General features: G+C 42.8%; 4 protein-coding genes, 1 non-coding gene and 1 pseudogene across 9 annotated transcripts; 3 read left to right on the forward strand and 3 right to left on the reverse strand.

Moving 5' to 3' along the window:
- Window positions 1-9544: 9544 nt before the first annotated feature.
- Window positions 9545-13868, forward strand: ODF4 (outer dense fiber of sperm tails 4). Its single transcript, XM_063109839.1, has 4 exons — window positions 9545-10004; window positions 12954-13127; window positions 13381-13515; window positions 13708-13868. Exons 1-4 carry the CDS (start codon window positions 9545-9547, stop codon window positions 13866-13868), a joined length of 930 nt encoding a protein of 309 aa, XP_062965909.1.
- A 16742-nt stretch (window positions 13869-30610) lies between these two features.
- Window positions 30611-30729, forward strand: LOC134389832 (5S ribosomal RNA; annotated as a pseudogene).
- Window positions 30730-33462: 2733 nt separating this feature from the next.
- TRNAI-GAU (transfer RNA isoleucine (anticodon GAU)) lies at window positions 33463-33536 on the forward strand. Its single transcript has one exon. It is a non-coding gene; the product is annotated as a tRNA-Ile (tRNA).
- An 8538-nt stretch (window positions 33537-42074) lies between these two features.
- Window positions 42075-47593, reverse strand: KRBA2 (KRAB-A domain containing 2). Of its 5 annotated transcripts, none has more exons than XM_063111457.1 (4): window positions 47172-47593; window positions 46863-47040; window positions 44864-44975; window positions 42075-44353 (listed from the first exon to the last, which is right to left on the reverse strand). In XM_063111457.1, exons 2-4 carry the CDS (start codon window positions 46899-46901, stop codon window positions 43101-43103), a joined length of 1404 nt encoding a protein of 467 aa, XP_062967527.1. In that variant the 5' UTR covers window positions 46902-47040; window positions 47172-47593; the 3' UTR covers window positions 42075-43100. The 5 variants fall into 5 exon arrangements, with proteins under 5 accessions (XP_062967527.1, XP_062967526.1, XP_062967525.1 ...); XM_063111456.1 differs by having other exon boundaries at window positions 46863-47060; XM_063111455.1 differs by having other exon boundaries at window positions 46863-47593.
- Window positions 47594-48705: 1112 nt separating this feature from the next.
- On the reverse strand, window positions 48706-53873 carry RPL26 (ribosomal protein L26). The gene is made up of 4 exons (XM_063111025.1): window positions 53791-53873; window positions 52771-52943; window positions 51378-51518; window positions 48706-48877 (listed from the first exon to the last, which is right to left on the reverse strand). Exons 2-4 carry the CDS (start codon window positions 52936-52938, stop codon window positions 48749-48751), a joined length of 438 nt encoding a protein of 145 aa, XP_062967095.1. The 5' UTR covers window positions 52939-52943; window positions 53791-53873; the 3' UTR covers window positions 48706-48748.
- A 6125-nt stretch (window positions 53874-59998) lies between these two features.
- On the reverse strand, window positions 59999-60661 carry RNF222 (ring finger protein 222). The gene has a single exon (XM_063109840.1). It carries the CDS (start codon window positions 60659-60661, stop codon window positions 59999-60001), a length of 663 nt encoding a protein of 220 aa, XP_062965910.1.
- Between the last annotated feature and the right edge of the window lie 287 nt (window positions 60662-60948).

Genomic DNA, 60948 nt, shown 5'->3' on the forward strand with positions numbered 1-60948 from the left:
ATTCATAAAACTTTCAACTTCCACATAGACATACTTGCCATTTGTAGTCCTGCTGCAGATTTGTGCCCTACAAACACAGGAGTTCTGATAAGTGTTAATTTATATGATTACTGTCAAAAAAGAAAAAAAAATGTAGAGTGCATTTTTAGTTATGCAGAATGAATTGTTGAAGATAATACTGACAGGTGAAGATGTCACTTTTGATATAAATCGAGGCCGCCTCCTTCTCACATCCAATGATTGGAAGAATTTTCCACAGACTAACTTCTGGTTCTGGATATTTTGATTTTATTTCTTCTCCACTTTCCATATATTTCTTGTGTTAAACACTGTAGGATTAATTCATATTACGATGCCACCTTTTGTCCTGTACTATTGTTTTCCATTAGTGGATGATCAGACTGGGCAGTCAGCAGAGTAGATGTTAGGAGTATTTCTAGAAGCCATTCTTACACTAGGACAGCTAGCAATAATTATATACAGAAGTGACAGCACATATTAATATATTGCATTGTATTAGTTACTATTGTTGTGTAACAAATTACCCCAAAATTTAGCAGCTTAAAACAACACACATTTATTACCTTACGGTTTCTGTGGATTGAGAATTCAGGTATGGCTTAGCCAGATCTGCTGCTCTGTGGTCTCTCTTGAGGACACAATTAAGGTGTTGACCCAGGGTCTGCAGTCTCATCTGAAGGCTCAGCAGGGAAGAATCTACTTCCACATTCATTCAGCAGTTGTTAGTGGTATTTAGTTAATCACAGAAGTGCTATCATATCACGTTAGCCATTCTGAACAAAATCACTAAATCTAGCTTATTCAAAGGTGAGGGGGTTTGCATAAAGGTGTGGTGAATACAAGGAGTTGGGGATCACTGGGGACCATCTTAGAAGTCTTCCTACCGTATCTACTAAATGCAAACTAAATGTTTCCTCAACATCCTTTATTTGGATCCCCAGAGTGCCCATGGCCACTCCAATGCTACAGAACATGGTGGGGAAGAGTGGAGTTGGAGTGGAAAGAGTAACCAATTGTTGCTATGACCTTTGCAAACTTTACAGAAATATATGCCCACATGAACACATTTTTAGGGCCCTCCAAGGGATCCTCAAAGGGTCCAGTGCAAGTGAGGGGCCCTGAAGCTTAGGCTTTATTAGCTTCATGGAAAACCAGCCTTGGCTCCTGTTTTAGTCCGTTTTATGTTGCTATAACAGAAATACCTGAGACTAGGTAATTTATAAAGATAAGAGGTTTATTTGGCTTACGATTCTGGGACAGCTGCATCTGGCATGGGTCTCAGGCTGCTTCTACTCATGGTGGAAAAGCAGCAGGCAGCTGGTGGGTACAAGCAGATCACATGGCGAGAGAGGAAGTGAGAGGGGGGTGGGGAGAGGGAGAGAGGGTGCCAGGGTCCTTTAAACAATCAGGTCTCGCAGGAACTATCCCCATGACTCAATCAGTTTCCAACACTGCCACACCCGAGATCAAATTTCCACGTGAATTTTGGAGGGGACAACACATCCACACTCCATCAGCTCCTACTCCCAAATCTAAGTCCTCTTGACATCTCCAGACCAGAATCTGACCTCTAAATTGGACCCGCCCTCACTCTATATTTCTTCTCACTCTCTCTCTAACCACTTTTTTTCTCCTTCTTCTTTTTTTTTTTTAAATTTTATTTTGTCGATATACATTGTGGCTGATTATTGCTCCCCATCACCAAAACCTCCCTCCCTTCTCCCTCCCCCCCTTTTCTCCTTCTTTTGATCTGGGCACTTAACAGAAGTTCGGTAAATGTTTATCGGATTTAATTGACATTTTCTCAACCCCTGTCGACACTCCTATCTGCTTCTCACCTCTTTTACTTACCCCAAATATGAATAGAAACAAATTTTAGAAATAAATCTGTTCTCTCCCCCGAGAGAAGATGCTCCTGAGGTCTCTGGACTTGGGCTCAGGGTAGTTCTGTGGCCTGGGCAGTGAACTGAAGGGCGCAGACAGGCTGCCTTCATGCAGAATAAACATAATTAGATGTTCTTTCCTGGGACCCTGAACCTTGGTGCGTAGCACAAGGACAGGGGAAGTGTTAGAAATTGCTTATCACGGTGGCTGTGTCCTGATGCAACTCTTCAGGCCAGTAGTCTATTGCTGTGATTTCTGCTTCTGGTTTCTGGCCCACTGCCCGCAAAATCCCTTGGTCCTGCCCATCCAACAACCTGGTTCCATGATTCTGTGAGCCAGCCCCCCATATCTTTCTAAAAAATCACTCTCTATTTCAATTGGGAATACAGGCACATTCAGAGCAGTTTAATGGGTACTAACCCTCTGTGGGATGGGGCTTCGCTCTGGGAACCTTGGAAATAGAGACAAAGGAATGCCAAAGAGGGGAACTTAGGAGAGATTGGTATACATCCCATGACAGAGCAGAGAACTGTCAGGTAATTATTAGTGAATATAGGCTCTGGAGCTAGCCTACCTGTATTCAAATACTGACTCTACAGCTTATTAGCTGTGTGATATTGGGCAAGTTCCTTAACCTCTCTGTGCCCCAGCTCCCTCATTCGTACAGTGAAGATAAAGATAATCATTGCACCTGTCTCATGGGATTACTGAGAGGATTAAATGAATTAATAGGGGTAAGGAGCTTAGAATAGTGCTGGACATATGAGGATAGTTGGTGTTCAATAAATAGCTAAATATTAGCTGTTGTTGAAACATAAGACTTCAATATTTTTGGTCAACAAATTACCTGTGAATCTTTAAACAAAGGAAAATGAAAAGATAGAGTAAGGCCTAGAATATAGTTACATGTGAGTAAAATGACCAGTTAGCTTCTCCTCTGGGAAGAGTTTGAAGTTGTCAGGCTGCAGGGGTGAGTGAAGCTACCGGGATCGATGCAGTCCCAGAGAGAGCTGGGTCACTTCACTGAGGAGCCTCCTTCATCTCCCTGGCTCTACTGCACTCTGAGGGGGAGAATTTTCCCATTTCTGGGGTCATCCTTAAAGCCTGGTACTGCTGTATGTTAACCGACAAGCCTGCTGTACTCAGAACTTCACAGGATCCACTGGAGTCATCTGTTGATGTTGGGAGCCCCTCCCTGACTGGGTCCTGCATGGGGAGGCTGATGTGGGGCGTTGCTGAGAGGCCGCTGTGTGGAGCCTGGTGAGGAGCCAACACCGCAGAAGAGGTGAGGGGATGCCCAGTCCTGGCTGCCATCACTCGAGTGGCAGGATCAAGTCTTAGCTGAAGCTTACATTTTGATCTTTCAGTTCCATAGACCATTACATTTTTTCTATTCTCAAGCCAGTTGCAATTGCCCTTTCTGATACTCCCTACACAGAATCCTAACTGATGCAGCCAATCCACAATGAAATCGTGTTCTCCTCAGATATTCCAGACAGGCCATTTACCTCACCGGCAGCTCCTCCTCCCCATGCACCTTCCTGTTTAGATTCTGTGGGTCGTGCGATGAGTTTCAAAATTGTAGGATGCAAATCTGAGCTGGGCAAGTCCACCTCAGAAGTCTGCTTGCTTGTTACAACATATAACTTCACCAGAGGTGGTTCACCTTGGTCATGATCATGGCTTGTCCTTTTATTCAAGACAAGACTGGGCATTTAGAAGACCATAGTGAAGATACAGAATATTGTATGTTGGGTTCCTTCTCTCATACCGATAGCCATAGCCACAGGCTCACAGCTCAGCCCCACAGCTTCACCACCCATGTTGTACTAAGCTTTGGTAAAAACATCCCAGGGAAGAACTCTGGAGGAATCTAGCTGGTGTCAATCATTTTGAGCTTGGGTCACATGCTCACCCCTTTGCAGCCCCCACTGGAACCACAATGATGAGTTTTCAGGGGTCAGTACATAGGAAACCAGCAGACAGATAAAAATAACACCATCATTACTGATAAAGATATTAGTAAACGTGGCTTTAGTTCTTCTGGCCATAACTCACTCCTGACTTGCCTAGTCATGGGGGGATTTTACCGTTAGGCCAAGAGCTGGCAAGAGCATAGCCCACCACAGGTGAGCAGATGCCAGCACAGAATCCAGAGGAGGCTGAGCCACAACACGTTCCTTCCCCCGCTGTGTTGATTATTGATATCATCAATGACTTAGTTCCATTTCTTCTGGGAACACGATGGGTTCCCTCTTGGAGCCAGGTGCAAGCATGTGACTTGTGTTGGCCAGTTACACGTGATTAGAAGTGATGTGTGTCACTTTGAGGTCAGTGCTTGATTTCCCTTTGACGTGGCAACTAGTAATATTCTAGATGTTCCATTATACTATGTTCCAGAATGAGGACAACAGGAGAAGAACCCCAAGACAACAAACAAGAACGTGGTGTGTGAGCAACAAAGACATCTTTGCTGGTTTAAGCAACTGAGATTATGAAGTTGTTTGTTTCCACCCATGATCGAGCCTATTCTGACTGCTGCATCCACCAGCCAGGGGAGCAGTCCACTCCCTTTGCGAGAGGAGCGAGTAAGAAGTAGGGAGAGAGGTTGGGGGTTTTCTTCCACCTACATGGAAATATGAATGAAAGATAAGCACCTCTTCCTTACACATATTATTAAAATGAGGAAGGAAGAGCATTTCCCCCAAAAAATGACTGAGTGGGAAAAAAAAAATACAAATGGATTTTCCTCTGCTCTCACAGCCCAGTCTTCAACACAGAAGATAGACTTCTGTGACCAAATGTGTGGGGATTTCTCCCCACCAGCAAGCAAGCGATTCTACAGTAGACACCAGCAGGGTGTCCTGTGTACAAGAGATTTCCCACTGTCCCTGCTTTGGGTCTCTGGCTCCCAAATTTAAGTCCAGGGACATTGTGTCTGTTTGGCTGATCCTAGGTTGTGTACTTACTCCACATCAGACATTGGGAAAATGAACATTTGGCTTTTGTTACTTCTGCAGCTGGAAGTAGGCCCTGCCTTTGGACTAGAACTCTTTAAGTGAGAAATCTCTCAACAGTTCAGATGGCTGAGGAGCCAAATTGAAAATCAGATGCACGTTACAAAGGGCGGAGCTGCTCCCAAAAGAAGGAAGAAGAGCTGGTCAAATAAAACAAATAAATGTCCATGATACAGGGTACATGATAGGGCACAGACATGTAGATTAATATAGATCAGAATGTGCTTGGGAGTTGTAGGGACCATTGTAGGGATAGGTAAATTAAGTGGTTGGGACAGGGAAACCCTCATGCAGAAGATAGAATGTGTATTAGTCTATTTCTGTTGCTTATAACAAAATACCTGAAAGTGGGTGATTTATGAAGAAAATGAAATTTATTGCTTACAGTTTCAGAGGCTAGGAAGTCCAAAGTCCAGGGAACACATCTGGTAAATGTCCTGGTGGTGGTAACAGTGATAGCAGGGTCTCACACTGCAAAAATGGTGGAGCAGAGAGAGACTAATCTCCTCGTTCACTGTCCTTTTAAAGCCCTCCAAACCAGACCCTGACCACCATTTTTAATCCATTCACTATGGAGTGATCCTACAATCTAATCACCTCTTCAAGGCCCCACCTTTCAATAACTGTAATAGGATTTCCCACCTTCAACAGTTACAGTGGGGATTAAGTTTTAGGGGGACATTCAACCCAAGGCAGCATGTGAGCTCAGTCTTGAAGGATGGTGCCCTTGCATGGAGTTGTCACTCCATAGGACACTTACTGGGTAATCTGCCAAACTCTTCCAGAAGACAGTCCATCCCACCCAGGGATGGATTCCAAGAAGCCGTATTCTGCTGCAAGGCCCTGACCCCTGCCCATGGCTGATTGGTCCAGGGATGTACAATTGCTCCATGCTGGGCCAATCAGTGTTCTTCCCTGGGGATTTGGGATTAGAACAAAGAAATGTGAGTTGTAGTCTGGGCTCTTTGAACAGAACGAATGTAAAAATGTAGGAGTAGCAAAGAAGAATGAAACAGACACAGAAACATTATAGGCAAGAAATGGAAAGAGAGTTCATATCCTGGTCTGATTCCTTTTTTGAGGCTGGCTGCATCCCCTTCATGTTTTGCATAACAAACCTCTCTATCCTTTATAGAAGATCTCATCTCAAACCACAAACTTAGATGTGCAAGACATTACATAATCTTCATTTCTTATAATTCAATTTATTTTTCATTAGAACCCTCATTCCATGGTTATAGTGAAAAACAAAATGTAGCTTGCTCCCCAGTCCCACTTAGTAGAGCTTGAGCACACGATGTGTCAGAATGTCCCCCAGGGCCCTGGACAACTGTCCTTCCAGATTATACTGACATATCCATTGCCTCTGTCCACGGGGTCCCTTTACATCTGGTAGCTCTCTGCTTCCATGTCATGTTCGGGCCATGGTACTATTTTGGGAAGCTGCCCAAGTTTTCATCTGCCTAGAGGCACCATAATCATTCTTCTCCGGGTACTCGCTGCCTCCCTGACTGTGCTGCAAGGAGCAAGTCCACGTCTTTCTTTTTCCTCCCCACTGCTTTGGGGAATTCCGTTCATTCTGGGGGATCTCCCTAATCCTCTCACCACTGCTGATTTTCTGGACACTTTGAATATACCCAGAATTCTCAAGTGAGACTGAATTCAAGTGCTGGCTCTGTGACCCTGAGCAAATTTCTTAGCCTCTTTGTGCCTCAGTTTCTTCTTCTGAAAAACAATGATAGTAATGGTTCCCATCTGCCTTCATTTGGGTTCCTCCAGAAGCAGACCCCTGAGACAAAGATTTGAGTGCAGGTGGTTCTTGGGAAGGTGACCCCTTGACACACCAGTAAAGGTGTAAGGAAGTGAGACAGGGAAGGGAAGAAAGTCAATAAAGGGCATCAAACCAGTTACTACCATGGACAACTGGAGCTAATCCAATGGGGGAAGCCTGGAGCAGGGTCAGCCATAAAACAATGTGTTTGGAACAGCCGCTCCTCTTCATTTACATGTGGTCTGCGACTGCTTTCACCCCATAATGGCCAAGTTTGAGTAGTTGTGATAGAGACTGTATGACTCACAAAGACTGAAATATTTATTATTTGGACCTTTACAGAAAAAAATTTGCAAGCTCCTGCTGTAGAACACAATCAGAATTATCCTAACCTAAGGGCAAGGCCACTAGGGAATTTATTCACCAGCTCCCGTCGGTCACTCATTGAGGGCTGCCACCCTTCCCTTTAGCTCTCTTCTCCTTCCACCTTCCAGTTGACCTCTTCTAGGCTTTTGCCTGGGCAGCATTGAAGCTGAAAACAGCTATGTTTACTTTTGTAGCCATAATTAAGTCTTCTGAACTTTGTCCATCTTTCGATTCTGAAAGCTGAAACTCAATGAACAGTGTTTACCTTATATATTGTGACTATATAAATATCTTTCTTTGCAGAACCAGTAATCACTAAGATTACATTTCTTTTCTTGAACTGTTTCAAATTGCCTTTTGAAAAAAAATTTTGATACATTCGTAGGATTACATGAAATCTGTTAGTTATAAATGCTTATGACATAATGAATACCTGTGTACCTATCACCCAACCCAGAAACTAGACTATTATCAATAATGTCTATGTACCAGTATAACCCTCCCTGTCCCATTCCTCTGCCTCCCCTGAGAAGTAACCTCCACATGATATTTTGTGTTTATCATTCCATTGCCTTTTTAAAAATACCATGCAATCATAAACATATAATATTTAAACAATGCTTTGTGTAGTTATGCTTGCATATGAGCTCTATGAAAATGGTATCGTATTTATAGTGTATTCTTCCGGGAGTTACGTTTTTCAGGAAACATTATATTTCCAAGATTCTTCCATGTTGTTGTGTGTTGCTGTAAAAACTGCTCGCTATTATTAGAAATGCTTAGAAATTCCAGGAAAAAACTAAAAGGGATTCAAGGAAGGAAACACAACGCTGATAATCGCTGGCTCCACAGGAGTGACGTTCCCAATAGGCCCAGCACCCCCTTTGCCAGTGCTGTCCCCTCCTCCTCCCATCTTCAGGATTCAGCTTCCTGACCTGATGCCCTTGACCACGGCTAATTGTTTTAAGGATGGCACTTGCCCCTGGCAGGGCCAGAGGACTTGGGACTGAGAGGTCCCCACTCTGGCAGCCGAAGGTGTAAGATGCACAGCTCGGGGTATAAGGGCCACGTTTCCCTCTGTGTGGACCAGAGAGGAAGAGGAGGCTGGTCTGCAGGGAAAGAGCAAGACGCTCAGGGAGGGGCAGAGACTAGAGTCAGAGGAAGAACCCTCACAGGATTTGAATTCCTGACTCCAACTCTTCCTGAGGTCCAGCTGCACACGTGACCTTGGGATTCATAATTAACTCTCTTTTTGCTTAAACTAATTTGGGTTCTATTCTATCATTTGCAGCCACCAAAATGTAAGCATGCCTGCCAGGAATTATCCTCTGAGTTTTTGCTCCTTCCCTGTTTGCTAGTGAAAGACTACAAAACAATAAAAATGATCATTTAATAATAACTACAACTTACTGGGAATTTACTATGAACCAGTGAGGACTTTTTGTTTGTGATCTCATTTAATACTCAAACAAAGTCTGTGAGATAAGGATTACTGTCTCTGTGTTACAGATGAGTAAACTGAGGCAGACAAATGCTATATGACATCCAAGTTCACAAGGCTTTTAAAAGGAAGACCCATTATTCACACCTCTGTCTATTGGGCCCCAAAGCCTGTGTTCCTAACCAAGTATATCATAAAGGAAAGTGGCTGTGGTGGGATTCAAACTCACATCCCACATTTGAAAGGCTTTCTCCTCATAAGAATTCCAGGGGCTGAGGTCTGGAAGCCACTATGATCAGGCTGCCATGAGTGACTCAGATTTATTTTCCTATAATTCAAAAAGGAGGTTCAAAGACCCTTCTCAGACTGCATGACACTTCTAGTCTCCTTCCTCAGCCTGTGTCCTCCCTCTTCTTGTGCTGAAAAAAGAAGGGAAAAAGAAAGATAAAGAAAAGAGGGAAGGGACTGGTGACTGTCGACCAGAGGTGAGTAGAGGTGGGAGAGAAGTAAAGGGGTTGGGTGAAGTAGTGGGAAGGTTGATGACACCTTTGGAAGACATTTCCAGAGAACAACAGAGGGGTGTGTCTTCCTGGGACAAGCTGCTTCTTCCTGCCCCTGCTCCATCATTGAGGATTTGGGCTTGAGGTTAGGGCAGAGGAAATAGCAAGGGAAAAGGGGACTCTCAGAGACCATTGCTTTTAGGCAAAGGGAGGCAGAAGCTGGAGAGAGGCACAGATCCCCAGTTCTGAGCTAGGGCCCAAGGAGCAGGATTTCAAGAAAGAGATGAGGCTGAAGCTGTGGGCCCCTCCCCCATCTCACTGCTCCCCCGGAATATTCCATGACAGTTAGGGGCCCTGTCCTGCTGAATGGGTTGGTGACTCTTGGATCAGGAGCTCAAGAACCTAACAAGAGGTTCTTCCACCTTCTTTCCCAGGCCCTAAGGTGGCAGCTGCTCCACCTGATGAAGATATTTAAAAGATGAGGTTCAACTGAGCCTGGCAAGGGAAGGGAGAGATGGGGTGGAGGGTATGAAGAGTACTCATGATGGGGGCAGAGGAGTCCATGGGTGAGTTTCCTGGGTCAGGAGGAGACACGGACCAACATCAGTATCAGGGGCCTGGAAAGGAAGAGGAAGGCTGGAAGGCAGGGGGCGCTAGAGGGGAACCTGGGACAAGAAGCGGGGTGCAGACATTCGTCCATCCCCCCAGCAGTAACCGGCGGGTGCCCACGGACCATCGCCGGCACTCCGTGTTGCCCTTCCAATGGAGAGTCACACACAGCTCCCGGTGGATAGAGCAAGTGTTGGCTTCAGAGCTCAGCCTGATCGCCTTCATCCTAATGCTGGTCATGGTCTTCTCCAAGAAATGGCTATACCTCTCTGGGAGCCGCTTCTATCAGCGCTGGCCCAAGAATGTCAGCAACAGCATCTACACATCAGCCCACATCATGTCCATGGGGCTCCTGTACATCTGCTACTCCAGCAGCTGCTCAGACAATGGGAAAGGTGAGTCCCTCCACCTTCCATCCCCCCCAGGCCTCCAGTCGGCTTGGCCTCTACATCTGCACCCTGCATATTCTTGTCCCCTCCCTCTGGTCATCTTGCCTTGTTGGCCTGCAAGATGGCCCCCCTGGCACTGAGATCTCCAAGGATCATTTTTCCTCCTCCAGTCTGGCCAAATCTGACTCGATGGAAAATGTCACTGCTTTTGATAAGACCTAGAGCCAAGTCTGTGCTTATAAACATGTTGCGAGGGGCATGAAGTCTTAGCACAAGGGAATCACTCATGAATCACATAATTTACCTGGGAGAAGAGCCCAGTAAGGTGGGGGTTTCCTTCCTCCAGGCTTGCATACCCAGAGCTTAGGGAGGAGTCCTTGGGATTTTCTCTCCCAGGCCCTGGTCCCAGCCACTTTCTTTCTCTTCTGCCTCAGGCCTCGCTTTTCTGGGCCAGCTCTGCTCCCCAAGAACTTTTCCTTTGCCGGCATCTGGTTTCCTCGTTCCTCCCTTCCCCCGACTTCCTGCAGCTGCTTCATTCCTTATTCTTGTTAGTCTCATGTCATGCTGTCCCTTCGCCTCTCAGGAGCAGGGCCTCCTTTCCCAGCTCCTGGGGAAAACCAGAGATTCTGACCCCCACTTTCATTTCTTCACTCTCCTTAACATTAAAAAAAAAAAGCTCCACAGCTATTATTTTCTTCCACTATGACAGTAATACATCCTTATTACAACAAATTTGAGGAAACAAAAGCTATAATTTATTGCACACTTACTGTATTTGTTTAATTTAATCCTCAGCACTAAGAGATAGGAATAATTATCCTCATTTTACAGAAAACTGGGACTCAGAGAGATTAAGTACCTTGTTTAGGGTCTTAAAGCTATTAGGTTGAACCACGTGAAACGCCAATATCTGACTGCTTTTCACCTATAAAAGCAGTAATTTCATATGGATTAACCTCACAATGGCAGGTATAGAATTATAAACCAGGTGTGTCTGGCTCTAAAACTTACGTAAGCACCTTGCTCTGTGGTGCTACTCAAAGGCAGTTAAGCTTTTAAAAAATTTTAATAAGTTTTTAAATTTTATTTATTTTTTTTGGCAGTTGGCTAGGATGGGGATCTGAACGCTTTGCTTAGTGTTATGACTTTTTTTACTTGAACAAGTTTTGAATGGTTTTTACATAGCTGTACTTATTCTTAATAAACAATTTTATATTATTTAATTTTTTATTATTATAGTATCTTCAATTTTACTTTTATAATAGATGATAAACTTTCCTTATTATAAGTGACTATAATAGTCATCTTAGCAGATTTATCATCTTTTACTTGACTATTTTATTTTTAAGTCTTGGGAAATTTATGCCCAATTTCATATTTGAAAAAAAAGGAGCAAAGAGTTTGTTAATCATGACATTTTTTCTGTATTTAGTATTAGTTCTTTGGGATAGATTTCCCAAGGTGGGTTTACTGGATCAAAGAGCATAAATATTTTAAGGCTTTTAATAAAATTTTCCATATTGCTTTGAAAAAGTATTATAGCAAGGCTGGCTGATTAGCTTGGTTGGTTAGAGCACTGCCTTGTAACACCAAGGTCAAGGGGTCTGGTTCCCCTCACCAGCCAGCTGGTATTATAGCAATTTATGTTTCTGCTAATAATGTATGAAAAGTCTTGTTTTATTGTACCTTTGCCAGCAATGACTATTAACTTTAAATATATATATATATATATATATTTCTGATTAAAAAAGTGGCACAGTTACTGTGGGAAATGCAGAAAAGTTTAAGAAAGAAAATAAAAATCACCCTAAGTTTTTTTCACACAGATATAGTCATAGTGGACAATGTAATGGATTTACTTCCAGCCCTTTATATACCATATATATCATATATATACATTTTCAAAATTACAGTGAGTCTACATGTTCTGTTTTGCAAATTGCAATTTTTATTTTTAAGCATTTACTCGCATCACTGAATAATTATTCTATAACATCAGAAAATTAAAAAATTTTTTTGATTAGGTAATACACGACAGGATGAAAATTCGAAAGATACAAAAGATTATAAAGCGAGCCTCCTACTTCCAGCTTCCAGTCTCCCTCCCCAGTTTCTCATTCTATTTCTCATTTCTAGAGACATTCTGTTCAGAGACAAGTATCTGTCCTATCACTTTTTAATGAACACACATTAATAAAAGTATGGGTGTACTATCATTTATTTTACAAATCTCATGAAAATTGAATAGCTTGTTGGACATATCAATATCTCTACAAAGGAAGTCCCTGTACATAGATTTTGGCGCAGATCTCTGATTTTTCCCTTAACATAAATTCCAAGAAGCAGCATTGCTGGGTCAAAGGGCCTCAAGAATTTAGATATTTTTTGGTATTTTGTGCCAGACCACTCCCTAGAAATGCTGCCCAATAGCAGTCACGAGAGCACCTCTTTTCTCTAAATACTCTTCCATGCTAGGTAGCATCAATTTTATTTTAATCTTTGATAATTTGATAGTTTTTAAAAAATCACATTTAATTTGCAATTTTTTGTGTTGAGTATCATGCGTTTATTGAATGTTTGTCTTTCCTCTTTTGAGCATTGAGATTTAAGTCCTTCTGTCCTTTTTTTCTATTGAGCTATTGGTTTTCATATGGTTGGGATGATCGAACAATCTCCATATCAAGAATCTTGGTTAATTTAGGGCTGGCCCGTTAGCTCAGTTGGCTGGAGCGTTGTGTTCCAATACCAAATCAAGGGTCCGGATCCCCGGACTGGTCTGCTGCCAACAAAAAAAAGAGAAGAATCTTGGCTAATTTAATAAGTGAAAGTGACATTTCATTGTTATCTCAAGTGTGCATTCTTTGGTTATTAATGGGCCTGAACATTTTCTCATATTTGATTATATTTCATCTTTTGTGAATCCTTAGTTCATCCTGTTTTGTCATTTTTCCCCAGGCGGTTTTAAGCTGTGGACAAATCACCCGGCCTTTGGGGTGGCCAAGATATGCTTCATCCTGGCCCTGGGGCTGGGCTTCGTCCTCACAACCTGGTTACACCTGCCGTACCTACCCGGTCTTCAGAGGATACCCTCCTTTGGCTTCATTGGGACCATACTGAGCTCCTGTGAAGGTGCCCCCTAGCTCTGGAAAAGGTCCTTAGTTCCCCTAACCCACATCTTCCTGGGCATTTCTCCCTCTGCTCTGGGTGTGGTTCTGTGGGTGTTACACCATTTCCCAGGCACCGGAGCGGTGGAAGGGAAGGGGCTGGGTGCTCCCTGTGTGGTGATGGGAGCTGTGGTTTGTGGCTGTGGCTCGGCTGATGAGGAAGAGTCCCTGTGGGATTCCTGGATGCGAATAAGACCTCTCCTCTTCCTGTCTCCCAGTCATCTTCGTTTTCTTCACCCTCATGTTGTTTCCTATTAACCTCTGGATCTTCGAGGTGGAGAGCAATGTATCAATACCCATCGGCCAGAGCTACATCATTGGCTGGTTGGTGTTTATCCTGTATGTCACCTTGTGTGGTGAGTGGCTAGGAGGGCCCCGTGGGAAGGAGGGGACATGGGTGGTTCAGGGAACAGAAAGGGTGGAGGGAAGGGGCTGGCCATCCCCAGGGATAGTTTCCTGGGGACGCATCTTCCCCAGGGGCCTCACTCTGCTTGTCACTCTCCCACTCTTGACTTTCCTCTTCCCTATCCCCTGTCCTTTCCCAGCGACCCTTTGCTACGTCAACCATAAAAGTTTCTGGAGTGTGATTCTGGGTCGTCCCTCTGGCACCATGTCCTGCAGCCCTACATCCAGCTCAGAATCAGACTCTTTAAGTGAGCAGACTGTCTTAGACACTGCTACCAAAGGAGAAAGTCCTGGATCCTGAGGAAAGAAAGGATACAGCCCTGTATATGTTTCTGAACTCCTGGAACCAAGTCCTGTCCTCTCATCTGAATCCCTCTCCTCATCCTTTCCCCCGGCCTTGAACAGGTTGGCCCTCATCATTGCAAGGGATGGCGAAGGGAGCACTTGGGGCCAGCTTTGCGTGCCTTTTCCTCGTCCCTGCCTTGCCCATAGCTAAGTGGATGTGGAATAAATTGTCTGTCTCTTCTTGATCATGTCTGGCTGTTGTTGAGGTAAAGCTGGAGGGAGGGAGATGAAGGGAGAAAGAGCAAGTTTGTTGTCCGGTTCTTCCTGCCTTTTGGCACTTGTTGGTCCCTAAACCTGCCCAACCTCTGCCACAGCACACTAGGACACAGGCAAACACCTCCTGAGAGCTCATCCCTCTTTATACTCTGTTTTCCCAGCCCAACATTTGCTAGTTAGTGGGTAGTGGGAGTTTAGGAGAGAAAGAACACTTATGAACTTGGCTGATTCACAATGAAGGAAGGATTCAAAAGCCAAATGACCCCAGTGTAAGAGGCAGGCTAAACGAGGGCACCATAGGGAGTTTAGTTGTACTGAATGAGTGGTCAGCCCAAGTGCGTGGTCTGGGCAGCAATCGCACCCTCTGTGCCCAGCTCAGATGTCTGAGAATTCACAGAGCCCCATGTCCTGGATCCCACCACCACCACACCCAACATCCCCCTCCACCCTGGCTGCTATAGCTCTCCACCCAAGCCTCCCACACCCTGTAACACCAGGAATAAAACACGACAAGAAAGGAAAGCACTAGGGTTTGGTCCAAGACAAGTTGCACATTTGGATTATTAACCCAGTTTCATGAAGATACGCAGCGGCAGTGCTGGCAATGCCCACTGGGATTCAGACATCTTGCTCAGAGAGGTCAGCCTCTCAGGAGAGCATCCACGGCTGGTCTTTGTCACCTGCATCCCTTCCAATGGAACCATGCCAGCCAGCTACAGGAGTGCAGGGACAAACATGACTGGATTAGACATGTTAAAAATACATAGATTAGGTTGAACTATATAATACTGCAGTTTTATTTTTTTATTTTTATTTTTTTAAAGATGACTGGTAAGGGGACCTTAACCCTTGGCTTGGTGTCGTCAGCACCACGCTCTCCCATGAGAGCTAACCGGCCATCCCTGTATAGGGATCCAAACCCATGGCCTTGGTGTTATCAGCGCCACGCTCTCCCGAGTGAGCCACAGGCCGGCCCTAATACTGCAGTTTTAGCAGGTAAATGTTGGCAATTTCACATGGTTCAACCTAATGTATATGACTGTTTTCTATTTTATTTGAGTCCCTTTTAAGATTCTTAGTCTTACCATACCAATTGGCAGTTGTGGAATTCCTTCCTAACCTAGTTCTAAGCAAATATATTCCGAGCAAAGAGCCTAATATGTGTGCTTGGAATTAGGCAGAACAGACATTCCACAAATCTCTACTCTGTATCCCTCTTGTACTCCTCCCCCTGGTAGCTAACAAGGATTTGTTGGAGGACTTATTGAATTAGTCATCCTCGGGAAAGGGATACCAAATAAAGGACTGTCATGATCTTTGCCTTAGAGAGATATATAATCTAATTGGAGAATGTGACTTTGTGATTTTGTAGGGGTCACAAACTCAAATGCCTACAGAGGCTAGGCAGGTAACATAAATAAAGTGGGCCACTCCCAGTCTATATATAATTTTCCCCTTTTGATAATGACCTAGTGCATTAGTTATTCATTGCTGCATAACAAATTCCCCCAAACTTGTGGCCTAAGCTAAAAAATATTTATCATTTCACAGAGTATCTGAGGGTCAGGAATCTGGAAACAGCTTAGCTGAATAGTTCTTTTTAAAAAACAGCTATTTTTTAAAATTGATAAATAAAAATTTTATATATTTATCATATACAACACGATGCTTTGAAATATGTATACATTGTGGAATGGTTCAACTGAGCTCATTAACATATGCATCACCTCATGTACTTGTTATTTTTTGTGGTGAGAACCTTAAAAATCTACTCTCTCGGTGTTTTTCGATATACAATATATTGTTATGAACTACATTATTAACTATGTAACCATGTTATACACTAGACCTCCATCCATCCACTGATGGACACTAGTTTGATTCCATATCTTGGCGACTGTGAATAATGCTGCAACAAACGTGGGAGTGCAGACATCTCTTCAACATCCTGATTTCATTTCCTTTGGATGTATATATACCCAGTAGTGGGATTGCTGGCTGTAAATGGTTCTTGCTCAGGTTCTCTCATGAGGTTACAGTCAGGATGTTAGGTGGGACTGCAGTCATCTGAAGGCTTGAGTGGAGCTGGAGGATCTATTTCCACTATGAGTCACTCATGGCTGTCGGCAGGAAGCCCAGTTCTTTGCCACATGGGCCTTTATGGGCTGCTTGAGTATTCAGAGCTAACTTCCCCCAGAGTGAGCTATCTAAATGACAGCAATGAGGAGGAAGCCCCAGTGCCCTTTATGACCTTGTCTTGGAACAAATATACTGCCACTTCCACCACATCCTATGTGTTGAAAGCAAGTCACTAAGTCCATCCCACTGTCAAGGAGAGGGGAATTCAGCTTCACTTTTTCAGAGGAAGAATATCAAGAATTTGTGGATATATTTTAAAATCACCATAGTCTGCTCTCTGGTCACAAATTATTTATACTCCTCCCTGTACAAAATATACTCACTTCTCCAAAAGCCCCCGGAAGTCTCATCCCATTACAGCATCAATCAGTTCAAAGTTCCAAATCTTGCCATCTGTTACAGGCTGTATTGTATCTCCCAACACTAAATTCATATGTTGAAGCCCTACCCCTCTATAGCTCAGAATGTGACTGTATTTGGAGACAGGGTCTTTAAAGAGGTGATTAAGTTAAAATCAGGTTGTTGGGGTGGGTTGTAATCCAATCTGACTGTTGTCTTTATAAAAAGAGGAGATTAGGACACACCGAGAAACACAGGAATATGTGTGCACAGAGGACACACAGAGAAGGAGGTCATTGCAAGCCAAGGAGAGAGGCCTCAGAAGAAACTGAACTTACCTGCACCTTGGTCTTGAACTTTTAGCCTCCAGAACTGTGAGAAAATGAATTTCTGTTGTTTAAGCCCCACAGCCTGTGGTCCTTTGTTATGGCAGCCCTAGCAAACTACTAAACATCTAAATTAAATCCTGGTATGGATGAGGCTCTTTGGGTGTAACTCCTTAAGTACAGCTCCTCTTGACCTAGTACTGGTGAACTAAAGAGACAAGTGATCTTCACCCCACATACCCAAAATACAATGGTGGGACAGTCAAAGGAGCAGCATTACAGACATTATTGTTTATAAGAGGGGGGAAATGAGAGGCACACAGGAATCACTGGTTGGTGGCAATTCTGAAAGTCAGCTGGGAAAATGTTGCAAGTTCCTAGATTAGGTAAATCCACAGAGCAGAAAGTAGATTAGCGGTTGCCAGGGGCTGGGGGAGGGAGAAATGGGAGTGATTGCCAACAGATACAGCGGTTCTTTCGGGGGTGATGAAAATGTTCTGGAATTGGACAGTGGTGATGGTTCACTAAATATGGATATGCCGAATATACTAAAACCAGTGAGTTGTGTACTTTAAAATGGTGAATTTTACGGTATGCAAATTATATCTAAGAAAAGGGGTAGGAGGCGACATGGAGACTCACTCCTGGGCAGAAGTAGGACTGAGTCCTAATTAAAGAACTTTCAACATTTTCCCAGCTGGACTTCATGTAACGGGCAGGTGCAACTCAGCTCCATGGATTATTGCTGTAACAGATATTTATCATTTGGGGCTGCTCGGAATTCATGTACTTTTCCTATTTGGAGAGAATCTCAACATAGGTGAGAGGTGGATATTTGCTTCCAAATACAGAAGCTTCAGGAGGGGAAGACATGCCCTTGCCCAGCTCTTAGGCAGCTGAGCCCAGACGTATGACTAAGCTTGGTCACCTGTGACTTTGTATCCCTTATGTTATGTTCAAAGAATCAAAGGAATATTGAAATAACTCCAGTAGATGCAGCATCCTATGTCCTTTAGCAGAAGCGACAGGGCAATAGTATAGGGACCAGCACAGGTTAGCTCTTCTCCTAGACAACTCTCCTGTGGCATGACTACGGCTGTAGTTCTGATTGCTCAGTCTTCGTTGCTTCTTACTTCTTCTCCAAGCCTGTTCTTCAGCCTTCTACATGTTATCTGATATCCTTCCTTTTGAGCTTGAATCAACCAGGGTTGATTTCTGTTGCATGCAACCAAAATCCTTAACTAGAGTATTTGCCAGAGCTTCTGACTTTTCAAGAGATGCCCCCAAACTAGATATTTATGTAAATTCTGATATTTAAAAATTTATTTCAATTGAGTGTCTTAGTACATTTGTACTGCTATAACAAAATATCTGAGACTGGGTAACTTATAAAGAACAGAAAGTTATTTCTCACAGGGCTGGCCTGTGGCTCACTTGGGAGAGTGTGGTGCTGATAACACCAAGGCCCCGGGTTTGGATCCCTATGTAGGGATGGCCGGTTACCTCACTTGGGAGAGCGTGGTGCTGATAACATCAAGTCAAGGGTTAAGATCCCGTTACCAGTCATCTTTAAAAAAAAAAAAAAAGAAAGAAAAAAAGTTTTCTCACATTTCTGGAGTCTGGGAAGTCCAAGATCAAGGCGCCCGCAGATTGAGTGTCTGGTGAGGGCTCACTCTCTGTTTCCAAGGTGGTGTTGGCTCGCCGTGTCCTCACGAGGTGGAAGGGGCCAAAAAGGAAGGAACACTGTGTGCTTACATGACAGAAGAGATAGATGGGTCAGGCAACTCTCTGAAGCCTCTTTCTAAGGCCATTAAACCCATTCACAGGGCAGACCACTCATGTCTTGATCACTTCCCCAAAGGCCCCACCTCTTAATACCATCATCTTGGCATTTAAGTTCCAGCATGAATTTTGGAGGGACACATACATTCAAACCATATCATTGAGGTCTAGTTAACATACAATAAAATGGACAGATCTCAAGAGGTTAGTTTGATGAGATTTGTCAGTTGTATGCATCTATAAATTACTACCCCAACCAAGATCTAGAACATATCTATCACTCTGGAAAGCTCACTTGTGCCCCTTTCCAATCAATTCATAACCCTCTCCCACAGGCAACCACTCTGGTTTGTATCACTATAGATTTATTTTGCCTGTTCTTGGACTTTGTATAAGTGGAATCACACAGCGTATACCGTTTTGTGTCTGGCTTCTCTTTCATAACATATTTGAAAGTCATCCATGCTTTTGCACATGTTAGTAGTTGTTCTTTTTTATTGCTGAACCTTTTTTCATTGTATAAATATATACAATTTATTCATTCTCCTATTGATGGGCATTTAGGTTTTTAAAATTTTTAAATTATATACAAGGCTGATATGAACATTCTTATGTAAGTCTTTTTGTGGACATGTTTTCATTTCTCTTGGATAAATACCTAGAAATGAAATTGCTAGAGCTTAGGGTAGATGTATGTTTAACTTTATAAGAAACTGCCAAACAGTTTACAAACAGCCAATGTGGTTACACCTTTTTTCATGTCTACCAGCAATATACAAGAGGTACAGCTGCTCCATATCCTCACCAACATTTAGTGTCACTTTTAAAAACATTTTTAGCCAGTTCTAGTGAATTTGAAATGGTACCCAATTGTAGTTTTAATTTGCATTTTCCTGATGCAAATTATATTCATGCAACCAATGATGTTGAGCACCTTTCATGTGCTGACTGGCCTTTTATTTGGTGAATTCTTCCATTTCTTTATTGGATTGTTTGTTTTTTTATCGTTGATTTTTAGGAGTTCCTTATATACCCTGAACGCAAGTCTTTTGTCAAATAAATATGCTGCAAAATTTTTTTCTTAGTTTGTGGTCTTCATTTTCTTAATGGTGTCTTTTGATAAAAAGTTGTTTTAAAATTTTGATGAATTCCTATTTATCAATTTTTTAATGGTTAGTGTTTTTCTGTGTCCTGTGTTAAGAAATCTTTGCCTATGCCAAGGTCCTATTTTCTTCTGGACACTTTATGGGGGCTGGCCAGTTAGTCACTTTGTCAGAACTTGTTACTGATTACACCAAGGTCAGGGATTCAGATCCCAGAACTGGCCAACTATCAAAAAATAAAATGCTCGCCTAGCCACTTTATGAATCTGGGTTTTACATCTGAGTCTATGATCCATATCAAATCAATTTTTACGTATGGAGTAAAATAGAAATCAAAGTTATTATTTTGCCATAGGAATATCCGGTTGCTGCAATAACATTTGTTTAAAAAGACTCTTCCTTTCCCTGTTGGATTTGCTTGGCACCTTGGTTGAGAATCTATTGCGTGTATATTTGTGGGACTGTTCTGTCTATCCTTATGCCAATATTGCACTGTTTCAATTATGTAGCTTTGTGGCAAATCTTAAAATCACACAATGTAAGTCCTCCAACTTTGTTATTCTTTTTCTGTTATTTTAAAATTTATTCTTTATTTTTTTGTGGTTGGTGGGTATGGGGATCCAAACCCTTGACCTTGGTGTTATCAGTACTGTGCTCTAACCAAGTGAGTTAACCGGCCAGCCGGCCAGCTCTTTTTCAAGTTTATTTTTTGATATTCTAGAACCTTTGTCTTTACACATAACTCTTAAAATTAGCTTATACATTTATTCAAAAAAGTCTACTAAAGTTTTCATAGGGATAGCGTTAAATCTATTATCAAGTTAGGAAGAATGCCATCTTAACAATATTGAGTCTTCCAATCTATGAACACAGTATATAGCTCTCCATTTTTTTAGGTTTTTTAAAATTTCTTTTAGCAATGCTTTGTAGTTTTCAGTGGCAAAATCCTATGCATCTTTTGTTAGATTTATTCTTAGGCATTTGACTTTTTTATGCTATAGTAAATGCCATTATTTTAAATTTTCTAATCAATTATTGCTAGCATGTAAAAATATAATTGATTTTTGAATATTAAATCTGTATCCCCTGACCCTGCTAACTTTCATGGTTCTTGTATATCTGTTTAAGAATCTATAACACTTTGTGCATATACAACCAAGTGACCTGTCAATAGTGACACTTTTACTTTGTCCCTGATATTTATGCCTTTTGTTTCTTATTCTTGCATTGTTTTACTGGCTAGTACTACGATGTTAAATAGAACTGGTGAGATACATATCCTTGCCTTGCTCCTGATCTTAGGCGAGTAGGCTTTAATCTTACACCATTATATATGACAGTTGTAGGGTTTTTGTAGATGACTTTTATCAAATTGAGATGCCCTTTATCTTCATTCTAATCGGAGTTTGTCAACTGGCTCATTTTTTAAAATCATGAATAGATACTGAATTTTGTTAAATGCTTTTTCTACATCTATTGAGATAATCACATAGTTTTTCTCTTTTCTGTTGCTAATGGTATATATTGGCTTTTTGAATGTTAAAACAAATTGCATTCTTGGGGTAAACCCCACTTGGCCATGATGAATTAACTTTATTATAAATTGATGATTTGCTTTGTTGATATGTTAAGCATATTTCCATCTATTTTCATAAGGAACATTAATCTATAATTTTCCCGAACTATTTTTGCCAGGTTTTAGTGTCATCAGTGTCACACTAGTCTCATAAAATAATCTGGAAAACGTTCCCTGTTTATTTTCTGAAAGAGTTTGTATAGAATTATTTCTCCCTTACCTATTTGGTAGGATTGAAAAAAGCCAGTTGTGGTAGATTGGTATTGTGTCAGTTCAGTTAAACTGAAACTGTTTTCCAAAAGTCTCTTCTCTCGACTGCTTCAGGTTGGCTTGAGCCACAGAGACATTTTGTATGAGGTTTGGAAGTAGATGTGAAACAGCAACCATCTTCCCTTTGTACGGGAAAGGTTGGGGCAAGGAACAAGGGACTGTTTCGGCTCATTCATATTGACACTTATTTTCTGGCTCACCTGGTTGCCCTGGGGGAGGCCCCCAGGCCCCCCAGTTCTTTCATCTCCTGCCAGATTCTCTGCCAGGTTCTCCAAATCCTGGGAGAAGTTTATGTTCAACTCCATGATCAAAGACACAAGCTTCTTTTGCAGGGCACCCCCATCATCAAAATTGGAGGCTTGGAGGCAGTAAGAGACCAACCCAGGTATCAGTCTGTCCTCAGCAGTTCTGGCTCAGCCTTACAGCTTCCATTTATTTTTTGCTCTCCTATTTCACGTCTTCCCTTCTCGACTGCCTGCTCTGAGAACTTCAGGTTCCAGAACCAGGCACAGAAACTACAGCCTCCCGGACTGTTTAACTGGCTCCCCACTTGTGTAAGGTCAAATCCCTAAAATGAGTGCCTTATTATCTATGGCACCTAGTGGTTCTGCTTCTCTTTTTGAACCTTGACTGATATACCCATGGAACCATCTGGACCTGTTATTGAGCCCATCCACTGACTTTCTCATTTCAGTTATTGTACTCTTCAGTTCTAAAATTTCCATTTGACGGTTCTGTATATCTTCTGTTTCTTTGCTGAAACTTTCTATTTTTTTTCCCCATTTATTTCAAGTGCGTTTGTAATTGCTCCTTGAAGCATTTTTAGGATGGCTGCTTTAAAATCCTGGTTAGAAAATTCCAACATCAGTGGCACCTCAGGGCGCTTCCTGAGGTGGCTCGGTGGTCATTGCTGGGCTGGCTGCGGTCATCAGGGGGCGTGGCTGAGGCCCAAGGCCCTCCCTCTACCCTGGCTTGGGAGCCCAGGGGGCTTCTGGTCCTTCTAGGTTTTATAGGTGTTCTTTAGTGGTATTAGAACTTTACTGCTTAATATCAAACTTTGTCTCTGGTCAGTGGATATTCTGTTTTTTCTTTCCTTTCTGTGTTGGATTATTTGCTGTTCCCACCACTTAAACTCTGCACTGGAACTAATTTGTTGTCCTTTGCTTACTTCTTAAATGGGGGACCTTCCTGTGGGGACCAGCACTTGAGCCCTGTTGTTGAGCTAAATTATTGCTTTGCTGCTGATTCTCTGGGGAAGAAGTGTTGTATAAATGTAAATTAGGTCAAGTTGGTTGATAATGTTGTTTAAGTCTATTGTCTTTACTGATATTTTTTGAACTACTCGTTCTATTAATTACTGAGAAGGGTGTTAAAGTCTGTAAGTATGATTGTAGATTTATTTATTTCTCCTTTAGCTCTGTCAACTTGTGCCTCAAATATATTGAAGCTCTATTTTCAGGTACAAACACATTTAGGATTGTATGTTTTTCTGGATGAATTGATCTTTTTATCATGATAAAATACCTTTGTTTAGTCTGGTAATACCCCTGGTTTTGAAGTATACATGGTCTGATATTAATATAACCATATGCAATTTCTTATGCCTAGTATTTGTATGGTCTATATTTTCTATCCTTTTACTTTCAACTTATCTTTTTTGTAACTGAAGTGTTTCTTTTTCATTTATTTATTTTTTCTTTATTTTTTAAAATACTTTTTATTATTATTTTATTTTTTAAATTTTATTTTGTCGATATACAATGTGGTTGATTATTGTGGCCCATTACCAAAACCTCCCTCCCTCCTCCCTCTCCTCCCTCCCACCCAACAATGTCCTTTCTGTTTGCTTGTCGTATCAACTTCAAGGAACCGTAGTTGTTATGTCTTCTTCCCCGCTGCCCTGGGTTTTTTTTGTGTGTGAATTTATTTATTTATTTTTAGCTCCTGTCCCACCAATAAGTGAGAACATGTGGTATTTCTCTTTCTGTTCCTGACTTGTTTCACTTAATATAATTCTCTCAAGGTCCATCCATGTTGTTGCAAATGGCAGTATTCATTCGTTTTTATAGCTGAGTAGTATTCCATTGTGTAGATATACCACATTTTCCATATCCACTCATCTGATGATGGACATTTGGGCTGGTTCCAACTCTTGGCTATTGTAAAGAGTGCTGTGATGAACACTGGGGAGCAGGTATACCTTCGACTTGATGATTTCCATTCCTCTGGGTATATTCCCAGCAGTGGAATAGCTGGGTCATATGGTAGATCTATCTGCAATTGTTTGAGGAACCTCCATACCATTTTCCATAGAGGCTGCACCATTTTGCAGTCCCACCACAATGTATGAGAGTTCCTTTTTCTCTGCAACCTCACCAGCATTTATCGTTCAGGGTCTTTTGGATTTTAGCCATCCTAACTGGGGTGAGATGGTATCTCAGTGTAGTTTTGATTTGCATTTCCCGGATGCTGAGTGATGTGGAGCATTTTTTCATATGTCTGTTGGCCATTTGTATATCTTCCTTAGAGAAATGCCTACTTAGCTCTTTTGCCCATTTTTTAATTGGGTTGCTTGTTTTTTTCTTGTAAAGTTGTTTGAGTTCCTTGTATATTCTGGATATTAATCCTTTGTCAGATGTATATTTTGCAAATATTTTCTCCCACTCTGTTGGTTGTCTTTTAACTCTGTTAATTGTTTCTTTTGCTGTGCAGAAGCTCTTTAGTTTGATATAATCCCATTTGTTTATTTTTCCTTTGGTTGCTTGTGCTTTTGGGGACAAATTCATGAAGTCTGTGTCCAGTCCTATTTCCTGAAGTGTTTCTCCTATGTTTTCTTTAAGAAGTTTTATTGTTTCAGGGCGTATATTTAATTCTTTAATCCATTTTGAGTTGAGTTTAGTGTATGGTGAAAGGTGTGGGTCTAGTTTCATTCTCCTGCATATGGATATCCAGTTCTCCTAGCACCATTTGCTAAAGAGGCAGTCTCTTCCCCAGTGTATAGGCTTGGTGCCTTTGTCAAAGATCAGATGGCTGTAGGTGTGTGGGTTGATTTCTGGATTCTCTATTCTATTCCATTGATCAGTGTGTCTGTTTTTATGCCAGTACCATACTGTTTTGGTTATTATAGCTTTGTAGTATAGTTTAAAGTCAGGTAGTGTTATGCCTCCAGCTTTATTTTTTTTGCTCAGCATTGCTTTGGTTATGCGTGGTCTTTTGTTATTCCATATAAATGTCTGGATAGTTCTTTCCATTTCTGAGAAAAATGTCATTGGAATTTTGATGAGGATTGCATTGAATTTGTATATCACTTTGGGTAGTATGGTCATTTTCACTATGTTGATTCTTCCAATCCAAGAGCATGGGATATCTTTCCATCTTCTTGTATCCTCTCTAACTTCTCTCAGCAGTGGTTTGTAGTTCTCATTATAGAGATTTTTCACCTCCTTGGTGGCTATTGTAAATGGGCAGGCTTTCTTGATTGCTCTTTCTGCATGTTCACTATTGGAGAAAAGAAATGCTACTGATTTTTGTGTGTTGATTTTGTATCCTGCTACTGTGCTGAAATCATTTATCAACTCCAAGAGTTTTTCTGTAGAGGCTTTAGGCTGTTCGATATATAGGATCATGTCATCTGCAAACAGGGACAGTTTGACTTCATCTTTTCCAATCTGGATGCCCTTTATTTCCTTCTCTTCTCTGATTGCTCTGGCTAGTACTTCCAACACTATGTTGAATAGGAGTGGTGAGAGTGGTCATCCTTGTCTAGTTCCTGTTCTTAAAGGAAAACCTTTCAGCATTTCCCCATTCAAGATGATATTGGCAGTGGGTTTATCATATATGGCTTTAATTATGTTGAGATACTTTCCCTCTATACCTAACTTATAGAGGGTCTTTGTCATGATTGTGTTGAATTTTATCAAATGATTTTTCAGCAACTATAGAGATGATCATATGGTCCTTGTGTTTGATTTTACTAATATGGTGTATCACATTCACTGATTTGCGTATGTTGAACCAACCTTGCATCCCTGGGATGAATCCCACTTGATCGTGGTGAATAATTTTATGTATGTGTTGCTGTATTCTGTTTGCTAGTATTTTAGTGAGGATTTTTGCATCTATATTCACCAAGGATATCAGCCTATAGTTTTCTTTTTTGGTTATATCTTTACCTGGTTTTGGTATCAGGATGATGTTTGCTTCATAGAATGAGTTTGGGAGATTTGCGTCTGCCTCAATCTTTTGGAATAGTGTGTAAAGAATCGGTGTCAATTCCTCTTTGAATGTTTGGTAAAATTCTGCTGTGAATCCATCTGGTCCTGGGCTTTTCTTCGTTGGGAGTCTTCTGATAACAGCTTCAATCTCCTTTATTGTTATTGGTCTGTTCAGATTTTCTATGTCTTCGTGGCTCAGTTTTGGGAGCTTGTGTGTGTCCAGAAATTTATCCATTTCCTCCAGATTTTCAAATTTGTTGGCATATAGTTGTTTATAGCAGTCTCGAATGATTCCTTGTATTTCAGATGAATCAGTTGTAATATCACCTTTTTCATTTCTAATTTTTGTTATTTGAATCTTCTGTCTTCTTTTTTTTTGTTAGCCATGCTAATGGTTTGTCAATTTTATTTATCTTTTCAAAAAACCAACTTTTTGATTCATTGATCTTTTGTATTGTTTTTTGGGTTTCAATTTCATTAAGCTCTGCTCTGATCTTAATGATTTCTTTCCATCTGCTAACTTTAGGTTTGGATTGTTCTTGTTTTTCTAGTTCTTTAAGGTGAAGTGTTAGGTTGTTCACTTGCCATCTTTCCATTCTTCTGAGGTGAGCATTCAATGCAATAAATTTCCCCCTTAATACTGCTTTTGCAGTATCCCACAGGTTTTGGTATGATGTATCATTATTTTCATTAGTTTCAATAAATTTTTTGATTTCCTGCTTGATTTCTTCTTGGACCCATATGTCATTAAGCAGAATGCTGTTTAATTTCCATGTGTTTGTATAGTTTCCAGAATTTCATTTGTTATTGATTTCTAATTTTAATCCATTGTGGTCTGAGAAAATACATGGGATAATTCCAATTTTTTTGAATTTGTTGAGACTTGATTTGTTACCTAATATGTGATCTGTCCTGGAGAATGATCCATGTGCTGATGAGAAGAATGAATATAATATTCTGAGGTTGTTGGATGGAATGTTCTGTAGATATATGCCAAGTCCAATTGGTCTAGAGTATTGTTTAGATCTTGTGTTTCTCTGCTGATTCTTTGCCTAGATGATCTGTCCAATATTGATAGTGGGGTGTTCAGGTCCCCTGCTATTATGGTATTAGTGTCTATTTCCTTCTTTAGGTCTAATAGAGTTTGTTTTATAAATCTGGCTGCTCCAACATTGGGTGTGTACATATTTATGATCGTTATGTCTTCTTGATGGATCAGTCCTTTTATCATTATGTAGTGTCCCTCATTGTCTCTTTTTATGGTTTTTGGTTTAAAGTCTATTTTGTCAGATATAAGAATAGCTACTCCAGCTCGTTTTTCTTTTCTGTTTGCATGGTAAATCTTTTTCCATCCTTTCACTCTTAGTCTATGTGAGTCTTTATGGGTGAGGTGGGTCTCTTGAAGGCAGCATAGAGTTGGGTCCTCCTTTTTAATCCAGTCAGCCAGTCTGTCTTTTGATTGGGGAATTTAAGCCTTTTACATTAAGAGTTGTTATTGAAAAGTGTTGATTTATTCCTAGCATTTTATTGATTATTGTTTGGTTGTCTTAGGTGTCTTTTGTTCCTTGCTTTCTGATTTACTGTTTGTTTTCTTTGTTTGTTGGTTCCTTAGGTTGTAGATAGCCTTTTTGTTTGTTTGTTTTCTCTTCATGAATGCCATTTTTATTACACTAGTGGGTTTTGATTTTTCTTGGGTTTTTATGGCAGTGGTAGTTATTTTTCAGGAACCAAACCCAGTACTCCCTTGAGAATTTCTTGTAAGGGTGGTCATGTGGTGGTGAACTCCTGCAGTTTTTGTTTGTCTGAGAAACATACTATTTGCCCTTCATTTTGGAAGGATAGCCTTGCAGGGTAGAGTACTCTTGGCTGACAATCTCTGTCTTTTAGTATTTTGAATATATCATCCCATTTGTTTCTGGGTTTTAGGGTTTGTGATTAAAAGTCTGATGTTAGCCTGATTGGGGCTCCCTTATAGGTGATTTGACGCTTCTCTCTTGCAGCTTTTAAGATTCTCTCTTTGTCTTTGAGTTTTGCCAATTTGACTATAACATGTCTTGGAGAAGGCCTTTTTGGGTTGAATACGTTTGGAGATCGTTGAGCTTCCTGGATCTGAAGATCTGTGATTTTTCCTATACCTGGGAAGTTTTCTGCCACTATTTTGTTGAATATGTTTTCAATGCAATCTCCTTTTTCCTCCCCTTCTGGAATACCCATGACTTGGATATTTGAGCGCTTAAGGTTGTCTGATATCTCTCTCAGATTTTCTTCAATGCCTTTGATTCTTTTTTCTTTTTTTTTTGTCTGCTTGTGTTATTTCAAACAGCCCATCTTCAAGTTCAGAGGTTCTCTCTTCAACTTCCGTAAGCCCATTGGTTAAACTCTCCGTTGTGTTTTTTATTTCGCTGAATAACTTCTTCAGTTTGGCAAGTTCTTCTACATTTTTTTTCAGGACATTGATTTCCTTGTATATTTCCCCTTTCAGGTCCTGTGTATTTTTCCTCATTTCATCATGATGTCTAGCTGAGTTTTCTTGTATCTCATTCAGTTTCCTTAGAATTATCACTCGAAATTCCTTGTCAGTCATTTCAAGGGCTTCTTGTTCTATAGGATCCAGAGCTTGAGATTTATTATCTTTTGGTGGTGTACTTTCTTGATTTTTCATATTTCTGGTATATTTTCTTTGATGTTTATTCATTGTGGCAGGGGGTTTCACAGTCCACAGGTTTGACACTATTGACTGACTAAGATGTTGCTGTGGTTGCCAATTTGGTATGGCTACCTCAGTGACTGCTCAGTTGGCCACTAGTGCCTTGTGGGTGTGGTTGCCTCGGGTCTTGGGCCTCTCCGGGGAGCCACCTCTCTGGTCAGCTTGGACTCTGCCGGGCTGCTGGATCATGGGGTGGTACCGCAGGGTGTGTGTTCTCTGCTGAGCTTCCACCTCCCGTGCTAGACTTCTCTCCCTGTTCCGTGTGCTCTGGCCCAGGCTGCTGGGATGCGCCGAGTCACCACAGAGCGTGTGGTCTCTGCAGAGCTTCCCCTTTCCCTGCAGGATGTCTCCCTGCTTGGTGCGCGCTAGGCCGGGCTTGGGATGGGACTGGGTGGCGGCAGTGAAGCCTACCTGCTGCTGGATTGCATGGTGGTGGCGGCCCCTCCACAGGGTGTGTGGACTCTATGGAGCTTCTAACTCCCTTGCTGGACCTCTCTGTGCTCCATACGCATTGGGCCGGGCTGCTGGATCGCGTGGCAGCAGTGTGGTCCCTGTGGAGTTCCCGCCTCCCCTGCCGGACGTCTCCCTGCTGCGAATGCACTAGGCCGGGCTGGGAATGGAGCCGGGTGCCTGCAGTGAAGCCTACCTGCTGGATCACGCAGTGGCGGCCCCACAGGGTGTGTGGTTTCTGTGGAGCCTCCGCCTCTGTTGCCGGACGTCTCCCCACTCTGTGCGCACTGGGCTGGGCTGGGAATGGAGCCGGGTGGTGGCGGTGAAGCCTACCTGCTGGATCATGTGATGACAGCCCCGCAGGGCATGTGGTCTCCGCGGAGCTTCTGCCTCCCCCACTGGACGTCTCCCCATTCCATATGCACTTGATGCTATGTTTTTATAGTTTAAATCGGTTGATTTGTGGGAGAGAGTGACGCTAGGGACCATCTATTCTGCCATCTCGACCGGAAGTCCACTGAAGTGTGTTTCTTATAGACAGTTTGCCTTTTTCCTATTTTTTTTATTGTGGTAAAACATACATAATGTAAATTTTACCATTTTAACCATTTATAAGTGTACAGTTCATAAGTACATTCACTGCTGTGCTACAATCATTACTATCCATTTTCAGAATTTTTTCATCTTCCCAAACTGAAACTCTGTATCCATTAAACAGTAACTCCCTGTTCCACTCTTCCCCTAGCCCCAAGAAACCACTATTCTACTTTCTGTGTTTATTAATTTGAGTATTGTACGTAATTCATATAAGTGGAATCATACAATATTCATCCTTTTGTGTCTGGCTTATTTCAGCTAGCATCACGTCTTCAAGGTTCATTTATGTTATAAATATGTGTCAGAATTTCATTTTTCTTAAGGCTGAATAATATTCCATTATATGTATATACCACATTTTGTTTATTCATTTATGCACTGATGGACTTTTGAGTTGTTTTCACCTTTTGGTTATTGTGAATAGTGTTGCTACAAACATTGGTGCATATACGTAACTTTCTAAGCCAAAGAGTATGCTAGATTCTGTAGTGCCATTTATTCCCTCCTATGGTAGTCATTAATACTGTTTACCAAATATTTCCAGTTTTCTGCTTTCTGGGAATATACTAAGATTGCAGCTTCTGGCTCCCTTATGATTGCATGGGGCCACATGACTAGTTCTGGCCAAAGAATTGTAAGACACACTTCTGCTTCTGGACCAAAGCATTTAATTGCCCATATGAATTCCCTCTGCCACAGTAACTGACAGCTTTCAAGATGGTGGCTGATCTGTCACTGTGGGTGCTAGAATGAGGAGACATGGAGCACAGCCCACAGATGATCCTTGATGGATAGGTAGTGCTATGGACTGAATTATGTCTCCTACCTCCCTGCTCCCCAAATTCATATATTGAAGCCCTAACCCCCAAAGTGGCTGTATCTTGGGATGGGGCCTTTAAGGAAGTAATTTGTTTAAATAAGGTCATGAAGGTAGCGGCCTGATCCTATAGAATTAGTGTCCTTATAAGAATAGACAACAGTCTATGGCCATACCATCCTGAATGCACCTGATCTCATCTGATGTCAGAAACTAGGCAGGGTGGGGCCTGGTTAGGACTTGGATTGGAGACCACCTGGGGATACCAGGTGCTGTAGCCCTTTTAAAAAAAAGAAGAGAGGCCACTAGAGCTCTCTCTCTCTAAACATGCACTGAGGAAAAGCCATATGAGGACACAGCTAAATGGCAGCTGTCTTCAGGCCAGGAAGAGAGCCATCTCCAGAAACTGAAACAACCAGAACCTTGATGTTGGGTTTCTTACCTCCAGAACCGTGAGAAAGTTAATTCTGTTATTTAAGCCATCCAGTCTATGGCATTTAGTTATGGCAGCCTGAGCAGTCCAAGACATGCAGTATGGGTGAGAATTTAACCTGGTTGTTATAAACTACTAAGATTTTAGGGTTATTATCTTAGCATAACTGAGACTATCCTGACTGACACAACTCCTTTGGCTAAAGGGCAAAGAGAAAGACATATTGAAACTGAAGCTGTTCTGCCTTACTAAGACAACTCTAATACGTATATGGCTGGGATTTACAGTCCTTGATTTCAATGACAACTAGATAGCAATGCTTGAAGAGGTTGGTATATTCCTCAGGAGATGATGATAAATTTATGAAGTCTGAGTAACTAAAGAAGCATTTACAAAAAACCTTGACAGATGGGGGCTGAGGACCCCAGCCCTCCCCCCTTCCCCTCCCTCCCCAACAACTTCTTAGAATGTACTATTATAAAAATAATAAAAATTTAAAAATTTAAAAAATGTTGAGCATAGCAACAAGATAACTATGACCATGTAGAGATGTGAAGCATTTAAGTTGAGAGATGTCATGGTATAGGAAGAATTATTTGTCAGCAAATTAGTAATGAAGCACTTATATCTTTGTTGTATTTTGACAAAATGGAATATTTATAAATTGTTCTATAAACTGTAAAACTATATACATGTAAAGTATTTTTTGAGTGTAAGAAAAAAATTAAAATTCAGATGGATGCATAAAAACAAACAAACAAACAAACAAACAAAACCTTGACGGAAAAGGAATGGAAGGATTTTCAGATACAGCAGTTATACATTTGAGAGTTGGGAGTCCTTGTTTCTCAATATAGATTAGGATTTATATTCTTTATATCTTTGACCTAATGTCTTAAAGAACACTTTTCAGTTTTACTGCAGTTTTCTAAATTGACTCACTGCTCAACATGCTGATTTTCACAGCACCCAAGTAAACCAACTTTTATATTTAAAAAAGCTTTTATTCCCCACGAATATGTATAATCAATAAAAATATGTATATTTAAAAAAGCTTTTTTAAAAACCTCCTACAGCTGTAAGTTAATGTTTATGGTCTCTGGCTCTAGCCAAGTTTAGCCAGTGAGCACTGAAACAGAGAAATGTAAATAAGGTGAAAAAAAGTAAAGGTCTCAAGGGCACGAGAAGACAAGCACATACTGGGAGAAAGTATTTGCAAAACATCTATCTGATAAAGAGCTGTTATCCAAGATACACAAAGAAATCTTAAAACTCAACAATAAGAAAATGAACAATCCAATTTAAAAATGCACAAAATATCTGAATAGACACCTCACCAAAGATGACATACAGGTGGCAAATAAACATATGAAAAGCTGTTCAACATCATATGTTCTTAGGGAACAGCAAATAAAAAGAATGATGACTACTACACCTATTAGAATAGTTAAAATCCAAAACACTGACTACACCAAATGCTGGATGTGTTGCTTTGCCCCCCATGGATTTGTCACCCCACTTCCCCTGGGTGATGGAGATGCAAAGGATTACTCAAAGCCCATCTCTTCTGAGCAATGAGAGACCCCGAAGTGGTTAATCTCCCACCAGAACCCTCAAGCAAGAGGCATCCCTTCCTTGGGAAATTAACCCTGAATTGGGGTTCTCTTCCTGCATTTATTTTCCAGACCAGGAAGTTACAGGAAGAGACACAGGTGGAGTTATAGTTCAACAATATAGGCTGGTAACTTTCAGTGAAGCAAGTCAGATGACATTACATTAGATAATTAAGTGATATTACAGTAATTTCTCAGTGTCTTTACATAACAGTCAGTAACAAGTCTGTCCTTGAGCCAGCAACCTTGCTGTGCCACAAATCTTTATCTCACACCAGAGACTTTATAGCCTGAGGAAAATTTCCAGTCCTCTGCAAGGTCAATATTTACTGCAAGGCTTTGGAAAACCAGGCCCTGTGAGGTACATTTGCTTTAAGAATCCTCTACATGGATGTGCAGCAACAGGAGCTCTCATTCATTGTTGGTGGAAACGGGAAAAATAGTACAGCCACTTTGGAAGGCAGTCTGGCAGTTTCTTAGAAAACTGAACATACTCTTACCACACAATCCAGCAATAACTTTCCTAGGTATTCACCCAAATGAACCGAAATCTTACGCCCAACACCAAAACCTGCACACAAATGTTTTTAGCAGCTTTATTCATAATTGCCAAAAATTGGAAATGACCAAGATGTCCTTCCACAGGTGAAAGGATAAACTGTGGTATGTCCATAAAATGGAATATTATTCAGTACTAGAAAGAAATGAACTATTAAGCCACAAAAAGACACGGAGGAAACTTAAATGCATACTGCTAAGTAAAAATAATTCCAATTATATAACATTCTGGAAAGACAAAACTAAGGAGATAGTAAAAAGATCAGTGATTTCCAGGAGTTTGGGGGTAGAGAGTAAGGGATGAAGAGGTGGGGCACAGGGGGTTTTTAGGGTAGTGAAACTATTCTGTATGATGTTGTAATGGTAGATACATGTAATTTTACATTTGTCAAAACACATAGAATGGGGCTGGCCAGTTAGCTCAGTTGGTTAGAGCATGGTGCTGATAACACCAAGGTCCAGGGTTCAATCCCTGCACTGGCCAGCTGCCAACAAAACAAAACAAAAAACCCCACACAGGATGTACAGCACAAAGCATGAACCCTGATGTAAACTATGGACTTTGATTGATAATCATGTGTCAATATTGGTTCAATGACTGTAGCAAATGTACTGCGCTGGTGCCAGATGTCGATGGCGGGGAGGGCTGTGGGGTGGGAAGCGGGGGTATGTGGGAACTCTATGTACTTTGCACCCAATTTTGAACCTAAAATTGCTCTAAAAATTAAATTGCTCTATTAATTAAAAAACAAACAAACAAACAAACAAAAAAACAAAACACGCACACAAAGCAAAAAACCAAATGCCAAGAGAGAGGGAGTATAGCGTTTAATTTTCTAAAATGGAGAAAACACGGGCTTATAATTTTCTGCCTCCACAGAGCATTTGGCAGCCAGGGGTGCAACTGAGGGGTTCAGCTAACGGGAAGGAAGAATTGTTCTCAGTAGGGGATCACTGTAGAAACTGTCGTCGGTATTTCTGAGAATTCTGGCTCCGTGCTTGTTTAGCTGAGGGATTTGTTGGACACTATATTCTACTGAGTCCCTGGAAGAAACCTGTGTGCCGAAGAGGAAACAGCCTGGGGGCTTTCAGGCACCTACGAGTCACCTTTTGGGATCTGCCACACGGGGTTGCCAGGGCTTGAAGACAGTGATTCTCACTTGCATGGAATCCTGCCTCTGCAGGCCAAAGAGCAAACTGCAAGTTACTGCCCTGTACAGATGCTCCTTGTCTTACCAGGGGGTTATATCCTGACAAACCCATTGTATGTTGAAAATATTGTAAGTTGAAAATGCATTTAGTACACCTAGCCTACTTAACATCATAGCTTAGCCTAGCTTACCCTAAACGTGCTCAGAGCACTTACATTTGCCTACAGTTAGGCAAAATCCTCTAATACAAAGCTCATTTTACAATAAAGTGTTGACTATCTCATGTAATTTATTGACTGCTGTACTGAAAGTGAAAAACAGGTTGTATGTGTACTTGAAGTACAGTTTCTACTGAATGCGTATCATTTTCACACCATCGTGAACTTGAAAAATTTTAAGTTGAACCATTGTAAATTGGGGACTGTCTGTATTCACATGTTCAAAGTTTCTTTCCTTTTGGGCAGGACTCTGCCGATTCCTTTCTTTAACTTTTTTTTTTTTGCACATAATTTCAGACTAATAGAGAAGTTACGAGAACAGTACAAAGAACTCCTGTATGCTCTTCACCCAGATTCCCCAAATGTTAATATTTTTACTGCATTTGCTTTGTATCTCTCTCTGCCTCCGTCTCCCTCTCTCTCCACTTGGGAATAGTGGCAGACATGATGTTCCTTTATCCCAAAATATTTCAATGTGTATGATTTCTTTCTTTCTTTCTTTTTTTTAAAGATGACTGGTAAGGGGATCTTAACCCTCGACTTGGTGTTGTCAGCACTACACTCTCCCAAGTGAGCCACGGGCCGGCCCGATGTGTATGATTTCTTAAAAACAAGACCATTCTCTTACATAACCACAGTACAATTCTCAAGATCAGAAAAATAACATTGATACAGTACTATAATCTTCAGACGATATTTAGATTTTGCCACTGTCCCAATGATGCCCATTATAACAAAAGTTCCTGGATCGCGCACTGCATTCAGTTGCCAAGTCTCTTTAGCCTACTTTAGCTGGAGTAGCTCCTCAGTCTTCCCTTGTCTTTTATAACATTGACATTTTAAAAGAGTAATGCTAGTTATTTTGCAGGATGCACCTCAATCTGGGTTTATCACTTCTTTCTTCATAATCGGATTCAGCTAATGTACTCTTTTGGTGGAAATGTCGCAGAAGTGGTGCTGTGTTCTTCTCAGTGCCTATTGTCAGTGGGCAGCAGTAGCTGTACCATTACTGGGGATATTAACTCAGATCACTGGGTTAAGGTCGTGTCTGCCAGGTTTCTCACTAAGGATTCTGCCAATTATATTTCCCTGTGAGAAGTCCTCTAAGTAGGCAGAATGAAGAACGTTCATTGGCGAACTACAAATGATCCTTCAAAACTCAGCTTAAGTTACCTTTGTGGGAAGCCCTCATGAGCACCCTTTACGCAGTTAGAAGTCTGCTTTGTGCCCGTATTTCTGCATTTTGCATTCTCTTTACTCGTTGGTACCTCCAAAGACCAGCAGAATGCCTGGCACATAGTTGGTGTTTGTAAATGTCAAATGAGTGAATGAAATTGACAGGCTAGAGGAGGGGGTGGGTAAGGAGAATTGGAAGAGGAAAAGCCCAGGCTGAGGATGGGCTTCAGGGAGGCTCTCCTGAGAGAAAGCACCTGCATCTGGAGAGGAAGAAGAGTGGAGCTTCCAGATGTCTGGACTGGTTCTCTCCACCCCACTGAGGCAGAGAGACAGTGTTTCAGGACTGGAAGGCAGTTGTGTTATTACAGGCGACCTGGGTTATGTGTTGAGCAAAATCCTAGTGGTCCCTATATTTAAGGCAACCATTTCCCAGGATTCCTGCCATTGCATCAGGAGAAAGGCAAAAAGAGAAGTGATGTCCTGTAAAGAACAGCACACTCAGTGCTGGAGTGGGGAGCAGGAGAGAGGCAAATATCTGGTCACTGAATGACTCACCTAAGCCAGGAGTGTCCCATCTGTCCAAAACCCAGAGGAAAGGCTCACAAGAGCTCATCATCAGCTATGCACTCAGCCTGTAATGATGGAGGAAGTGCCTGAAAATGAACAGAAATCCTAGGCCAAAGCTCCAGAAAGGATGTAGCAGCTCAAATTAAATAGAACAATAAGATTTTACAAAGAAGACTTGGGGAAGCAAAAAGCAAAATATCAGGACCAAATTTTAAGTAGAAAAGGGAAAATCAAATTACATCCAAACTAAACAAAAAACAAACAAACCATAAATCAATTATAATTAAGAAAAGTAGACATAACATAAACTTCTAAGAGGCAAAATCTCATACTAAAACGGAAAGCCCATTTGCTCAGGAAGCTCACATTTCCTGTCCACTTTGTTTACTTGGAAACACAGTAGAGTCACCATCTGGGGGTAATTAATTCTAGGGTAAAATGTCAGAACCTGGGTAAACAAAGATTAGCACCAAGATAACAGAAATAAAGAGGAACCAGGAACTAAAAAAGAAACCAAGTTCAGTAAGTTCAAAGGGATAGAATTCTGAACAAAATTCTGAAGATTCCAAAGACAAACTTGTTCTGCCATCAGTTGACTTTTTGAATGAGGGTCCTGGGAGGCCTCTGGTTCTTTTACATTTAAAAGTATCTCAGGTTTCAAATCAATTTCTGTAGAACGTTCACAGAACAAAAAGATCTGTAAGTCACTTATTAAAAAAGAACAACAACCTTTTCCCCTTAAAATTTCCCCAAAGCCACCAAATCTAAAAAGGTCAAAGTAACTGCACAGAGGTAACTGGCTCACATAGTGACTGAACCTAACCTTGGCAAACCATGCTTTAATAGTCTGTTACACTAACGTTCAGAAAGCATGCAAAATAATTTGAAAGAATGTAAGCATGAGCTTCTCAGGTGCTTCCCCTGCCTTTTCATTGTTAGTGCTTAACTAATGACATTCCAATTCTTAGTCTCAAAAAACCACTGGAAATAGAATCTCAGAAATATCAGGAGAAAATGTTCCTTCTTCCTCTAGAGCTGCAGAAAAGCAGATTCTATTCCACAACATAAAGCCAAAAGCTAGTCCTGAAGAAGTGGTAAATGGAGAAAATTCACAAAAGCATCTGTCTCTGAGTCTCCCCTCTTCTCTCACCATCTCGGAAGTGGGGACCTGGCCCTAGCGGGGAGCTCAGGCATTGGGGTTCTAGGAAAGGCAGGAAGCACAAAAGTACAAGATGACAGTTTCCACACTGCACAGAGTAGAGCTGGAAAAGAAATTCAATACGAGCTGGTTCAATTGTCTCTCATTTTAGATGAGGAAGCCAAGTTCTGGACAGAATGAGTGACTATGGCAGTGCCTAGACCCGACAACAGCCTAGGTTTCTTTCCACCACCCCACACAAAACAAGCGCAACCGAAAAAGTCACGTGCCTAGACCTGATGCTACGATACCAAAGCTGCAAAGGTAGCATTTGTGTAGCTCTTTATAGTTCTTACACTTTCACACAAGGGATGGGGATATCATGCTGGAAAATACTTTTTCTCTCTGTTAATGAGAAGTGCATTTGAATAGCTCTTTCTATAGCACCCTGGGGGCAGGGGGACAAAAAAACAACACTGCACTGACCCTGTGCAGTCCTCCCAGGAGCTGGAAGGGGTGGGTGTGTGTACTGAACCTTTTATGGTAAGCACATCCTGATCCAGGGCTCCAGAGCCAGTCTGTGGCTTGGAATGTGGCTGTGCATGTGAACAGGCAGGACTGTGGTGGGAGAGCACTCAGGTGACCGCTACTCTGCCTCCAGCTCTCCCTTTCTTGTTTTTTTGGAAAGGACTTGCCCTAATTTTGCTGGTCATTCCTGGTAGACTGGATTGTGTGAAAAGCTCTAAACTCGAGGGAAAGTGACACCCTCGCCCCAATTCCACACATACCCTCTCTTGTAAACTTCACCACAGCTTTATAAAGTTGGGGTTATTATTACCATTTCCTTTTTACAGGTGAAATTGTGAACTTGTTTAAGGTTACATATCTCCTTAATATGCAGAGCCAGAGCTTGAGCCCCATGGATGAAAATGCTACAGGCTCCTCACTTCAGTTAAAAAAAATATCTTTTTTAGCCCACTCTCCTTCCCCCCCCCACAGTAAAATTGAGTTCCATAGGACTCATGATAACAGAACACCAGGGATTAGCCTTAAAAATGCAAATCTTCAGAATTAACAAAGGGTAACATTCGCTTTCTCCTATACACGTGGAGGAGAGATACTATTCTGTGTTATAAAACTAGGCCAAATAATCTAGTTGGACAAGGTATTAAATTAAGATCTTTCTCAATAATATCAATTTGCTTCTCTTGTGCAAAATGAAGACTTGTATGAATGTTTAGTAACCTGGTACCAATTCATTGTTTTTTGTTTAAAAAATTTTTGCCCGTGCAAGTGTTATTTGAACAGAGGGATTTTTCTGAGTTTCCTAAGACTTTACAAATTGTTGCCTCGCCTTATTAAAATTACCTCTAAAAAACTATCATTCTGATCGGCTGTTGCTATGGGTTGAATTGTCCCTCCAAAAGATGTTGAAGTCCTAACCCCCTACCTGTGAATGTGACCTTATTTGGTAACAATCTTTGCAGATGATCAAGTTTAGATGAGGTCATTAGGGTGAGCCCTAATCCAACTCTTATCATTATAAAAATGGGACATTTGGACACAGGGACAGACATGTACAAGGGAAAATGTGAAGACACAGGGAAAATGCCATTTACAATCCAAGGAACATGAGACCACCCAGAAGCCAGGTGAGAGGCATGGAATAGATTCTCCCTCACAGCCCTCAGAAGGAAAACCCTGTCTACACCTTCATCTCAGACTTCTAGCCTCCAGAGCTGTGAGACAACAAATTTTTCTTATTTAAGCCCCCCAGTTTGTGGTACTTTGTTAATGGCAGCTCCGGGAAACTAATAGAGATACTGTGAAAATAATGCAGCAAGTACTATATTTCCTTATTTGTAAGATTTCTTTTAAATCAAGACAGAATCGCTGGCACTTTCCTCTTCTCCTACATGCATAATAGAAAAAATAATACTCTCAAATAACTTGTATCATTTAAGCTGACAGCCATGACCTGATTGCAAGTCCAGTGCTCTCCAATTTCATCACAGCTGCACATAGGCATGTTAGCATAACCAGCCATTTATTTTTCTTCCACGGTAGCCTTTGTCCCTTTTCTATTGCCTGCTCTTCTCATTATTAATTTGCAGGTGCTCTTTTTAAAATTAAGTACCTTATGTCTGTTTTAGATATTGCAAATATTTCTTCCCAATCTGGCATTTATCTTTTCTAACTTTTAAATGGCATTATTTTCCATACAGGTTTTATTTTTCTGTAGCCAAATATGCTAACCTTTCCTTTCATGGGTAATAAATTTCATGTACTGTTTAGGAAGGCTTTCTCCATTCCAAGATCACAACAATCTATTTCCCCCCCAATATTTTTGTAGTCTTTTTTTTAATGTTTAGGTACTAGACTTCATTTTTTCCCAGATGAACAGCAAATTGATCCAGCATCATTAATGCTAGACATCCAGATTTTTTATATGAAATTTCCAGGTATTTTTGTGTTTTGTTTTGGCACCTGGCTGGTACAGGGATCCAAACCCCTGACCTTGGTGTCATCAGCACTACGCTCTAACCAAGTGAGCTAACCGGCCAGCCCTAAATCTCCAGTTTTTAAAGTGCTGGCAATTAATTTTTTTAATTTAAAAATCATTATGTGGACAAAATATACTTGAAAGCTAAGACCAGCCTGTGGCACACCCGTTGATTTCTATTCCAAATGCTGAAATATGATAATATAGAGTAATGCCAAGAGTGGGTCCGGGAATCCACCTCTGACTCTTTCCCACTGCCAACATTAAGAAGCAAAAGAGGAAGAGTGATGTATTAGCTCCTGGAAACCTGAGTTATTTGTAGTCAGCCCCTGGAAAACAGTGTGGTGGCTCATCTCACCTCTCACCCACAGGAGTTGATGAGGTGGTTCCCAGTTTGTCAAGCAACCAGAAGGTACTAGGTCAGCATGGGGAAGGAGATGGTGATATCTTTAGTCAAGCTGGGCTTCCCAGACCCCTGCTAGGCTGAATTAAAGGACAATGGGTTGGAAGGAGAATGGAAAGTGAGGTGCTGGCCAAGGAAGAGCAGGATTTTAGCCCCCTAAAACAAGATGGAAAGTGATGTCATCTCCTGTCTCATAATAATGCAGCTTCCTTGGATACTCTCCAACTTAACACAGTTTAATCAGAAAAGAAATGGAAGTCTGTCAACTGACAGACTTCAGTGGAACAGCAGCAGTGGATCCTGGTCCTCAGGACAGTGGTGGCCGGGGGTCTCCGGGGTTGGGGGTGTGGGGATGGCGGCTTGGATGGCCTAGGGCAGAGCTGCACTGGACAGGCAGTGAGCCGGGTGCTGCCATGGACTGGTGATGGCGGCAGCTCCTGTTGGTGTCTGCTTCTCAGTGCCAACTCCTTGGCAGTGTGGTGGGCTCTGGCAGCCGTGGACTTGGCACAGTAGCTCTCAAGGAAGGAGACCATCTTTCTGCACAACATGCTGACCTAGTCACTGACCTGGCCACAGTGCCCAGCAAGATCCTCTGGGCCAGGGAGGCCGCTGGTACCAACCTAGATGTGAGTAAGGTGGCCCCAGCCCCGCCCCTGCCATCAGATTACCCACCTGCCTGGCACCCTGGAATTGGCCCCGTGTCCTGAAGGAAGTGAGGAAGTGAGGGAGTGTTCCATGTGGCATCCTGAGAGGGATACATCCATCCTCAACATGACTGGAGCTCCAGCCTAGTAAACCAAGGGGGTGAGGAAAGATGGGCAGCAGGGGATGCAGATCAAGTAAGGCCTTATAGGTGAACGAATAAACAAATGTGGTACATCTACACAGTGGAATACTACTCAGCGATACAAACGATCTGTTGCTAATCACAACGTGGATTATCTGGAGCGGAAGAAGCCAAACAGGAGTACATGCTAGAATCATGCATGAATATTAAAAGAATTTGAACTGAGCATTAACAGACTTAATAACTAGAATGTCAAAGAATAAAACAGAATACTTGACTACAGAATATTGTTGATAACCAGAAGTACTCAGTGGCAGACACTGAGATAATCATAAAAAAATGAATTGCAGAAGACCATTAACAAATTAACCAAGGAGCTGGTGGCTGAATAACAGCAATTGTGGAATGAGGAGATAAAATATGCCAGAGGCAAAGAAATGGTATGTCATATCATTTCCAGTGTTCAAGGTCTATCTCAAGAATGCAGTGGGTAGAAATAATTGGCTAAAGAGGTCTTTTTTTAAAAAGGAAAGAAAGAAATGGAAATGAACGGAGACCTCCAACTCTCACATGGAGCATAGACTCTGCTAGTAGCAAAGACAAGTCACACTGTAGAACTTCACTGTTTATGAAGAAAGCCCCTTCACAGGCATTATCTCGCTTGTCTCTCACAATCCTGTGAGGCAGGCAGCATCAGGGTTGTTATTGCCTCTTACAGAAGAGGAAACTGGCATGAGGGGCAATCAGGATAGTTTTTAGATGGCTCTGAGATATGCAGGAAGGAGAATGCTGGCCCTTTTTCCTTCCCCGTGCTCATCTCTGCAAAATCATTTCTTCATTCAACTCAATGAATACCTCTGATAGGTGGGGCACTCTCTTCTAGGCCTCAGGAGCACAACACACAGCTCCTGGGCGTCATCCTTCCTTTTGCATTGGTCGCTCATCCTATCTGTGGACCATGACCCAGAATGGACTTGCTCCATTCCTCTCTGGTTCGAGCAGGAACCTCAGGCCAACTTTTGCATTTTGCTCCAGAAACTTTGTTGTTTCCCTGTTGGTCATTTCCTGGAATGCACTGATCTGTGCCAGGAATACAACATGCTTTTATACACTGGAGGCATAGACTCAGACCCAAACTGCAATCATGCCTTAATTCTGACCTAATTTTAAAATATGTCTCAGGCAAGTCACACTGTTCCCTGTGCATGCCACTCTGGGAGCAGGGATGCCACATACGGTTTCTCTTGAAGCAAGAAATAGGGCCAAACTCTAGGGCATTTTGAATCAACCCCCATTCTTCTCATTACTTTTCCTTTATCTATGTCTTTTCATCTGATGCCTCCACCTTTTGGGGTATGTGTCTGAGGGGCAGGAATATGTACTAGATATATGTAGGGCAGTCCCACCAACTCTACATTCTTAAACCCTATCAGTTCTTGTTCTGCAGGCAAACATATTCTTCTATTGACTGTAGTGAGAACTGTGTATCCTAAAAAGTTACATCCAAGTTCAAATCCCTGGTACTTGTAAATGTGACCTCACTTGAAAAAAGGGTCTTTGTAGATGTAATTAAGGTAAGATCTTGAGATGAGATCACCCTCGATTAGGGTGGGCCCTAAATCCAATGACATGAATTTGGTGTCTAATGGCGTCCTTATAAGACATGAAAGAATACACTGACACAGAGGAGAACACCATGTGAAGACAGAGGCAGATAATGAACTTAAATTGCAAAAAGCTAAAGAACACCAATGTCTGCAGGTAGCCACTGGAGAAAGGAGAAAGGCATGGAATGAATTCTCTCTGAGCCTCCAGAAGGAACCAACCCTGCTGACATCTTGATTTCAGACTTCTGGACTCTAGAACTGTGAGAGAATAAATTTCTGTTGTTTTAAGCCACCAGGCTTGTAGTAATTTGTTATGGCAGCCCAAGGAACAAATACACAGACCCAATTTGCTTTTCCCCTTTGAGCAAGGACTTCCATGTTCAACTCGACCTGAGAGTGCAGCCTTCACTCCCTTCCCCTGGGACCTTTGGCAACAGTTCGCAGATGGCTGTATAATGACCACAGACACCTGTGAGTGTCCACCCAGCAGGTGTCTGTTCACCAGCAGAAGAGACCAGAGGCACCTTGTGAGGTGCTAGGCTCTGGAGTTTCAGGAGTGGGATCAATGTCTTCATCCATATCAGATCTGTCTGCTCCGATCTCAGCCCTTTCTTCCTGCCTGATCCAAAGGCTGTTTTCTAGCTGCTCTTCAGCAATTTCTAGCTCTTCCTCTGTTTGTAGAATGGCCACAGTTTCCCGGGGCAAGTTTGAGGAATATAGCCCAAATTTGGCTTTACAACCAAACATTGCTTCATATGGACTCTGCTGCAAGGAAATGTTGAAGGACTGATTCTTCACCATCTGCATGAATCGTAGGCCTTCAGCCCAGTGACATGAGTGGTTACTCTGCACCCAGGCACTTATCATGTTCTTTACATCATGGCTTGCTCGTTCTAGGGAGGCCTGGCCTTGGCCAGGATGGTACTTACCAGGGACAATCTTTAGGTCTGGCCATACCTCATTGAGCTCATTTACAACCTGGTCTGTGAACTCTATGCCACTGTCAGATTCTAATACGCTGGGTGTACCAAGAATTGTGAAAATATCCAACAAGACACTGACTACCTCATGGGCCTGTTTGGTTTTTAATGGCCGCAAAATAATAAACTTGGTCAAGTGGTCCTGGTAATATAAAATAAACTTGAACTCGCCATCGGCATTTGACTGCATGTCAAGTATTTCAACTTGGCATTTGGAGTCCACGTCCTTAATAGTCATGGGCTTGGGTGCAAGGCCTCTCTTGGGTACTGGGTTCTTCTGGTGACACTGTTTACACAGAGTCAGATATAAGACAATGACTTCTTTGGTGACATTTCCATATTTCCCTTGCAGTTCCTTGAGCATGCGAGTCCGCCCACCATGTCCAATACTGAGATGTGTATCGTGAAGAATATCAAACAACTCTTCTTTATGTACATAATACCGTATTCGAACTCGTTCTCCATGAGTAGCCTCTACCAGTTTCTCTGTGCCCTGTACAGAAATCACATCGTATTTTGCTGCACGGCGATAATCACGGGATGACTTCTTCCCCTTTTCCTTAGCTTCTTTAACTTCCTTTATTGTTTGAAAGTACTTTTCTTTGGAAAATACCTTGCTGTTGTAACTTTTGCTTTCTACCAACTTTGTTACGCTTGTAAGAAACTTCTCTCTCATGTCACTTATCTCCATTTCCATTTCACTTGTATTTGAAACACCAGGTGGAACAATTCCAGCTCTCTGTGGCATCATGGAGAATTGCAAGAAAGATCCTAAAAGGGAGAAAGAAAACAGAACAAAGTTAAATTTGCTGATACTCCATCTAGAAGACTTTTCCTCCAAAGTTCCTCATTAATTCTTTCACCTGATTTTTGAAGACTATTATGTGGAAGAAAGAAATAGAGTAATATTTTAAAGCAACTAGAAAGCCAACTAGGACCACTGAAAGCATGAGCATATCAACAGAATTTGAAATCAGTAAGATCATAAATATGTAGTAATTTTAGACTTTAGACAAATAGAATAAATAATGAAAACATTAGCTTATACAGTAAAACTTAATTACTTTATTAACTGAATAGGAGAAAGGATAAATGGAAATCTCTATGGCAGTATGCTAATAATATCTTACCTTCAGAACATTTTAAACAATCAATTTCTTATGGCTGAAGAGTCTGTCTTCATTTTAGGAGAATCAAGAAATCAGTGGGGATGTTTTTAAATTGACAGTTTTCCCCTGACAGTGTACATAGGATTAATAAAGGAAGATTCTGAGTCCTTACCCTGTGGGATCATATTCTCATAACTGTCCAGCATTGTGTCTCTGTAGCAGTCCTTCTGAGAGGCTTCGAAGTACTTCCAGTCTTTGGTCATATCCTCAAATGTCGCTGCCTCCTGAAACAACACTGGCTGTTGCCACAGGGACCATTCTGTTTTGGGGCCTGGGCTAAGGAGTAGCTTCCGCAGGACTGGGGAAGAGACAGTGGAGGGTGCCAGGGATGAAGGTGTGCCAGGACAAGTGACTCTGAGAGTCAGTCATCTGAATATTATATGGAAGAAGTTAGGAAAAGGTCTCATATCCAACAAGATGAGTCCAGTTTCGTGGGTGAAGGAAAGGGGGTTTTGCCTTCCTGGGAGGTCTCTAAGCTTGGCCTGTTTTGCCACTGCCTGAGCTGGAGCCCACATATTTCCAGAATGAAGCAGAGTCCAAGTGAACCTGAGTACTCCAAGGCCAGGAGACACTTTCAGGTATAGTTTTGATGGTTCCAAACAGAGGCAGCAGGAACTACTTCTGAAAATGGAAATATCATGCCTATCAGATTACTGTGCCAAAAAGAGATACCCCAAATGGAGTCCACACACCACAAAGATTGGAGAATTCCTCAGGAAGAGAACTTGATACTCAGGTGTCCAAACCAGGATTCCTTAGTTAGAACAACCCCAACATATAGGACAGTGGTGAGGCCAGGGGAAGAGTCCATATGATAATCACAGGAATTCCAACAAGCTTAGGACAACAAGGTTCCTGGGATCCCAGCCATCAGATGCAGAGCTGAGGGGCAGGGTAGAATCCTGAGAAGCAGAGAAAGATGGAAACTTACAAAAGCTCTGAGTAAGAGTCTCAGTTAAGTTGGGCCTGCTGCCGGGTCCTGAAGGTCCTCCACTAAAAAGACTTCAGATTCCCTTCCTTAGCACCACTCGTTAATCATGGAACATTCCTAATTCTAAGACACCACTAATTGTAAAGCCTTGACTTAATGATAACTTTCATGTGAAAAGAAAAACAGAACCTATACTAAATGAATGTATTGATAAGATACATCCAAATTAAAAAATGTAAAAAAATATCCACTTCAGAATCGAAGAAATTGCACATTTACAAAATGCTCTTTACTCTAAGCCTGGGTTGAAGATACTCACTGCAAACTGACATTTTAAATGCTCTGAGAAGTCCTACAGTAAAGAAACTAGTTTAAGTTTGTTTCATCTACCAGTGCCATTCAACCATTGACATGGGACTTTGTTTCCATGAAATATCTATTAGCACCCTACAGACCTAGTGGCCCTCAGAAGAGACTTGAAACCACAATGTATTCAATGAGATCCAGGAAGAGCATCTTCCAGATTCCTCACTGAGACCAAGAATTCCCAGAAATTGAGTGCCTGCCATTTGAGGTACTTCAGGGAACTGCACAAGAAAGAAAAGCCTCATCTCCATTCTATAAAAAATGAAGAAGACAGGCTGGAAATAACTAATAATCAAACGATGTAAAACCTCAGTCTTCAATATGAGATATGGTCCTTACTACACCAAGAAATTCTAAAGCACAGCCCAGGGGCCATATTTGGCTAACAGACCTATCTTGGTTGGCCCATCCAGTGATTTTTTTGTGTCTGGAATGATTTACCTGTAAGATTGGGAGATTTCACATAAAAACCTACATTTCTGGCTTTCTTGAAAAATGGGACTATCTGGCCACACTGAAATATTGCTTCCTGGCAACAAATGGCTAGAGTGGAGAGGTAGCATCCTCCTTTAGATGGAGCCTGTACTCTCCTGTTTCCCACAGTCCCTAAGAGACTTACTAACTTATTCATCTTACCTGTCTACTCCTTAGATTTCTGCTTTCAATACATTTTCTAAAGCAACATGAAAGAAATGTGGCCCTACACAAATAGGCTTCCTGGTGTGATCTGGGCTGATGGGGTAACTGATAAACAAGCTTGGTTAGAGAAAACAGCCACATTTCCAAACCCATGTTTATTCCCTTCCTTACCCACCTGTGAGTCTTTGCTTTGGCTGTTCCCGACCAGGAGCATCCTTCTCTTGATCTTCCAAACCACAGCCAGCTCAAATCGGCTTCTTTCCTGGTGTATTCAACAACTCCAGCTGACGGTCATCTCTCCCTCCTCTGAACAGCCTGTACCACTCACTGGAGCACTTTGCATCTTTAGTCGACTGGTTCAGGTGTATAAAACCTAGAATGTAGGGGCTGGGGCTTCTACCTACCTGTATCACCTTGGGGAGGGCAATGAATAGAGCTGAGCACAAAAGATGTTCAAAGAACATTTGTCAAACACGTCACTTACATCATTAGCGAGGCAGTGCAGCGGTACGGTTGAGTCTAGGCTTGGGCATTCAATTTCTGACCCTACCATTTATTGTATGACTAAAGTAAAATTGCTGGGGCTTCAGACTCCTCATTTATAAAACGGGCAGAATACCGGTATCCATCACCATGCGTGCTATGAAGACTCAATGACAATGCGGATAAGGCCGTACGTGCAGCGTCCCTGCTCATTCCTCCAGGCCGGTTCAGGCGTCATCTCCTGTGTGCGGTCCTCCTACGCCGACCTCCGCAGACTCGGGCCCCCGCCTGGACCCCACCCACCCGGCCGCTCAGGGCTCGATGAATGAGCCAGCTGCGGGGTGGAGAAAAAGGCCGGGGGCCACCGAACCCAGGTCGTTTGGCAGGCGACCGAGGACTGCCGGGACGGTGGAAGGGGTGTGCCAGGACCCGCAGCGTAGGCCGCTCACCCCACCCCCGCCGGAAGCCGCCGCGCGCCGGCCGGAAGCCCCGCCCCTCCCGAGGGGCCGCCACAGACCGGAAGGAGCCCTTTAGTCTTCTGGATGTCGGATTGGGTCCTGCGAGGGCCGTGGACAGCCAGGAAAGCCCTGCAGACACCGCGGTTGGTGCCATTGCTGGGGCTATAACGGGGGCCGGCACATGTGTGACTTTGGGTAAGCAAATCACTTAACTCAGGGCCCTCTTATCCCATTCCCCATGGTTGCAAAGCCTTCACAATAAACGTCTCCTGCCTGGAAAGTGAACCGCCTTCATGCACTCCGCCTGTCTAGGAACTTAAAGTGAGGAATGGCAGGCGCGCACACACTGAGAACACTTTACACCGTATTACCTAATCCCTAGAGAACCTACAGTTTAGATTAGGTAACAGTTTAGATTTCTTATTGCAATGCAAAGATTTGTTAGGTTTTGGTCTGAGGGCACTCACCCAACACCAGTGCAGAAAAGATGGTAAAGGGGGCTATGCCAGCCCAGAGAACTGAGACTTCTCACTCTAGAGCAACATCTTGAAGCAGTGGTCTAGATGCTGCTGGAAAATCACAGCAGCTTAAGCAAGACTTTCTATCCAATGGCAGTACAAGTTTTTAATGCAACAATCTAAAAAAATATGTGGCATGTCCATATAGTAGTAGTCGTAGGAGGAAACAGGAAGAGACAGGTTCAAGAGAGGAAGTATTCCCAATTAGCTTTTCTTGCAGGCCTTAGTGAGCTCCGTCCTGCTTTGATGTACCCCCAAATGCTGCTGCCTGCTGTAAAACAAAACCCCCCACCATCTCTTCAATCCTGATTTCAGAAAATTCTTAGAAAAAAGCATCTATTAATTATTAAAGAAGTGATGCTCAAATGCAAAAGACCAAATCTACTTAAAAAGTATTTTTTTCATTAGTGGAATCAAGACACAAGATGAGGGAGGCCTGCCTTCAAACAGCAAATGTCACCCGAACTTCTCTTTCCAGATCCGAAGACTGACAAAGAATACACACTGATCCACTGAAAAAAGGTAGTGTCCCAAAGCACCACACAAAAAACAAAGGGTCTTCATCTTAGCAGTTTTTAATGAAAGCTGTATGTAAGATTACTTTATTCCTGCATCTTCTCAATTGTTTCTTCTTTATATTTGCCCTTTTCCTTTCCTACTTGGCGAGATTTGGCTTTCCGTTCAAGGATCTTTTTTCGGTCTTTGTCCAGTTTTAGCCTAGTGATAACCACCTACAGAAAAATAAAAAAAAACACTCCCAAGCTTTAAATAATTACCAATACAACACACAGAAAGATACAACATTCAATTCCCTTTCCTAAATCTGGGGTACTGGATGCCTAAATGTGAAATGATTATTTAACTTTTCTTTAGCCAGCAAATCAAACCTAGCTTAAATGTTTACTGATGCTCTTATCAACAAAAGAGAAAATCCAAGGTGCTATCAGTGCTCAAAACCTTTTAAATTATAATATAAAATCAGCTTCTTTTTTACTACAAAATATATCAACTATTCCACTCCTCTCATCCCACTTTAACAAGCTAACCAAGTCACAAATATTTCTGTTTCTAAAGTAACTTTAGAATTGTAAGAAAAATTAAATGCAATTAAATAAATGGAAATTAAAGTAGCCTCCACACATACTTCAACCCACACAACTTTTAATGAAGTGACAATAAGGATCTTATTTCAATGGATCTAATCCTAAAGACATCCAAATTCTGATAAATTTTAATCTTAGAAAGGCAGGTGAGGGAAGGAAGAAGGCACTAAATCAGTGCTGGAAATACAGCATTGTGACCAGACAAAAATCTCTGCTGTCATTCTAGAATGGTGTAGAAAACAAGGGAATGAATGTCAAACTTTGATAAAGAGAAAACAGGGCAATGTGGGGATGCTGAGGAGTAGGGGCTACTTTATACAGGGTGATCAGGCAAGGCCCTACTGATAAAGCTGCATTTGAACAGATACCAGAAGGGGCAAGCCATCTAGGCACAACTATCCCAAAGAGAAGTCAAAAGTCCAAAGGCAGGAGAATAGGTGTGTGTTTATAGGTGTGTTTCTCAAATTTGATTATGTGAAGAACCAACTGGAAGCCTTATTAAAACAGATCTCTAGGTCCCAACCCCCAATTCTGCTTCAGTACGCTCGGGAACCTAGGATTTGCAATTCTATCAAGTTGCCAGGTGATGTCTCTAACCAGAAGACATATTCTGAGTAGCACCATTGTTGAACACCAAGGAGACCAACAGACCAGAACACATAGAATGGAAAGAGTTGTCAGAGAAGTAGCTAGTGAGGGAAGATCAAGTAGGGTCTTATAGGCCACTGAAGGTAACAAGCAGACAGGATTCTAGATATAATGTGATAACAGTTAACAGGTCTTATTGACTGATGTGGGATATACGATCAATGATTCAAAAATGACATTTTTGGCCTAAGCAATTGGGAGGACAGAGTTGTCGTACACTGTGATAGTGGAAAACTGTGAGAAGAGGTTTCAAGGACAAAATCAGGAGTTTGAATATGTCATGTACTACTTAGATGTCCAAGTTGCAATACACAATTGGCAACTGAATATTGAGTCTGGAGTTCAGGGGAAGAAGTGTAGGTTGGAACCATGAGCTTCTAGATATCCAAAGTCCTAAGACTGGAATGAGATGAAGATGACTTCTGAGCCACCCAAAGATCAACTTGTCACATGCTGTACTAGTAACTACAAAAAGACTAAGTATTGGCCACTGGATTGGTGACCCTGACAACAGCTGATCTAGAGGTGGGAGGCAAAAATATGACTACAGTAGGTTAAACAATGGAAAATTCCTTGCTCTTAGGAGATACATACTGAAACACTTAGAGATGAAGTGTTATGACACTTCTAATTCATTGGGTGGGGGGGAAGAGGAGTAAGGAAAATGTGGCAAAATCTTAATAGAGAATTCTAGGTGACATATGCAGGTGTTTTACTAAACTATAGCCTTTCAACTTTTTTGTAGTTTAAAATTAGATTTATGGCACCTACATAAGACCTAAACCACCGCCCCCCCCAACCCACAATATTTGAACATTCACTACGTTTATACTAAACATACATCTTTTTAAAAACTTGGAAGATAGAAATTAGAGACAGCAACAAATCAAGAGGCCATAATATGTGTGCTAATTGCCAATAATTACAATTTTAGAAAAATTAACATAAAATCCAGGGTAAGTATCTGCTGCTATGAGAATCAGACCATATTTTCTATTTTCGCTTAGACATATTCACTACCCATGAGATCTTAACCTCTGGGCTTCAGCTTTTTTCCCACCTCTAAATGGTTTAATATCTATACTTCACAGGTTTGTATGGCTGCCTTACTGCTTACTCAATTCTGCTGACTACACAAAAGCAAACAGGGCTAAAGTTGCATTTTAACTTACAATTATCCTATTTCCCTAGATGTTAAGACCTGTTAATTATTAGATTGTTGATATACTACCTTACTAACAGCTTTTGAGGAAAAGGTACACTAAATATACATAATGACTGGTAAAGATACTTTGATTTCAGAAATATTTTAAGCGATATTAGAATTTTCAATACAAATAAAGTATTTGTTTTAAGACGTGGTTTCTAGTACATCTAACATCAGGGACTATTTCTGTGAAATTGCTCTGTAAACAATCACATTTGCCAACAGTAATTGCTATAATTTCCTTCTCTCTTAAGCATTCTCAAAAATACCTACCTTGCTGGGGTGAATGCCCACATGAACAGTTGTGCCATTAGCCTTTTCCCGCTGCACCCGTTCAATGTAGATGACATATTTCTTCCTGTAAACCTGGACTACTTTGCCAATTTGCTGACCTTTATAGTGTCCTCGCACAACCTAAATGCAAATTCAAAAACAACAGAAATATGCGGATAAAAAATTAACCTTGAAAATCAGTAAAACTGTAAATCATGTTTAGGACTTTTCAATTTCAAAAGACTTAGCGATGGAGAGAAATGTGCCAGTAATTCTATCCCTGGGTTTAATTAACCTATAAAAAATAAACCATGCCCCCATGTTATTTACAGTGTTCAATAGTGCATCCAACCTGATGGGTCTACCAGCAGTGGCAGGCTTGGTAAAAGTTAAAAAGGAGTCCACTTCAGCTTTTTGTAAGAAGTTGACAAGGAATTTGATACTCTATCTCAAAAGGAGCAATGTGTCACAAGTATTTAATCGATAACCCATTTTAAATGCCCAACCCAGTGCTGAGTGGGCAGTAACAAATACTTTTTTTTTAAAGATGACCGGTAAGGGGCTCTTAACCCTTGACTTGATGTTGTCAGCACCACGCTCACCGAGTGAGATAACTGGCCATCCCTATATGGGATCCGAACCCGTGGCCTTGGTGTTATCAGCACCACACTCTCCTGAGTGAGCCACGGGCTGGCACCAGTAACAAATACTTAATGTAACAAACCAATTCTTTCCCAAAGTTTAACTAAGTTTCCTATCCAGGAATCCTAGCAGTTCTCAGCGTGTCAGGAAGCAACCCAAAGTGCTTTCGAACAGATGTTTCTTTACAGTTTCTGACCTTCCTGCATTGGTATTTCTTGAAAACGAAGACAGCCTCCAAAGTCTTCTGGCAGTTTTAGCACTAGTAGAGCAGGGACAATGGCTGTTCTCAACCCATACTGCTCCTATTTGGGAACTATTTTCATTTTATTTAAATGGGCATTAGCTGCACGAAATAATACTGACACTGTGCAAGTCGCTTTAGAGACTCCCTGAATTCTTTAATCACTAACTGCAGGTTACACTTAAGAAACTCAATCATGTGAAACTATGGTTCAGTTGAAGCTTCTCAATCTAGATTCTGAGCAATTCTGTTCACTGGTCCTCAAATGCCTCTTCAATGACAAAACATACTGAGAAAAGGATAATACCAAAGTAATGTTCTGATCCCCTGTCTTGCTCTTTCATTTAATAATGGCTGATGCTTGGGAAAATTGGTCCCTGGCTCGTCATCTTGCAATCCTCTGTTCTGGGAGCAAATGTCTTGGAAGCATCTCTCCGAATGCAATCCCTCTTCTAAGCTAAGTGTGTGGGATTATCCATCAAGACAACCTGAACAAGTAGGCATAAGTACCTGAACTTCATCATCTTTTCGAATGGGCATGGATCGAACATTGTACTTTTGTCTCAGCTCTTTGGAAAGAGGGGAAGACATAATCTTCCTGCGAATGTGGGAAGGTGCATTGAAATGCCTTTTACGGTTCTTGCTTCGGTCAGAAGTCACAAAGGGATTGAACTTCATTTTGGCTAAATAAAAAGTTAAAAAGACCGTTAAATGACCAAAATCCCATTCAGTTTTCAGACAAGTAACAGCAACAATTTCATCTTCAAAGTTTAGAATGATCACAGAACTCATGCTGTGTAACTCCAACAAAAACTGATTTAATTGAATGGCCTATCAACCGAGGCTTGAAATTTTAAAATTCTTGCTTAACTGCCATGTTTTCCACATTTGTTTATGCAGTAAAGATTTTCCCTTTAATAACACTTGTTTTGGTTACAAAACCTTTGTCTACAGTCTCCAAACTCTTTAGTACTGTACTGCATGAGAAAGTTAAGACTGGATTTACAAATATCTCCGCTGAAATAGGGCAAAGCAGACCAACTCAATTCTTCAAATATAGCATCACGTTTTAGAAGGACCAACCAACGCTCATCTTTTATGAACTTTAGTGGAGCCACATTTAGCTTCTCTACAATGAATGACAGGACCCCCAACCCGAATCTGGAAAATCCTGCACAGATCTCGGATCTTCCCAATGCGCGAGCGCGGCCTCGTAGTACCGTGAAGGCTTTACCGAGAACAGCAATTTTAAAACCATTCCCTAAGAAATTACACTGCTCAGATTTTACTCTATCCCCACAGGCTCCGCCCCCTCCAGCTCCGGTTTCCGAGTCCCCCAGATCCCAGGCTCCTCCTGTCTCCAGCCCGGCGGCCCTTGAGCTAGGCAGAAAACAGGTCGAAACCATCCCGACCCCACTCCCTGGCTGCCACTCGGCTGGCGGGAGAGTCTGGGGGTTCCCGGGGTCGAAAGCCACCGTGGCCATGAACGGATGGCTGCGGATTACACACACTTCCCCGGCGAATCCTCACCCGCTGCGTCCTCAGCGATCGCTGCAAAAGGGAAGAGAACTACCCGCTCCTTCCGGTTCTGTAAGTTCACGAGCGATCTCGCGAGACCGATGTCTCGAAGTGAGAGGAGCGCAGAGTTTGAACAAGAGGAGGAAATAGGAGGAAAAATGATGACTACTGTTCTCTGGTGGCGCGGAGGGGAACTACGAGGGACTGCAAAACTCGCTCCTTCAGGTCCTAGTGTCTCTCTAAGAGGACTGGCTGCGAAGTGTCGTCCCCGGGAGAGTGGCGAGCCTGCTCAGGGTCCGACTGCCCCGGAGGGTGACTGAGGAGAGACCGGCCGCAGGGCACCCGCACCTTCATTCCTGGGTGCAGGTCCGCGGGCGCCCCTTCGCATGGAAAGGGCGTACTTTTGGCCGCCGGGTAGCGCGGGGACCCCGGCCGGGCCTGCGGCGTGGGCGTGGCAAGCGTGCAGATCTTTTAACGAGCTCCAGGGTGGCGCCGAGGGTGCTGGTCCAGACCACACTGTGAAGGAGCCGGGCGGCTTTCAGTGCAGAGAGGTGTGCCTCTTTCTGAATTTTCTGCCCGTTCTCATTCAGTGCAGGGTCGGACGGAAAGGGGAAGGGGCGCGCTCCGTGCAAATGGACCCTGAGGCCGCCGCAGTGCAGCGTGCCCGGCAGGGCTTCGGTTTCTGTTGAGTGAATAATGCAGGTGTCATACTGACAGACGACATGCAGTCTCCACCATTAACTCCTTTAATGTTCAAAATAGCCCTGTTGATGCTGGTATGTTATTGTTCCCATTTCACAGATGAGGCAACTGAGTCACAGAGAAGTCAGGAACTTGTGCAAGGCTGTACAGATCCCACAGGTTATAGCTGAACCCTTGCAGCTAGCTGGTTGGCCCTTTATGGTAACTCTGTAGACGGCCTCAATTCGCAGGAACCCACTGGGTCAAGTCTAAGAGTGAGAAGCCATTTCCTCCGGGGCTCGGAGTAGAGTCAGGAAAGAACATGTGTTTTCAGGATTTAAAAATAGTCGTGTTTTTAAATATGCTGTGAAGGAAATAGCCCCGGATTTTATTTGTAATTGAAAAATTCAGTGAGATTTCCTCGGCTGCAACTCTTCAGCAAACATTTATGGATTGTCTTTCATGGGCCAACCCTATTCTAGACACCAGAGCTACAAAAGAAGTCAAAGTTTGTGCTTGTTGGAAGCGCATTGTCTAAAAGGAGAGATGGACAACGGAGTCAGCCACCTCAGGGCCACAGGAAAAGTGTGCGCTGAGCCGGCCGCCCTTGGGTGCTTCTTGCTTCGGGAGCAGGAGAGAGCTGTGGGGTCAGGAAAGACTCCTGGGGTGAGGTCACCCTTGACTGAGCTTTGACGAATCTTAAAGTTAGCTCCGGGAGGCAGTGGGAATAGCTGGAGGGAAGGCGGGAGGTGTGCAGCAGCTGACTCCTTGTTTCTGGGAACCAGGTCCTGGTCTTCAACCAGGCTGAAGAGAGAGCCGTTCAGAGGGAAGCCCGGGGGCTCTGGGGCTGGCTAAGGTTGGTTCATGCTGAGAGCCCCGGGGAGCTGCCCAGGCCTCCTGCCTTTCTTCTGGTCTTTCCACAGCCTCACCCCTTTGTCTTAAGGAAGAACTTCTCTAGTCTCCCTAACTCCCTCCTCTTCTTCAGGCCTCCCCGTCGTCTTCCTTTCTTCTCACAAGGGCCTCTCCGTTTCCTTAGCTTCCACCATTCTCTGCCATTCCCTGCCCTCTCAGGCCTCCTCACCTCCCTTCCTCTGTCCAACACTGGTCACTACAATCAAACCTTCAGCCACTGTGTGGACAGCGTGAAGCTTGTCAGGCACAAATTGCACGCAGATGGTAGTTACTGGCAGCCTCATTTTGAAGTCTGTTTATCTCAACAAGTGTCTGCTGGGTGTTTTGGCTTCACCCTGCATGATCTTGTGGCAACCTCGTCCGACTGCCCTCTCTCCCCTCTCTTCCCTATGTTCCTCTTACTTGATTTGAAAAAGATCCTTTTATTCACTTTTTTTAATGTGGAAATATTTTTATTTCTCTCCTTTTTTCCTGATTAACCTATTTATTTTATTTTTTATTGGAACATAGTTATCAACATATCTGTGGGGTACAGCACTGAATATCAATACCTTTGTGCCATACGTGATGTTCAAATAATTAGGATAATTAGTATAGTCAATATTATACAATATTATCAGTTTTCATGGCCCTTTACCAATTCCTTCCTTAACCTCTCCTTTCCCACCTCTGGTAACCTCAGTTCTGTTGTTTTCTTTTGAAAGTTCAACGTATCATTGTGATTGCTGTATTTTTCTTTTTTAGCTCTCATTTATAAGTGAGGACATGTGGTATTTCTCTTTCTGTGCCTGGCTTGTTTCATTTAACATTATTTTCTCTAAGTTCATCCATGTTGCTGTGAATGTTAGTATTTCATTCTTTTTATAGTAGAGTAGTATTCCATTTCGTCTGATGATGGACATTTAGGTTGGTTCCAACGCTTGGCTATTGTAAATAAAGCTGCAATAAACATGGAAGTACAGGCATCCCTTTGACGTGATGATTTCCATTCCTTTGGGTATATACGCAGCATTGGGATTGCTGGATTGTATGGGCAAAGGAGCTGAATAGGCATTTCTCAAAGGAAGATGTACGAATGGCCAACAGACACATGAAAAAATGCTCACTATTACTCAGCATCACGGAAACACAAATCAAAACCACACTGAGATATCATCTCACCCCAGTTAGACTGGCTATTATCAAAAAGACAGAGAAAACAAATGCCAGCAAGGATGTAGAGAAATGGGAACACTCCTATACTGTTGATGGGACTGTAAATTAGTGCAGCCATTATGGAAAACCAAATGGAGATTCCTCAAACAACTAAGGGTGGAACTACCATACAATCCAGCCAGCAGTGCTGTGGATCCCTGCCTGGTAGGCCTAGACTAGGTAAGTATATATTAGAGTTAAAGGTTACTATCATGATGGCAGGTGACAACGTGTGTGTGCGGGGGTTGGGAGGGTGCCTCTGGACAAGAGGAGGAAGAGATGAGCAACAGGGTTTACATTTAACCCCAGGCATCCATCCCACTGTCTATCCATCTTATCTCTTTTTCTGTCTATCTAATGATATCTTCCTGTAGTGCCCTGGCCCCAGGGTGATTGCTTAAAGCAAAATATTTTTATTTGAGAATGAAAAGGAAAGGTAGACAAGGGGGAATCAGAACAAGCACATTAAATCATGGGGTCCAGAGCAATCCACAGGGACTCAGGAACGCTGCGAATGTCAAACTTTTTACCTTCCTTCTTGGGTGCTTGTGAAGCAAGAGATGTCATACTCCAGCCAGACAAACCACCCCTGCTGAGCCACAGCTGACACTCTTGAGCCACAGGACAAGTGGTTTGGCAGCTCTCGAAGGTTCTTGGGGCGGTCTCCTCACCCGGCAACAAGTGTGTACACTGAAGATATCTTTAGCTTCTCATATAATTTTTCAATTCAGTTTTCAAATAACTAATACATTTACTTGGTACAAAAATCAAAAAGTATAAAAGGTAAAGTGAAAACCCTCCTTCCCGTTCCCTCATTTTCTCATCCCCTTCCACAGTTAATTACTTTTCTGTGGATCTTCCCAATTTCTTTCTCCATAAATAAGCAAATAGGAAAGTAAATTCTTATCCCCCTCTGTCTACAAATTATAGCGTTCAACAGCCAGTGCTCAGACCTTGTCTTTTCCCGTTTGCCACTGTGTCTTGGAGACTTTCCAGGTCAGTTCATAGAGTTCTTTCTTGCTCTTTTTATAGCTGCCTGATGTTCCCTGGACCTTACCTTATGTTCAATAACCAATCCCCTATTGATTAGCATTTAGGGTTTTTCTAATCCTTTGTTATTAGAAACAACACTGAAGTTATGTAACATTGTACGTACGACACTGCCCATCTCTGCAAGTGTATCTGTAGGATATGTTTCTGGAACAGTAATTGCTGGGTCAGAGTGGAAGTTTTGATAGACACTGTCAAATTTCCCTTGAGAGGGGTTTTACCAATATACATTCCCACCAACAATTCACCTGCTTCCCTCAGCCTCAGCAGCAATGTGGGTTAGGAAACTTCAGGGTTTGACAACCTAATAGGGAAAAAAGGGTATGCTGGCAGAATTTTGATTTGCATTTCCTTCACAAGTGTGGTTTAAAGCAATTTGCATTTATATTTTCAAACTGTCTTTTTCATCTAAAGGGAATTATCCTGAAAGTTCAAGTTCAGAACTTCCTACATGCATTGCATAGTCTCTGGAATCTTTGAGAAAATATATACCTTTATTTAAAAAATAGCTTTTGGCATTCTTTGCAAATAAAAGAAGCACCATCTATAAGACACTGCTGAACAAATACGAAAACACTGCAGGTGTTTTGAAGGAAACTTTTGGTATACACACAGAATCTGAAAAGACTAGAATCCGGTCCCCCAAAATTCATGGCACTGTTTCAAGCAGCCTGGCTGAGATTAAAACAGACTTTTTAGAGTCTGTAAATTTAACGTTATTTTTATTCCTATAATAAATATTTTTTCCCATGGATTCCACCTGTGTCCCCCCCCCCCCAATAGCTCCTATGCTCTTCTCTCATCTTGAAAAGATCATAAAGAAGCAACTAAGTGCTTTAAACCAGCCTTCTGTATGTCCCAAATATCCCCTGTATTGTGGACTTCATTCCCTAATGGTCTCCAAATGACCACCACTCCAGGCCTTTTGGAACTAGACAAGAGGCAGGGTGCTATTTCTTTTCCACAGTAGCAAAAGTTGCCTGGAGGGGTTATAGGTGTGGAGGGCTCAGCTGTTGGCACACCTGGGGGTGCAAACCACCACCTGTTTGAGAGACTAGCTGCAGGTTTTTGCTGTTTTCAATCTTAAGGCGTTGGTTGACTTATGGGTTTCAATAAACAGCCAATAGTTATCCCCAAATGACTCACTCCTCAGGCAAGACCCAATCCGAGGCTTCCTCTGGTGGCCTCATCAAGGAGTCCACTGTGCGGTCCCCAGGTAAAGAGGCTGGGCGAGCAGCTGACGGCACCTGGGTTTCAGCATTCGCTGAGACAGTAGCGACACTGACAAGCTCAGCTGTTTTCTTCCCCAACCCTGCTCACCCAGCCCAGCCTGGGAATCCACCTTGGAAACTGGCCCGGCTGGTGTAGCCTCTAATGAGTGGTTGGGTCATGAGGCTGGGAGGGAGGCGGGGGCCCCCGGGGTAATTTGCCCACATAGCTCTCTGCTGACTCAAGTCTCACCTGTCCGGCTTCCCCTCCATTCCCTCCCTGCCTTCCAGTCCATCCTTGAGAACCCCAAGACTCAAAATTTGGGCCACTCCTTGGCCTTGCAGGGGTCGGGAGATCTCTAGCTCTCTTTGTGGGCCCTCTGCTGGCCTCAGCCTCCATTAACAAACCCCTGTTTCCTGATGTGGCTTCAGCTCTCTAGAAAGATCCTTTCCTGTTACTTCCCCCAGAAATCCTGGGCCACAGCCTCTGAGATCAGCTTCTCCCTCAGGAAAGACCTTCTAGGCTGGGCAGTTGGAGGCAGAGAGGACTTGGGAGCGGGATGCTGTGAGGGTTGTGGATGAGTGCCCAGACTCTTGGAAACCTGTGCTTTGGTTCCTGCACCAACTCTTCTGCCTGTTCCTGAGGGCCAGCTAGAGAATCCCAGGCAGGATCCAGTGGGACGTATGCCAGCAGAGCTCCCTTGTCCCTGGAGAGGCCCACCTGGCTTTGGGTAGGTCACACCTGAAGGTGAGGTCTGCACCTCATAGAAGGGCAGTGACCACCCCTCTTCCCAGACTGCTCAGTTCCAGCTAGAGGAAGGGGAAGTGTCTGCTGAGGGTACATGTGCGGAGTCAGCTTCTCAGCTCAGCTCTAGCCTCAGAGGTGGCCAGTCCCCGGCCTCCCTGTCATGCCTAAGTCCCTGCTGGGACTGGGAGCTGAAGGTGGGGAGAAAGCCATCGTACTTCCAATCCAGCTCCACCCCAACATCCTCTCTCTGCCCAGGTCCTCCCCTGTCCAGCCTACCTGCCCACTCCTCAGACCTGAGTTGGATCAGGTCTGCACCAGGGCCCTGGGCCCCCTCCCAAGCCATGTCTGGCAGGGCTATGGGGCAGGGCAGCTCCCAGAATAGCTCTCAGGCCAGGCTTGGCTCAGTGGCCCCTCCAGGTGCCACCACTCATCCCTGCTTCCTCACCAGCAGCACCCAGGGCAAGATGGCAGCCACCACGGCCACCACGGCAATGAGGGTGATGAGCAGGAGGGCCCGTGACCGGCAGCAGAATGAGCGGCTGGAGCTGGGTGCCGGGGATGCCTCTGAGAGCTCTGCCAGGCTGCGCCGCGGCAGGACGCTGTCCTGCTCCCCCAGGGGCATCCCATGGCGACTGATGATGAAGATCTGCGACTCCCGGGGCAGGCTGGGCAGCAGGTCCAAGGGGAGCTGGGCATTCTGACTCGGGCTGCCCGGCAGCCGTGCCTGGCTCAGGGATGGTCTCCAGACTGGCTGGGAGATGGCCAGGGGGTTTGTGTGGCTCAGACTGTCTGATGGTGGCATGGAGGGCAGGCCCATGGGCACAGCCAGAGTCTGGGAGCTCTTGTCAAGCATGGAGGGCCAGCGGGAGCTCTTTTTGCTGAGGAAGGTGACGTAGCGGCAGATAGGGCAGACGATGGTCCTCTGGACCTGCCCGTCCACTCGGGTGGACAGCAGGTACTTGACCAGGCAGTCATGGCAGAACACGTGGCCACAGCTCAGCATCCGGCTGGCGCCCTCCAAGTCCCGGAACTTCTCGTAGCACACGGGGCACTCGCTGCCTGAGCTGTCCTTGCTCTCCCCTTCTGACATTGCCACTTGGAGAAGGCAGGGCTTAGCTGCAGGAGGAAAGGACTGTGAACGTCCAGGCCTGTCTTCCCTCCCTCCCCCATCCTCACTCCCGCCTACACCTCTGCCTCCGCTGCCTGCTCGATCCCCTCTCCTCGTCTCTGCCTCTTCTTTCTTCCCTCTTCTGCTGCTGCTCCTCAGTGGCCTACCTGAGCCAAACCTGAGACCTAGAGCCTAAGACCCTGAGGAGGAGATGAGTGGGTACTTCTGGAAGGGGGATCGGGAGACAGATAACAGGAGGTCACAGCCAT

This window comes from Cynocephalus volans, chromosome 10 (genome assembly GCF_027409185.1).
Source record: "Cynocephalus volans isolate mCynVol1 chromosome 10, mCynVol1.pri, whole genome shotgun sequence".
NCBI lineage: Eukaryota > Metazoa > Chordata > Mammalia > Dermoptera > Cynocephalidae > Cynocephalus > Cynocephalus volans.

What these genes read in the sequence shown, in the direction of transcription:
- KRBA2 (XM_063111457.1), bottom strand. Translation starts at nt 46,901, where the DNA reads ATGCTCCTGGTCGGGAACAGCCAAAGCAAAGACTCACAG. An exon ending in GCCAAAGCAAAGACTCACAG is followed by an intron (nt 44,976 to 46,862) that starts GTGGGTAAGGAA and finishes GTGTTGTTTCAG; the next exon opens with GAGGCAGCGACATTTGAGGA. An exon ending in TGAGAATATGATCCCACAGG is followed by an intron (nt 44,354 to 44,863) that starts GTAAGGACTCAG and finishes TCTCCCTTTTAG; the next exon opens with GATCTTTCTTGCAATTCTCC.
- RNF222 (XM_063109840.1), bottom strand. Translation starts at nt 60,661, where the DNA reads ATGTCAGAAGGGGAGAGCAAGGACAGCTCAGGCAGCGAGTGCCCCGTG.
- RPL26 (XM_063111025.1), bottom strand. Translation starts at nt 52,938, where the DNA reads ATGAAGTTCAATCCCTTTGTGACTTCTGACCGAAGCAAGAACCGTAAA. An exon ending in GAAAAGATGATGAAGTTCAG is followed by an intron (nt 51,519 to 52,770) that starts GTACTTATGCCT and finishes ATTTGCATTTAG; the next exon opens with GTTGTGCGAGGACACTATAA. An exon ending in TGGGCATTCACCCCAGCAAG is followed by an intron (nt 48,878 to 51,377) that starts GTAGGTATTTTT and finishes ATTTTTCTGTAG; the next exon opens with GTGGTTATCACTAGGCTAAA.
- ODF4 (XM_063109839.1), top strand. Translation starts at nt 9,545, where the DNA reads ATGGGGGCAGAGGAGTCCATGGGTGAGTTTCCTGGGTCAGGAGGAGAC. An exon ending in CTGCTCAGACAATGGGAAAG is followed by an intron (nt 10,005 to 12,953) that starts GTGAGTCCCTCC and finishes ATTTTTCCCCAG; the next exon opens with GCGGTTTTAAGCTGTGGACA. An exon ending in TATCCTGTATGTCACCTTGT is followed by an intron (nt 13,516 to 13,707) that starts GTGGTGAGTGGC and finishes GTCCTTTCCCAG; the next exon opens with CGACCCTTTGCTACGTCAAC.